General features: G+C 45.4%; 2 protein-coding genes and 1 long non-coding RNA gene across 3 annotated transcripts; 2 read left to right on the plus strand and 1 right to left on the minus strand.

The window, feature by feature from the left end:
• The first annotated feature begins 18,278 nt into the window (after positions 1-18,278).
• Positions 18,279-24,774, plus strand: LOC146080694 (uncharacterized). The gene is made up of 2 exons (XM_083188243.1): positions 18,279-19,438; positions 23,016-24,774. Exon 2 carries the CDS (start codon positions 23,035-23,037, stop codon positions 24,424-24,426), a length of 1,392 nt encoding a protein of 463 aa, XP_083044369.1. The 5' UTR covers positions 18,279-19,438; positions 23,016-23,034; the 3' UTR covers positions 24,427-24,774.
• A 14,850-nt stretch (positions 24,775-39,624) lies between these two features.
• LOC146029483 (uncharacterized) lies at positions 39,625-42,579 on the minus strand. Its single transcript, XR_014455354.1, has 3 exons — positions 42,183-42,579; positions 41,923-42,000; positions 39,625-39,655 (listed from the first exon to the last, which is right to left on the minus strand). It is a non-coding gene; the product is annotated as an uncharacterized LOC146029483 (long non-coding RNA).
• Positions 42,580-47,349: 4,770 nt separating this feature from the next.
• Positions 47,350-57,698, plus strand: LOC146080701 (uncharacterized). The gene is made up of 11 exons (XM_083188255.1): positions 47,350-47,414; positions 47,775-47,837; positions 48,325-48,405; positions 48,804-48,863; positions 49,064-49,144; positions 50,936-51,013; positions 51,670-51,738; positions 53,129-53,305; positions 54,128-54,178; positions 55,873-55,908; positions 57,367-57,698. Coding segments are annotated over exons 1-11 (774 nt in total). The 5' UTR covers positions 47,350-47,413; the 3' UTR covers positions 57,444-57,698.
• The last annotated feature ends 8,917 nt before the right edge of the window (positions 57,699-66,615 follow it).

The following is a 66,615-nucleotide window of genomic DNA, read 5'->3' on the forward strand; positions in this document are numbered from 1 at the left end:
CCAGATTAAAGCAGGGGCAAAAGGGGTCAGTACCCATGGGCCCCCTCTAGCTAGGGGCCCCCTGTGGTTGGCATGTATTTTTAACAAAAACATTATTATTATTTTTTTTAGCTAAAGGTTTTGTGCATGGGAGTGGGGTAGTGCTGCAGCTTCACCTATCTGCCAATGTGACATTGATTAATGGTGCTGAGCATCGGGAGCCAAGGCACACTGACTGCACAAGTGTGCAGTGCATTACTGGGAGTTGACTAAGTCCCATGACACTTTGCACAAGAAGGCAGAGGTTGAGAGGTTTATGCTGAGCTCTGATTTGTGGAGCTCATTACATGCTTCTCAGGCCTATGGAGGACAGCAGCAGCCTAGTCATGGGAGGGTTTTTTATCAGAGGCACTGACACTGTGAGGTCTCCTACAGTCCTACAGAGTAAGCAGTTACCCATTGACCAAGTTTATACTGTCTTTACTCTGTGTTTTGACAGTATAATATTCTCTCATGCAATTTGTGGCCAGTAATGACAAGTGCAAGGGGGTCCCCCTGTCTAAAGTGCCCCGGGCCCCCCGAAGGCTTAATCTGGCACTGATTGACAGCCGGGCAGAGAGCAGGGGGCTGCCCGGCTGTATTCAGAGCACTGCATGTCCCGGCTATTTGAAATAATACCCCTTTCACACCAGAAAATGCAGGGACTTACCCGGGAATATGATCCCAGGATCATGCAAGGACATTCTCGGACTGGCCCCTTTTACACCAGCCTAATCCCTGCATTTTCTGGTGTGAGGGGGAGAGAAAACCACCGCCGCCCCCTTTAAACAAACAGCTATATCTTCAGAACCAACTGACCCATTTAAATGTAGGCTTTGAAGGATTTTGGTCCCGTGAAACTGGGCCGTTTGGTTCCAGAGAATTCTGACCTCAAACAACATGAACAGCCATGAAATTACATTTTAGAAATGAAAAAAAAATTTGGTTTACCCACAATATCTCTAGAACCATTGAACCCATATGGACCAGGTATCAGATTGAAGGCCCAGCGATTTAGGTTCGACTGAGATCAACCTCGAGCTTCTGTAATGCCGGAGTGGGAACTGACAGCAGTTGGAACCGGGTGGAGGTCGGAATTTGCGGGTCCCATGTTATCCTATGGGGACAACGTTCCAGGTTTGCCTGGCGGTATCTCTGGTTCCCGGGGGGCTAGCGAAACGGGGCTGGGCTCGTTGGAAAGCCATGACCCTCAGCTACAAAATGGGCCTATTTGGAGAGTGGGCCTGGAGCTGTAGCTCCATCAGGCCCATTGTTAATCCGGCCCTGGGATCAGCATGTTTGTATTGCACCTGTAAAGTAAGTCCTGGGCTGAGCAAGATTTCTGTATGTGGGCGACCTCATCAATTGAATCAAAAGCAGGAGCAGGAGGCTCAGATTAAAAGATGCCACAACATGCAGGACAGGTTTCATTGTTGTTGCTCAAACTCTGTTCGGGGATCATCATTAGCAAGTCCTGGTAGTTATTTCCAGGTATCGCCCAAGAAGTACAATTCCCGACGTCCTTCATGACAATGGACCTGTCTACAAGTACAGACAAATGATGGATTTTCTGGCCCATGAACACCTCCAGGAACTTAGTCATCCACAAGAGAGTACAGACCTAGCCAGGGGCGCTGGAACGTTTTTAGGTTGGGGGGGGCAAGATATAATCTCATTTTGGCGCCCCCTAAATTGCTATATGTTACCCCCTGTTTATATACATACATATATATATATATATACACATATGTATGTATATATATATATATACACACACACACACATATGTGTATATATATATATATATATATATACACACACATATGTGTGTGTATATATATATATATATATATATATATATAGTCAGTGTGCAACATTTTCAGGGGGCGAGTTTATTTCTAAACATACCGTCTGGGGTGGTAGGGCTCTGTCTGTGCCTTAAGTTATGTGGTGGGCACTGGGTTAGGAAGGTGGGCAGGCATGCGGGCAGGCTCCGTCCTGAGTGTAGCTCTTTCTGCGCGTTGTGCGGCGCCAGCGTCTCCGTCTGACGTCAGACGCCGGCGCAGCAATTTATAGTTTATACCCAGAGGCAGAGCACACGGCGCTGGCTGGCTCCCGGCTCCAGGCTCCACTGCACTGACAGGGGAGTGAGCAGCGGTCGGCGGACAGTAGTGCGCACAATTAAAATGTTTGTGCGCACACCTTGCAGGGAACATTGCCGGGCGCCCTGGCTGTTTAACAGAGGCGGACAAGCCGTGCAGCGCCACAGGCTGCTGCGCGGCTTGTCCGCCTCTAGAAACGGCCCTGAACGGTACTTTAGCGCCTCAGTAATTTTGGGGGGGGCAAGCTGCCCCCCCCGTTCCGGCGCACTTGGACCTAGCGGCCTGTAACTTTTTGTTCCCACAAATCAAGTGCAAGATGTTTTGAGTTCCAAGAAGTTGCAGTGAAGACCTTCATCCAGGAAGTAGAAGACATATCTACTTTGGACTAGATCAGCTGCTTCATCAAGTGGCTTGAGCACATGCAACTTTGCATAGACTCCTTTGAAAGACCTTGAGAGTGTCTGTTTATTTCTGCACTTGTGTACATGACCTTGATTTGTGTATGCGACCCTATGTATGTGTGTAACCCTGTGTTTCTCTGTGTATATGACATGTGCATTACTGTATCTGTGTCACTATACATCTCTGTCTATATTTCTATCCATGCACATGTGACTCTGCATCTCTGAATCTATGCATATGGAGCATATTTATCATAATGTTTTTAATGTGGATGTGAGAAATATTTTTTTGTAAATTTGAATTTTAAAAACTAATATTTTTCTGACCAAATTTATCACAAAATAAATACAATATTGGGAGTGGCCCCAGTACCGAACCTTGTGGTACAACACTTAAAACTTTACATCATTTAGAAAAAGTTCTAATTACCACAACTCTCTGTTCCCTATTCTCTAGACAATTTTTAACCCAAGTGCATACGTTGTTTTATAGACCCAGTTCACATTATATACTGATCAGCCTCATGTGAGGCACTGTATCAAAGGCCTTAGCAAAATCCAAGTAGACCACATCTACTGCACTGCCCAGGTCTAGGTATAGATAGAATTCCATTATTTGTCTCACAATGGAGAAATTTGCAAGGTTCCCACTCACTTCCTCATAGAAGCTAATTAAGTTAGTTTGACATGACCTATTCCTCACGAATCCATGCTTGTTCCCACTAATAATCTTATTGACCCCCAAGTAATCCTGAATGTTATCTCTTATAATATCCTACAGTAATTTCCCCACTATTGAAGTTAGACATACAGGTCTATAATTTCCTGTGTTTCCTTCTCTTTTTAAAATAAAGGTACTGGGGGAAATTTACTAAGAATACAAATATACGATTTTTTGTATTCCTAATATGAATTAATACGAATGCATACGACAGTTATAGCCGTATGCAAATTCGTATTCAGGAAGGTAATTTACAAAGCAGTCAAATACGACTGCTTTGTATTTACCGATGACGTATGAATTTGTATTAGCGGCCGAATTCGTATAGGCAGTCTGCCCGGATCAGTCAGATCAATGCAGGCTGCAGTGTAAAAAAAAAAATAGAAAAAAAAATAATAATAAAAAAATGGCCTGGGTTCCCCCACGGCCATAACCAGCACCAAGCTCAAAGAGCCGGTCCTGGTTTTAAAAAATCAGGAAACGGTTCAAGTTGGGGTTCCCTGTATTTTTTAAAACCAGCACCAGGCCCCAGGGCTGGTCCTGGTTCCCAAAATATGGCAGACAAAATGAGTAGGGGTACCCCGTATTTTGAGAACCAGCCCCATGCCTAACCGGACACCAGGGTAATGCCACAGCCGGGAGGAGATTTTTTATACTAGTCCCCCCGTCCAAAGCATTCTCCCCCTGACCAGTCAGCCCACCTACCCCCCACCAGCACCTCCCCCCGGGCTGCCACCGTAGCCTCCCCCCCAGGCCGCTGCCCCTGCCGCCAGCAAACCCCCCCCCCCCCCCAACAGACCTGCTGCCGCCAGCTTTTTTTTTATTTTTAGCCAATGAACCCATTCATCTGAGATGTTTTGTTATAAGCGTGTGCATTAACTGTATGCTGCACTACTCTACTATTTTCCGGACTGTGGTGGAAATGTATCAAACCGCGAAGAGTCTGTTAAAAAAAAAATGGCAGTTTTAACTCTCGAAGAGCTACAAAAAAGGTAGGAAATGCGAGAGGCCAGGAAGATGGACCAGTTCATAGACTGAGAAAAGGACAAGGACATGCAGTTTACACTGTCATGTACTATCAGGGAGCGCAATGGTGTGCACTGCAATAATCAACACTTGTTTATATCAATGTAAAATTTTTTATTTAAAATAAATAAAAAACAATAATTTTCAATACATGTATGTGCACTTCAAGAATTTTTGCAATTGCAAGACAGGACAAACAAGACTTACAACAATTAACATATAGAGGCTTTTTGGAGCATATTTGACTAGTATGAGGCTGGATAGATTATAAAGTCATTCAAGGCAAATGGTTTTTTAAGCGTGTGCATTAACTGTATGCTGCACTACTCTACTATTTTCCGGACTGTGTTGGAAATGTATCAAACCGCGAAGAGTCTGTTAAAAAAAAATGGCAGTTTTAACTCTCGAAGAGCTACAAAAAAGGTAGGAAATGCGAGAGGCCAGGAAGATGGACCAGTTCATAGACTGGATGGCATATAAAAGGAATATTCTTAGGGGGGTATCCAATTAGATTTGTTTACTTTTCGGCTAAATTATAATGATTTTAGCCTATGGTGTTTATCAGGCTAGCCTATTGAAGCCTGTTTTTATCGGCGGTTAAAGCGAAGAAGTAGAAGTAATTTAAAATAAGACAAGGTTTTTTTTTTTAAGCAGGTGACAATTTAGATACAGCAATCTCTATGTAGTTAGCAATTAACTAATACAATAAACACCGTAGATTAATATTAACATAGTAAAAATGTTTCTATCAGAATAATATATCAAGGCGGTCTCTGCAATTACTTTTTTAAATTGTCCTGTAATTATGTACAGTAATTATTTATTGCAGTTCACGGTTTTCAGTAAGTTCAAAACCAGTGTAACCTCAAATAGTCTGTGTGTATCAATTAACTTAGGGTGACAATCCCTTATATCTGTATACAGGGGTGTAGGGAGGACCTCCTCCTCTGCTCTGCCACATACCCCCCAAAATTGCGCACAGCATTTTGGGGCGGCCACGGGACAGAGAAGATGCAGCACAGCATTTGGGCGGCAGCATGCTATACTACATGCGGCTAACAAACATGCTTGCACACAGGAATCCTGGCTGCAGCCTTCAGTCTAACTATCTGAGTCCCTGAAGAGACCAATCTCCCAGGCAGCAGCACTGCTCAGTAAGTCATATGCCTGTGTGTGTATGTCACATAAATATAAATATACACACTAGTAAGCCCGCTTAAAACAAATGCTTTGGAAGCTAGTTTGCTACCTTGTGAATGCCTCTGTGATTGTGCATGTGTGAGAGAGAAAGAATAGAATGGAATATCTACATAGGTGTATAGAGGCCCATTTCCAGCAATCATCTCTCCAGTGTTCTAACACAAATAGGCTCTAACCAGAGTAGAAAGAGAAGTGGGAGACCCCGATGCACAACTTAGCAAGAAGACAAGTACATTGATACACATAGACAGAGGCGTAGCTAGGGTGGAGCCAGTGGAGCACTAGCTCCGGCCGCTGAATTATCATCGGGCACCGAAACCGTGCACCATGCCACCTGCTCCCCCCGCCGTGCTCGCTCGCTCCCTGCTGTGCCCGGTGACAGAGTGCATAGTGGCTTCACTAGGTGGGCTGCAACCCACCTCCGGCAATTACCGCTGCTGTATGCGGACCCATCCCCCTCTGCTGAATTGTATTACTGTGCCCTGCCAAACTACCTCGCAGCGCGCTTGACCACTTCCGGGTTTTGCGTTCCATGAGGCGGAGCGCACACCACATCTTCCATGCCCCCTCCACCAGCGGACCTCTGAAGCCGCACAGAATGTCAGTGGCTGCAACGAGAGGAGCGCAAACGGAAACTCTGCACAGCATAAGATGCGGCTGAGGAAGGTGCCGCCACAGTGAGTGACTCGGCCCCAACTGCACGCTGCCGTCACTGACAGGTACCACAGGAGCAAGTAAAGTGCTGCTGCTGGGCCGCCCAAATTTATCCACACCGCTCCTTTCAGTGGGCAGGAGGGTTTCTCCCCCCCTGCCGCTGATCAGAATTGTTCCTGGCTGCTATCTTTCATGCTGCCTGGCTCCAGGATATAAAGTCACGCTGGCTACAGAGAAGGAGGGGCGGGATGCAGGAACTCCGCCGTACATGGCTGCAGCACAGGGTATGTCTTTTGTAGGCTACTACTTTAACCCTCCCTGCAGCATCACCCTAACAACCCCTCCCCCCATCATAGCCTGATTCTAATCATGTTCATCCCACCAGCATAACTCTAACCATGCCCACCTAGCCTAACCCTAGCAACCCCACCCCACCGCAGCCTAACTATGATCATGTGCCCCCCACCAGCATAACTAACCATGCCCCCAGCCTAACCCTAACAACCCCTCCCCCCCACTATAGCCTGATTCTAATCATGTGCTTCCTACCAGCATATCTCTAACCATGCCCCCCCTGCCTAACCCTAACAACCCCACACCACCGCAGCCTGTGATCATGTGCCCCCCACCAGCATACCTCTAACCAGCCTAACCCTTACAACCCCCAATGCTGCTTAACTCTACTCATATGCCCTCCGCAACCTAACCCTACCCCTTTCTCGCAGTGTAGTTCTAACCATGCAACCCCTCTGCAGCATTACTGTAGTCATCCCCCCACAGCATTACTTTAACCATCACCCCCTGCAGCATAACTATAACCATACACCACCACCCACAGCAAAAATCGAATTATTTCCCTCATAACCATACACTGCCACCCACAACATGAATCTAACCATGAACCCCCTCCAATAGCATAACTCTAACCATACTCTCCGTCGCAGCATTACTCTGATCATTCACCGTACACACAGCTGCAGCTTACCCCTAACCATACACACCGCTGCAGCTTAGCCCTACCTGTACACACAGCTGCAGCCTAACTCTACCAAACACCCCCTCCTCTGTCAGCCTAACCATATTCACACCCCTGTGGCTTAACCTTATCCCTACTTAACCCTACTCGTATCCCCATGGCCTTACTCTAACCAAAAAAATGCCCCCCACACAGCCTAACCATACACACACCCCCATCCTGCAGCCTAGCTATAACCACACAAATACCCCCGCTGCATATCTCTATCTCAAAACCAGCAAACTAGGCCAATGCCTAGGGGCATGCACTCTAAGTCTAGGCTCGGCTCAACTTCACCCCTAGTTAGAGGGATGATTAATATCTATAAAGGAAGGAATAGGAACCGCAACGGTTACGGTGTGTGGTATAATGTTAGGCCCGCCTCCTTTTCTCTGCACAAGAGCCCCACCTACTACAAATGGGGGGGGGAATGCCCTTGCTCTGGGCACTGTGGCACCTAGCTACACCACTGCACATAGATACCTCACAGGTCCTCAACTGGCAGCTTCATTAAATGATACCCACAAAACACCAGTGTCAATGTCTACAGTGAAGAGGCAACTCTGGGATGCTGGCCTTCTAGGCAGAGTGGCAAAGGCAGCGAGTGGCAGTGACGTGTTTTGTACAGCAAAGATGGCTTTTTTTTGGTGAGGAAAAGCCATCCTTGCCATCCATCAGCACGGCTTGCCCTACAGCTCACCATCAAGGGCTTGCCACCTGCATTGCATATACCCCATTGTCTCTTGCTTTAAATTCTTGCTTTTGCCTATTCTGAATCTATACACCAGTTTAAAATGCAATCAAAATACAATTTGTATGTATTTATATAAGTGATGGTATGAGTTTTATTATGTAACTGTTCATTTATTTATGCATTATAAATAATTATTTTACTACTAGCTGAGGTACCCAGTGTTGCTTGGGTTTGGTTGTGCAATTAGCATTGCTTAAAGTTTATCCTTCTTTTGTTTTAAGCTTATCCGCTCGCCATGCCCATGGTGTGACCAGCTTACACATCTCTGTGGTTGGCTCCCGGATCTGACCGCATTTTTTTTCTTAAACCTCATGTCCTCTACCCCCTTTATGTTATGCAACTCTGCCATAACTTGCTTCCCTGACCCACTTTGTGTAGTGGCCGGAACCCTTTTTGGGCCCACGACGTGATTGGGGCCTAAGTGGCCGTGAACCTAATCTGATCGCAATCCATGTCCTCTACTCCCTCTATGTTATGCAACTTTGCTATATCTTTCTTCCCTGACCCACTTTATTTAGTGGCCAGACACCTTTTTGGGCCCACAGGGTTGCTAGGTGTGTCTTACCCCAACTGTATGTGTACCAAGTTTGGTGTAAATTGCTCCAGGCATTCCAGAGTTATGCTGAATGACTACACATGGATTGTAGTGTTCACGCGCGAGGCCATTCTGCAATAAAATCCAGTGTTGATTGACAGGAAGATGGCTTTTGTGGTACCCTGGCTATTTCAAGGGAGGGTGCATGACATCACCTCCTATCAACTTCTCTCTTCACTTCATACTGTATACTGTTGTAGTATCTAAAAATTAGTTTGATGAAAATCAGCTGCTTTTCTAAAAAAAAATCCATTAATGACATCACTTGTTGCAGTCTGATAGTTAGTTTCAGGTATTTTACCTTTGTCTTTCATTTTATAATTTCTAACCATGGCAAACCTATACAGAAAAAAAAAAAACGATAAATGGTAAAAATGGTAGTACCATACCTCCCAACTGTCCCAATTTTCCTGGATAGCAGTTTTACTTTTTCTTGAAGTTTAGAGCTATGTAGCACTGTGGGGCATGTTGTTACAAGTAACAACTTGCCCCAAGTGGTGCCAGATCCCTAAGATGGCCATAGTTCAATATCCATGCTTCAATTAACAATTATAACAATAATACAAACTCATTACTTGCTACCATTTACACTTGCAGGATTTTTGTCGGGCAGCACCCACCTAATGGAATGCCCTTCCACGCACATTAAGACTTTCCTCTAGCCTCCAAACTTTCAAGCGTTCCCTGAAAATATCACCTCTTCAGGCAAGATTATCATATTCAGGACCCCCACACAACCTCCAGTAGCATTCTTAAGCTGGGTACACATCTATACAATCCCTGGTTTCTTGCGACCGTTCAATCGACCGTAGACGCGTCGGACCGTCCACAAACAACAGCCGATACACGCATACACACCTTTTTACAATTTTACTTGCGATGTCCGATGTACTCCCGTCCAAACAGTCGCAAGAAAAAGATTGTACCACCGTACACACTCTCTCGATTTGGCCTATTGACACGATATATATAAACAAAAATGATCATAATGGGATGGGTTAAGGGCATACCATAACAAAGAGGCGTGAGCACAACCAAAACAAAAGTGATTTCCTTTTTTACATCGGTGCTGGTGGTGCAGAGAACACGTACATTCGTCCATTCGTTCCGTTTGTTTTCTATCACTGTCATCATGAGCTTGAGGAAAATAAAGGTTTGTGCTTGCATTCTTGCTGCTATGGCCACAACATTACAGTCTATAAAAAAAAAAGAGGAGCAAGAATGGCAGCTGCTGGACCAGAGACTGGCTTCTGCGGCGAGACACCTTCTCCCATATGCCATTGGTACAGGAGATACGGCTGAACAACCCCGGTGACTTCAGGAATTATCTTCGTATGGATGAACCTACCTTCATGGAGCTTCTGACACTAGTTACCCCTTTAATCCAAAAAGAGGACACCTATTTCAGGAGGCCTATTTCAGCTGAGCAGAGGCTGGTGGCAACGCTACTTTTCCTGGCTACTGGGAGGACCCTTGCGGATCTGAGGTACAGCACCGCTATATCCTCTCAAGCTCTGGGACTAATAATACCTGAGACCTGTGATGCTATCATACAAGTTCTACAGGAGCAATACATGAAGGTAAATATATGCCAAATAATATACATGCACCCCATCTTTATAGCAGTTCGCCGTATGTCTGTCCCTAGTCACCCTGCCGGCTGACTAAAATTTAGATGCTTACCACCCGCATCTGACCATAGTCACCCTGCTGGCTGACTAAAATGTAGACGCATACCACCCGTATCTGACCATAGTCACCCTGCCGGCTGACTAAAATTTAGACGCTTACCACCCATATCTGACCATAGTCACCCTGCCGGCTGACTAAAACTTAGACGCTTACCACCCATATCTGACCATAGTCACCCTGCCGGCTGACTAAAATTTAGACACGAACACCAAATAATATTTTAAAAGTAAACTGTTTTATTATAAACTTAACAAACGGTAAACATTTAGAATATAAAAACTGTCTAATAAATAGTGAAAACAAAACTACACATTTTTTACATGTGATGGTACGTCATGAGGTTTCCCCCAAACCCTGGAAGGGACCACTGGCTGAACCTTGTGCCGGGTGCTGCCGTGGATGCGCAGAAGTGTGATACTGGGGATAGTGGGGATAATGACCTGAGTGGTACATTTGGTGGTGTGGCACTGGGGCAGGGTTGATGGGTTGTAATTCAACACATGACATAGGTGGGTCATCAGTAAAGTCAGTTTGTCGGGTAAGGGTCCCGACACTGGCCCGGTACAGGGTGTCGCTGATGATCCGCTCAGCCTCTGCCCTTGTTGCAGGATCTAGTTCTCTAAGTTTTTTGTCAACTGCGTTCCCCACGTGGTCCTGCTCAGCCTCATCATATGCCATGAGTCGATTGGCAGACTCCAGAATCTGGCGAGTCATCACCTCAGATGTATCTGGTGTCTGCCTTGGCCTTTTACAGCCTCTCCTTGATGGAGCTTCAGGCTGCTGCATGGCTTGCTGAGTGCTGGTTGTGGGTGTAGGCGTAGAGCAGAGGAGGGGTGAAGACAGCTGTGACACCACATCCACTGCCGGTGAGCACTCCTCTTACACAAATAGAGAAGGCTGTAAAACATAATGAGGGAAATTTACTAAGAATACAAATACAAAAAATTGTATTCGTATTCTTGCTACGAATGAATACGACTGCATACGTCGTATGCAAAGTCGTGTTCTGGAGGGGAATTTACAAAGCAGTCAAATACGACTGCTTTGTAACCCTCCGATGTCGTATTAATTCGTATTAACGGCCGTATATACGGCCGCTAATACGAATTAGTATAGGCAGTCTGCACGGATCAGTCAGATCCGTGCAAGCTGCAAGGTGTAAAGAAAACCCCAAAAATAAATAAATAAATTAAAAAACAGCGTGGGGTCCCCCCCAGAGCTGTAACCAGCACCAGGCTGAAAGAGCCGGGGCCGGTAATAAAATATCAGGAAACCCGACAAATAGAGGTTCCCCAATTTTTTGGGGCTGGTTCCCAAAATACGGGGACAAAATGACTAGGGGTCCCCCGTATTTTACGAACCAGCCCCAGGCCAAACCAGCCAGCAGGGTAATGCCACAGCCGGGGGACACTTATTATATAAGGTCCCGCGGCCCAAGCATTCATCCCTACTGACCAGTCAGCCTGGCCAGGGGCACTGGGGGGAGTGGGGACCAATTAAGGGGTCCTTCCCCCCAGGACTTATCTTCGAGCCGTTCTTCCATTCTTGGGACGGACGGCCGTCCAGATTGTATAGGTGTGTACGTTGTCCCGACTTCCTCTGTACGAGCGATAAACGTCTAAAAACGGTCTTGTCTGTCCATACTCGGTCGGTCGAAGGTTCAGTGCTGTTTAATAATTATCCTACAGGACGGGCCCATGTCGGAACAAAAGTGCAGTGTGTAAGCACGTTCAATCGATATGCTGGCCATTCTTGCGACTATACTGCCAAAGCTGGAACGCCCATGTGGGCGTTCCATAGCTGCATGATCTCTCCTACAGCACAAGAAGCGTTCACCTCTTCCCATGTATAATTAAATAAATAATCATAATATACATGCACCCCATCTTTATAGCAGGTCGCCGTATCTGTCCCTAGTCACCCTGCCGGCTGCTATAAAGATGGGGGAAAGCATCTACAGTCAGCCGGCAGGGTGACTGTGGACAGATACGGCAAACTTCTATAAAGACGGGGTACGCGACTGCAGTCAGTTTGTCGTATCAGTCCATAGTCACCCTGCCGCTGACGCGTACCTAGTCTTTATAGTGGTTTTCAAATACTGGGTCAAAAGCCAGTTTTGTGATCTGTACATGGCTCCTTGTAGGCACGTTGTTTGTGCGACTGAACACATGCATGGGCAGGACATTTGAGCGCTATTAATCAATCACACAGTTTTCTCTGCACGCGTGCAACAGGTTTTCTATGCTTGCGACACAAAAGAATCTTCATTCTGGAGAAATACGTGGGCGTAAACAGCAGAATACACACTCTTTCCTTTCACGCTTTCCTTTGGTGAGTACTCAACCACAGTTTATTGTTGTAATGACAAATGCTTTATTGATGTGTGTTGTGTTCTCATGAAAGTCATGTCTATTATGTTTTATTTTTGAACAGACATTTCGAACATGGCCGAGAAGAATGTCGAATTTATGAAGGAGTTCATTGAGGCCTACAGAGACCAGAATTGTCTCTGGAACAGCAAATCCAGGGATTATTCTTTTTTTTGAAAATAGGTTTTTATTAAGTCAAGTAGGGAAGTGAACAGCATTTACATCTACGTCGTAAAGTCACAATAATACAATAAACTGTAACAAGTAGCTACATAAACATGGGACAGTCGTAACCGATATTTGTAGTTTTTAATATCTTCTCTACCGACTTATGTTTGAAGAGATGACATAAGGGGGAAGGTGGAAAGGATAACAACCAACAAAACCAGACAGACAGTGAGGGTATATAGACACATAGACAAAGGGCGAGGAAGGAGGGTGTGTTCCAGGTATACACTACATTTAGCGACAATTCAATAGCAAACAAAAAAAAAAAGAAAGAAAATATTTATATATTTTTTTAAATAGTTGATGATGGGAGTATACTTTTCACGTATCATTGTTATGGTTAGGGGAGAGCAGTATAGATAGATCGGTCTGGGCTTGATCCCCAAGGGGAAGACCCATTCTTTCTCTGTACTCACTCCACTTGAGCCATTTGAAATGGATTGAGTTAGCAGAGCGAGTGTATCTACAGTCAGCCGTCTCGAAGAGAAAATGCTTATGGACCTTATTAATAACATGGTGTATATCAGGGACTGAGGGTGACTTCCAGAGCTGACCGATAGCAGCCTTAGTAGATACCAGGATCTGTCCCATAATGTAAATATCATCCTGGGGTATAGTCGTAGTATAGTGGAACAATGCAATAACAGGATCAATAGATACTTGTATTCCCAGGACATTGCCTATAACAGAGAACACCTCAGTCCACAGCGGCCGCAATACCGGACAATCCCAGAATATGTGTAGGATAGATCCAATACATCCGCATCCTCTCCAACATAGATTGGAGACCAAAGGCCATATCCTATGCAGCCGCCGAGGAGTGAAGTAAGCTCTATGACATAATTTATAGAACATCTCGGAATGGTTGAAACATTTAGAAAGCTTAAAACAGGAGTGAGAAATAGAGTCCCATTCTTCCACAGAAAAAGACCTGGATAGATCAGATTCCCATTTAGTTTGGGCTAATAGTTTACCCGATTTAAGTTTGCCAATCTGATAGTTATACCATTTAGAGATCCCACCCTTATGTGTCTGTGAGGACAATCCAGCGACAATAACTTTAGGGAAGGAGAGTGCTACAGTGGGCTTACCGGAACTCGAAGTCAGCCAGTGGCGTATCTGAAGGTATTTATAGAAGTCTTGTTTTGGTAGATTACATTTTTCTTTTAATTCAGAGAAGGACAGGAGGGTTCCAGTCGGGCATAGTGATTTTAGTGATGTGAGGCCTGCCGAGTGCCAATCATCCAATTTCAGATTGGGGATAAGATGGGCCACAATCAAGAGGGATAGGTCCGGGCTCGGCAAAGAAACATCCCCATCACCTGACAGCACTTTGTGCCAAGTCGACAGGGTGTCTCTAATTGCAGTACCGGGGCCCGTCCAAGTTGGAATCGCCTGCGGGGGTAGCCAAAATAATTCATAAAGTTGGACTTTGGGCAGAAAAGATTGTTCAATCAGTACCCAGGGCTTCGGTGTGCCAGTAGCAAACCAATCTCTGGCCTGGCTAAGTAAACACGCCGACTGGTAAGCATTCAAATCCGGGTAAGCCACACCCCCTGATTGTTTAGGTAGGATGAGGACCTTTTTAGAGATTCGTGGTCGGGACCCCTTCCAAATATATCGGGCAAACAGTTTATTGAACCCAGAAAAAAGTGATTTGGGAGGAATCCTAGGGATGGCTCGGAAAAGGTACATAAGCTTGGGTAATAAAATCATTTTGGACGCTGCTATACGGCCAAGCCAAGAAATCTCGTGTAATCCCCATTCGCCTATGAGTTTTTCGAATGCGCCAAGTAAAGGTCTGAAATTACATTCAAATATATCAGGGCCCTTAGTTAGCTGTATACCCAAGTATTTAATAGATTTCAATTGCCATGCATAACGGTACTGATCCTTTAGTAGTCTAACCTTTTCTGGGGGTACATTGATAGGGAGAGCCTCCGTTTTGGAGGTGTTTAATTTGTAGTACGAGACAGTGGAGTATACTTTCAATACTTCATGTAACGCAAATAAAGAGGCTTCAGGCTGTAGAAGGCACAAGAGGATATCATCTGCAAAGAGGCTGATTTTGTGGGATATCCCTCCTATCACGGGGCCTTTGATAAGCTCAGTGGACCTGATTCTTTCCGCAAGGGGTTCAATAGCCAGAGCGAAAATAAGCGGGGACAGGGGGCAGCCCTGTCTGGTGCCATTAGTTATTTTAAAAGCAGTGGATATACAGCCATTCACAAATACCTTTGCAGATGGGGAGGAATAAAGGGCAAAGATAGAGTCTATGAATCTGCCACCAAAGCCAAATTGAAGCAACACCGATCGAAGGTATCCCCAGTGAAGTCTATCGAACGCTTTTTCGGCGTCAAGGGATAGAATCAACAGGGGAGTTTTTTTGCAGTCACAGCTCTCAACAATGTTAAACACTCTGCGAGTATTATCTGGGGCCTGCCTGCCCGGCACAAATCCAACCTGATCTGCAACAATGAGTGAAGGCAGAAGGGGGGCCAGGCGGTTCGCGACCATTTTAGCATATAGTTTGAGATCGGTGTTTAATAGAGCTATAGGGCGAAAATTTTGGACTGCCGTTGGTGGTTTCCCAGGTTTGGGGATTGCAACTATACGCGCCTCAAGCATCTCCTTCGGGAATCTACCGGTGTCTGAGGCTTCATTAAAAACCCTTAATAGAATTGGAGCTAGGATTGGCTTGAAGCGTTTATAGAAGTTAGAGGGATACCCGTCCGGGCCAGGAGCCTTGTCTCTAGGCATAGAGTCAATAGCTGCTTCTACCTCTGCCAAACTCCATGGTGAACACAGGGACAGGCAGGTACCAGAATCCAGCCGCGGGAGAGAAATACTGGCCAAAAAGTTATCAATGTCGGAGGGAAGGGGTTGGGGGGTGTCAGCATCCGTACTGAGGTTGTATAACTGGGAATAATACTCTGCAAAAGTATTTGCGATGTCAAAGGGGTCAGAAACTTTAGAGCCATCGGAATTGTAAACATGATGGATTCTAGTCCTTGCTTGGTGCCCCCTTAGTTTCCTAGCTAAAAGGCGACCTGCTTTGTTTCCAAGTACATAGAATCTCTGGTTTAAGCGGAATAGATTCCTCTGGACCTCTCTGAGGGAAAGAGAGTTAACCTTCTCACGGGCTTTAAGTAGGATATTATACAGTTGTTTATCCTGCGGGTTTGCCTTATGTGCAGCTTCTAGTCTTGAAGCTTCTTCTTCAGACTGTTGAGCCTCTAATAGGTGTGCTCGCTTCATCCTAGCGGCCACTTGGATGGCCGAGCCGCGAATAACAGCTTTGAGTGAGCACCAGTGATTAAATACGTTAGTGTCATCTGGGTTATTAGATGAATTGTAAGCTAATAGAGAGTCTTGAATGACTTTACATGCCTCAGGGCTAGTTAGAGTGTAACTCCCCAGCCGCCAGGGACCCGGAGCCACTCTACGGGAACCCAAATCGCATTTTATCATCAAGGGAGAGTGATCCGACCAAGTCATAGGCAGTATGCGAGCTTTAATTATAGAGGCCAGAGTCCACTTGTCAGTCAATACTAGATCTATTCTGGAGTATGATCGGTGCGGATGAGAAAAGAAAGAGTAGTCCCTCACGGATGGGTTTTTGACTCGCCATGCATCATATAGATCATATTCGCCTAGTAAGTGGCGAAAACCTGAGGGCTGGTTAGGGAGAGGGGTAGGGCGTCCCCCAGAGGGCCCAGTTCTATCGACTAAAGGGTCAGGGACCATATTAAAATCTCCCAGGATCATAGTAGCACCCCTGGAGTGTCTCTTAACTAATGCACATAGTCTCCTGCAAAACGTCAATTGTCTGGAGTTAGGGGCGTAGCATGATACAAGTGTTACTTCTAAACTTTCAAGCTTACCCACTAATATTAGGTATCTGCCTTCCGGATCCGCATGTTGGGATTCAACAGAGAGGGAGCAACGGGAAGAGACCAATATAGCTACTCCCGCCTTTTTAGATGGACCATTAGCAGTATAACATTGGGGGAATCTATTATCAAAAAACCTAGGTGGAGCAGATTTTATAAAGTGAGTTTCCTGAACTGCAACTATGTCTGCTTTTAATTTGTGTAATGAGGCCAGAGCCATTTTACGCTTCTGAGGGGAGTTTAGCCCCTTAACATTCAAGGATATGATATTTACCATAACTCAACCTAGAAAAAAAAGATGATGATATGAAGCAGCTTATTCTATAAATTGAAGGTGCGGACCTGGAGTACATAAATGGGTGGAGGGGAATGGTAAGAGACAAGAAACAGAAGGAGGGGGAACACAAAAACACATAAGCAGCGACTCTAAATAGAGTCGAAGTGGGGCGCCAGAAGGAAAGCGCCTCACCCAACATTTCTAGGGGGGTGGTGGCCTCCCACCCCGCAACAAAGATGTAACATAATGCAATTTAAGTAACACAGTCTTAATGCAAGTCCTACATGCTAAATATAAAGAGCTCAGGCATCTAATAAGAGCTATTAGGAAGAAGATTGAGTAGTCTATGCATGAAATATGAATAAAATACTACAGTACCCTGTGAGACCCGAGTAAGTAACGTTGTAAGTGCATTTGGCAAGAATAAAACCCCATCAGGGAGTAGTTTGAATAATCACCTTATGGAATATGGCACAAACTATACAATGTGAAACCTGAGCAAACAGCATGATAGGTGCAATTGGCTAGAGTAGAACTCTCAACGATCGAAAAGTTTAGCTTAAACAGAGAGCTAAATCACTCGGTGGCAAGAATTTAAACAAATAAACTACATTAGCAGCCTCACTTCTCCACCGCCGACCAGACCGGCTGAAGTCGACGGTCAGGAGAGGAGGCGGGAGGAGCATCAGATAACTTCCACTTGGACAGGAGTTTCATGCCCTCTTCTACCTCAGAGACAGCAATCGTGGAGCCCTCACGGGATATGAGCAGTCTTGTAGGGAATCCCCACCTACAGTTATGGCCTGGTACATCGTGGCTGCGTTGCGCATACAGTGCGCCATGCAAATCGCGCCTGGATCGCGCCTGCTCCTTGCGCTATAGTCCCGTTATAGATCGCGTTATAACGTAACGTAATCTTGTAAATGTAACCTGCACTTACACTCATTGACCACCAGATGTCACTTTTCCCAAACAGTACAGCGCATGCGTAAAAATCTCTTCTACAAAACAGTGGCCGCCACGACTTTTCGCTACGGATTTTGTCCTTACTTTACGGACAGATTGTTTTGTATTTATTCGCAGAAGCAGCTACGTACGGTCATTTATGTAATTGGTACAGAAGCCATGCTAACCTTTGCTATTGCTGGATGACTACTTAAAACATTATTTGAGGACCTACAGTATCATACTTTACACTACGGATTTTGTCCTTACTTTACGGACAGAGTTCTTTTCTTTTATTCGCAGCCGCAGTGACGTACTGGATGGTCATGAACTGTATTTGATTGGTGCAGAAGCCATGCTAACCATCTGCCAGGAGTAAAATCACAGGCAATAGTGGCCTAGTGGGTAGAGGCACGGCTTCACTATTTCAGTATCAGTAGTTCGATCCTCAGTTGATTACATTATATTTTTATTTTTTAAACGTTTTTTTTCGCAAAATAGATTTAGCTTTTCAGGTAAAACTCCTTGCCTTGAGGACCGTGTTTCGGGATTAAATTCGCTAACCATTGCTAACCAGCCACTTTTCACTACGGATTTTGTCCTTACTTTACGGACAGATTGTTTTGTATTTATTCGCAGAAGCAGCTACGTACGGTCATTTATGTAATTGGTACAGAAGACATGCTAACCTTTGCTATTGCTGGATGACTACTTAAAACTTTATTTGAGGACCTACAGTATCATACTTTACACTACGGATTTTGTCCTTACTTTACGGACAGAGTTCTTTTCTTTTATTCGCAGCCGCAGTGACGTACTGTATGGTCATGAACTGTATTTGATTGGTGCAGAAGCCATGCTAACCATCTGCCAGCAGTAAAATCACAGGCAATAGTGGCCTAGCGGGTAGAGGCACGGCTTCACTATCTCAGTATCAGTAGTTCGATCCTCAGTTGGTTACATTATATTTTTATTTTTTAAACGTTCTTTTTTTTTTTTTTAAACTAATACAGTTACAGTAGTTGGTGCTTATCAAAATCTTTCGGACTTTTCCACAAACAAAAACGATAGTTAATACCCATACTGTACATACTGTACTGCGCTACAGAGAACGTTTTTTTTCAGCAACAATAGATTTCTCCAAACTCAGACACAGACCGACACCTCAGACAATAAGATGTTGATTGCAGTCATACTGTATGTTAATTTCAGTCTGCCTTTTTGTTTCGCTGGTAATTGTACATAATTCAAATGCACCTATCAGCTTCATGAAGGATTTCCTTTGTCTCTGCCAGCATAAATTCAGCTACAGTACATTAAAATTGTCAAACAATCCAGTTTGTTTTTCTGCATCTAAACCGTGTAGAATTGCTACGGATCGTCTCTTCATCTCTTGCCTGTATACAAGCACGAGATTCTACCTGTACACCTGGACTATTCATTCTGCTGAATCCAAAGTCAAGTTGTTGCTGCTTTCGTGTTTCTACCGTTTTACCATCATACTGCCTTCCTTCCGCAAGAACACTACTGTATCTTCTCGCTGGAGCAGTAAGTACACTATACAGTAGTACAGTCATTTGTACATTTCACTGATTGCTGCATTACAGTATACAGTAAGCAGCACTACAAAACGGTCCCTGCGCGGAAGCGCTCGGTTCCCACCCTTCCCTGAATGAAGATGTTTCCCTTCTTTCCCTACTGTTCAAATGCACCCGGTGCAGAATACTGTATACTGTACAAGTGCCATTGAGAATATTGTACAATGTGTTAAAATTGCCTGGTGTGTATGGGCCGCAAATCCCCGACTAGCGATGACAGTACTCTATTAGGGTGGGCTACTGTAGGCTGCTAAATACTAGTTCTCTTCGTAATACCATTGGTGTAATACCGTAAAACACGTATTTTTTCCTCAAACGAGGGGACCGGTGTTTTTCTCATGTTTACAGACTGTTTCGCAGAGTCAGTCAGTAATAGGAGCACATGTGATACAGTATCGTGATTTTCAGCCATGTTGGGAATCGAGATGGCTGCACAGTGCAGTAGAGATAGCGCCATGTGGAATATTGTACAATGTGTTAAAATTGCCTAGTGTGTATGGGACGCAGATCCCCCGCTACATTTGCGAGGGCAGGATCAACTTTCCCTCCCCCTTACTGCACTTCTGCTTCAGGTACTGTACCATACAGTAAGTACCATAATGAACAGTGCATGATTCTCTTGAGGATCATACAGTACACACTAAACGTTTTTCATCTGAAAATTGCCTGGTGTGTATGGTCCAGAGTTCCCCGACTAGAGATGAGAATACTTTATTAGGCTACTGCAGGCTGCCGCTATGGGTATTGTCCGTATAATGTGTAATAAATCCTGGATTGGGGTATTGTCAGTAATATTGTTGTAATACCGTAAATAACGGATCATTTGGCATTTTTTCCCGCATACTGTACTTGTAATTGAAGTAGTCACAGCAATAGGATCACGTGGTATCGTGATTTTCCGCCATTTTAGGGATCAACATGGATGCCACATACAGTACAGTGCAGTGCAGTAGAGATACTGTAGCGCCATTTAGAATATTGTACGTGTTAAAATTGCCTGGTGTGTATAGGCCGCAGATCCCCGACTAGCGATGACAATACTCTATTAGGGTGGGCTACTACTGGCAGGCTGCTACTATGGGTATTCTCGTATAATCTGTGCAACTGTAAATACTGTTGGTGTAATACTGTAAATACTGTATACTGTAGTAACGTATTTTTTCGCAGTTTGGGGATTTTTGCGCATATTAATAGACTATTTCGCAGACTCAGTCATACTGTTTGTGTAAAAAAATCCCCTAGCTGTGTACAAAATCCCCTAGCTGTGGGTGTTCGTATTGTAATACTGTACAGTAATTACTGTACAGTAATACTAGATTACAGGTATCCGGAGAACCAGAATACTGTACCAGTTTATTTTTTTATTTTTTTTATTACATTTTTTATTAATTCATTGCATTATTATTATACAGCAGGAACAGCATGTGGTGTCATTGCATTATTATTATTACAGTATACAGAGGGAGCAGCCTGTGGTGTCATGGCATTACTTTTGTATTATACAGGGGGAGCAGCCTGTGGTGTCATGGCATTATTACAGTATTATACAGAGGGAGCAGCCTGTGGTGTCATGGCATAATGCCATGACACCACAGTCTGCTCCCCCTGTACAATAATAATTATGACACCACAGGTGGCTCCCCCTGTATAATATACAGTAAAATGAATGCCATGACACCACTGGCTGCTCCCTCTGTATAATAATAATAATGCAATGACACCACATGCTGTTCCTGCTGTACTGTATAATAATAATGCAATGACACCACAGGCTACTCCCGCTGTATACTGTAATATACAGTACAGTACAGTAACAATAGTAATACCATGACACAAATTATTATACAGGGGGAGCAGCCTGTGGTGTCATTGCATTATTATTATACAGAGGGAGCAGCCTGTGGTGTCATGGCATTACTTTTATATTATACAGGGGTAGCAGCCTGTGGTGTCATGGCATTATTATTATGCAGAGGGAGCAGCCTGTGGTGTCATGGCATAATGCCATGACACCACAGGCTGCTCCCCCTGTACAATAATAATGACACCACAGGGTGCTCCACCTGTATAATATAAAAGTAATGCCATGACCACAGGCTGCTCCCCCTGTATAATAATTTGTGTCATGGCATTACTATTATTAATAGTAATGCCATGACACAAATTATTATACAGGGGGAGCAGCCTGTGGTGTCATTGCATTATTACAGATACTGTATGTCGTTTTAGATCATGTTAACTTACTACTATCCTGTGTTTTATCCTCGACCAGGCTCCTCCTGTCCTGCTGCGGCTCCACAAATTTCTGTTCCCCTCTCTGCGGCCTCCTGAAGCGTCCCCCACGAGTTGCTCTGCGGGCGGCCCCAGCCTTCCTCCAGTCTCTGAGTGCAGACGCGTGGGTGGGAGGCGTCAACGTCATGACGTCCACACCGCACCCAGCGTCTGCCGACTGCCACTGGGGATAAGAGGGAACAGGCTGCCGGCCGGAGCCCTCCTCCACGTAGCCGTGGAGGCCGGCGGCCATGTTGCTGTGGCCTCAGACATCATTTAAAAAACCACAGTAACATGGCCGCCGGCAGTGAAAAAAAAAACAAACGGCAATGCGGCCTCAGAAACGGGCGCGGCGGCGCGGCCCGCAGCACACCTGCCAGAGCGGCCTGGGGGGCAGATGGCATCCTGCCCCCCGGCCCAGCCCGCCCCTGCCTCCACCCCTCCTAGTCTGTCTGTCTAAGCCCCATCTGTTAACGTACTGTACTTTTGTTTATCGCTTCATCCCTTTTATTGAAAAAAAAAGCTCATGTCTATGCAGTACGGTCACATAATTTTCGGTACTTGTGACTTACAGTATCTGGGCAGCCAATGTTGAAATTGTATGCCAGTACCCTAAGCATGCGATTTGATGCGATTTCCCTTGAAATTCCTTTGAAGAGAAAATTGCTGTTGCATTGTATGCTATTGTATTGCATGCGATGCGATTTGATGCGATTTTAATACTGTACTGTACTGTATGTACAGATGTACCCAGATGCCTGTTTCATACAGTATGTGAAATGGCCCCCCAGACCCCATTTTTAATTGTATTCCCACCCTGATGGCTAAATGCCCCCATTGTTAACGCCACCCCACTATCAACGCCAACCCGAAGCGTGGCGAGCGGCGGCGTTACGCGTCCTCCGACCTTTTCATACCCCCACAATCCACGTCGGCGTGGAGTTGATTTTATATAGTGTGGCGAGCGCAAGTGGGGTGGCGTTAACAATGGGGGCATTTAGCCATCAGGGTGGGAATACAATAAAAAATGGGGTCAATTGTATGATTGTATGCGATGCAATTTGACGCGATTTTAGGTGCGATGAAGAAAATCAGGCGCCCAAATACTGTAAGTCACAAGTACTGTACCTACTGTAATTTTCACTACTGTAATACCATAATACAATACTGTATGCTACTGTATTGTACTGTAACTAATGTACTGTACTGTACAGTATGTACTGTATTAACTTGAATCTTATTGTTGTGTATTGTAGAGTGCACTGCCTACTGAAGATGGTGAAAACAAAAAAATTCTATTCTGGAGAACCTACACTTGCATGTCCCAAGAGAATGGCTGCATTAGTGCCAAACATTAAAAATAATATCGTTAAGAAGAAAGCAGGAAAAGAAAATATTCCTGTTGTCAAACTACGGAAAAATGCCAAGGCCAAGAACAAGTCTTTGTTCGCGACTATAGGAGAATCTCACGATGACTGTCTGGTGCAAGACATTAACACTGATGCACAGCAAGACATTAACACAGTGACAGATGTGTCAGTTCCCGTAGATAATGACTTGCACCCTTTGGAGCTTCACATTACACCTCTGGAACAAAAATCTCAATCACCGTCCCGTAGGAAACTTAACTTTCTGGATCACAACCCACCACAATGTAGCTGCACAGGGCTGGTGAGAGACATTTTGGGCAAGATGACCCACCTGGAAACCCAAAACAATGGACTGTCTGTACATGTGGATGAACTGAAAGCGGAAATTCATGTACTGACAGGACAAATTAAAGTGCTGTCAGGAGGTCTGATTGACATGCTTGCTCAAGCCAAACAATGGCAAGCTGCTACAGGGCCACCCATTACACCCACAACATCTAATCCAGTACAATCACAATTTGACTGCCCTGATGCATTTGAAACAGAGGATTTTGACTTGGAAATGACCCAACCAACCACATCTTTCCACTTTTCTGATTTGGAGATGACACCAGCTTCATCCAACCGATTGGCCAGCCCTAGCATGGACACAGAAACTGTTTTACCAAATGAATTGGTGAACATGGACACAACACCAGTGTCATCTCACTGGTTGCCTGCCACACATAATGCTTCAGATACACAACAACGTCAGACCAACTTAACAAGTACCCCACTGACATCTCACTGGTTGGCTGACAGACACAATGCACCATCCCAAGCCTCTAACAACATGGACACTGCAATGGTTGCATCATCCCAATTGTCCCCTGGAAATATGATCGTCGCAACCTTACCTCAACATCAAAGAACATCACCTCTACATGAAAGAACACCTAGAATCATACCCAAAGAATTGTGCGCTGTGGGGATTTCCTTGCCTGACATGCCGCTCAAAGTCATCACAGCTGAGGGTGTCAACACTCTCTTTAAAGCAGCGAAGATGGAAATGCACCGTTATGCACAACAGATTTTCCAAGAGCATGTTTCTTTTGACCTGTATAAGAATTGGTGCAATCGGGTCAATTATGATGGGCAACGTAATAAATTTGCAATCCCAGAAAATCTGCGCCTCGATATAGTGACACGGCTCATGGGGAAATTTGAGCTTACAAAGGCTGATTGTACAAAGATAAAGGACACTATAAATGGATTGCTACGGATGCCCAGAGTTACACGCTGGACGTGCTTACTGTAGCACAGCAACTGGAGACGTCTCTTCAAACTGGCATCTACTGTACTCACAGAACAAAGGACTGGCAATGAAATGGAAAAAAAGTACGTTTATGATCTTACTGTACTGTATCTCTCTCCCTCTCTCCCATCCCCTTCCAACATACTGTATCTCTCTCTCCCCCCCCCCCCTGACATCCTTGTGACCATTCAGTACTAACGCTATTCTCTTTTCTTCTCTCCCCATGCCACTCTACAATGAGCAAAATCAAGCGAGTTTGGGACCGAGAACAAAGGACTGGCAATGAAATGGCAAAAAAGTACGTTTATGATCTTACTGTACATTATCTCTCTCCCTCTCTCCCATCCCCTTCCCCTGCCAACATGTCCCCCCCCCCCCCCCGAAACCCTTGTGACCATTCAGTACTAATGCTATTCTTTTTTCTTCAACCCTTATCCACCACATGCCACTCTACAATGAGCAAAATCAAGCGTGTTTGGGATCGAGAACAAAGGACTGGCAATGAAATGGAAAAAAAGTACGTTTATGATCTTACTGTACATTACTGTATCTCTCTCCCTCTCTCCCATCCCCTTCCCCTGCCAACATTTCCCCCCCCCCCCCTAAACCCTTGTGACCATTCAGTACTAATGCTATTCTTTTTTCTTCAACCCTTATCCACCACATGCCACTCTACAATGAGCAAAATCAAGCGAGTTTGGGACCGAGAACAAACGACTGGCAATGAAATGGAAAAAAAGTACGTTTATGATCTTACTGTACATTACTGTATCTCTCTCCCATCCCCTTCCCCTGCCAACATTTCCCCCCCCCCCCCGAAACCCTTGTGACCATTCAGTACTAATGCTATTCTTTTTTCTTCAACCCTTATCCACCACATGCCACTCTACAATGAGCAAAATCAAGCGAGTTTGGGACCGAGAACAAAGGACTGGCAATGAAATGGAAAAAAAGTACGTTTATGATCTTACTGTACATTACTGTATCTCTCTCCCTCTCTCCCATCCCCTTCCCCTGCCAACATGTTTCCCCCCCCCCCCCCGAAACCCTTGTGACCATTCAGTACTAATGCTATTCTTTTTTCTTCAACTCTTATCCACCACATGCCACTCTACAATGAGCAAAATCAAGCGAGTTTGGGACTGAGAACAAAGGACTGGCAATGAAATGGAAAAAAAGTACGTTTATGATCTTACTGTACATTACTGTATCTCTCTCCCTCTCTCCCATCCCCTTCCCCTGCCAACATGTTTCCCCCCCCCCCCCGAAACCCTTGTGACCATTCAGTACTAATGCTATTCTTTTTTCTTCAACTCTTATCCACCACATGCCACTCTACAATGAGCAAAATCAAGCGAGTTTGGGACTGAGAACAAAGGACTGGCAATGAAATGGAAAAAAAGTACGTTTATGATCTTACTGTACATTACTGTATCTCTCTCCCTCTCTCCCATCCCCTTCCCCTGCCAACATTCCCCCCCCCCCCCCCCCTAAACCCTTGTGACCATTCAGTACTAATGCTATTCTTTTTTCTTCAACCCTTATCCACCACATGCCACTCTACAATGAGCAAAATCAAGCGAGTTTGGGACTGAGAACAAAGGACTGGCAATGAAATGGAAAAAAAGTACGTTTATGATCTTACTGTACATTACTGTATCTCTCTCCCTCTCTCCCATCCCCTTCCCCTGCCAACATGTTTCCCCCCCCCCCCCCCCGAAACCCTTGTGACCATTCAGTACTAATGCTATTCTTTTTTCTTCAACCCTTATCCACCACATGCCACTCTACAATGAGCAAAATCAAGCGAGTTTGGGACCGAGAACAAAGGACAGCCACGCCTTGCAAGAAGCTTTGTTGTGACCAACAGTACTTTAAATTATTGTACCTAAAATACTGTATGACTTTGTCCTGTTTAAATTAATGTGCTGTGTTTTTTTTATTTTATTTTTTATTATACTGTATTTGAAGTCCCCACACATGATTCAAATTGTAATGAAACGTACTGACAGTAATGATTGTTATAAATTTTTTATTAAAAAAAAAAAAAAAATTATATTAATCTTAATAATAAATTGAAAATGTGATTTATTATCCCCTGCAGCATTTGCACCACTCTTCTTAATTCTTCTGTGAAAATAAACAAACAAACAATGTACAGTTTTAGAACAGAAATACTGTACATGTTGAATACTGTACTTTACAGTACAGTAAGCATTACTATTACTACAGTATACTGTACTGTACTTTACCTCTATCCATGGGCGGATTTGGATGAGGGGTGGAGGCTGCCTCGTCCTCTTGTACCCTTGGCACTGTGGAAAAATGAGAAAATATACTTTAAAAATAAAGTTTTTATTACTGTAGTATTATTATTATTATTATTACTTGTAATACACTAGTTACTGTATGGTTATTACTGTGCGATATGACGTGCAGCATATTGTATGGCAGCAGCTCAAAAGGGAAGGAGGCTGCTGCCAGGGCAATAAGATGTAATCCCTGGCATCGAGCAATAAATCCCTGGCATCAAGCATGTAACATCTAGCAATGAGAATGCACTGTAGGTAAGCCGCAGTTGTGTGGCATAATACTGTACAGTACAGTATGTACTGTAATGGGCATTACGGTGTGTGGCATAATGTGTGTCAAATAATGTGTAAAGGGCAATACAGTATGTGGCCTAATGTGTAATGGCCATTATAGTGTATAGCATTCAGTGTAATGGCCATTACTGTGTGTACCATTATGTGTGATGGGCATCATGGTGTGTGGCATAATGTGTAATGGGCATCACGGTGTGAGGCTTAATGTTGAATGGGCATCACGGTCTGAGGCATAATGTGTAATGTCTGTGTGACATGTAATAGGCATTACGAAGTGTGAGGTGTACCATGTAATGGGCATCACAGTGAGGGCATCACAGTTTGCAGTGCAATGGGCATTACGGTGTGTGGCATAACGTGTAACGGTGTATTGTTGGCTGATTGTATCCTGTGTCTGTTTTTCTTCCCCTATCAGAGCTTGATTATTATACTCATTGTTAGACTATTGTATTACTTGTTATACAGTACCTGTTATTTCCTATTCCTGTAACCCCCTTTTGTCCATTAGGGACTTTAATACATCATTTACGGAGTTTCTATCTCCTTACTTCTACAGTATACTGTGGTCTCGTCTGTTATTCGCATATAGCGATAAGGTATATTACGGACACTGTCCTTAAAGGTGTATTCGCAGATTAGAGACAGAGTACTGCGAAGGGATCTATTATTAAGGTATTGGTTCTTTGGTGTATAATACACAATAAAGGTACGCTACGCTGCGCCACGATTTGTTCGCACGTACCTACTGTAGGTATAAAAGGTACGCTGGTTACGGACATACTGTAATACGTAACCTAGGCTTTTCACTTATTGTCCTTTGGTCATAATAAATCAACATTAACAATTGGTGGGGGGGCCTGTAGAATGCCCGCAGGGTACCAGCGTGGGCCAATGGCACGCCAAGAGAAGACACAATTACTGTACAGTAGGAGAGAAAGAAAAAAAAAAACACAAACTCAATAAAGAAATGACAGGACTTACTCTCAGACGGAGCGGCTGAGGCGGTGGGGGCTGTTATGGTGCCCTGGTCTGCAATCGGAGTCACTGTGGGAAAATGTCAAAAATGAGAACAAGTGCTGTTTACTGTTAATAAACTTACCGTACTCTTAGTACTGTAAATAGGGCGGGGGTGGCTTTACAAAAATGACGTGCAGCATATGGCAGCAGCTCAAAAGGGAAGGAGGCTGCTGTGGCTCTGGCATGTGGGAATGCAGTTTAAAAAGGAAGAAGGCTGCGGCTCCGGCAGGTATCTGATACGAAGAGTGCTTAATGCTTTCCGAAAGTGTGTGCAGTGTGCCCCCAAGCAATGAGCATGAAACTTCCACTGTCAATTAGCATTTAACCACCCCCTTCTCAGGTAGCATGGAACCCCTGGTAAAATGCATGTTACCCCTGGAAATGAGCAGTTCACCCCACCCCCCTGGCAATTAGCATTTCACACCCTCTGGCAACGAGCATGAGACACCTGGAATGGAGCATGTAGACCAGGGCAATAAGATGTACTGTAATCCCTGGCATCGAGCAATAAATCCCTGGCATCAAGCATGTAACATCTAGCAATGAGAATGCACTGTAGGTAAGCCGCAGTTAATACTGTACAGTACAGTATGTAATGGGCATTACGGTGTGTGGCATAATGTGTGTCAAATAATGTGTAATGGGCAATACAGTATGTGGCCTAATGTGTAATGGCCATTATAGTGTATAGCATTCAGTGTAATGGCCATTACTGTGTGTACCATTATGTGTGATGGGCATCATGGTGTGTGGCATAATGTGTAATGGGCATCACGGTGTGAGGCTTAATGTTGAATGGGCATCACGGTCTGAGGCATAATGTGTAATGTCTGTGTGACATGTAATAGGCATTACGAAGTGTGAGGTGTACCATGTAATGGGCATCACAGTGAGGGCATCACAGTTTGCAGTGCAATGGGCATTACGGTGTGTGGCATAACGTGTAATGGGCATTATGGCATGTGGTATACAGTACTACAGTATGTATTGGCTGTGTGACATGTAATCGGCATTACGGTGTAAATTTTTGACGTGCACCATTGGAACGCACATTTTCTATTATCCCTGTTTTACAAACATTGGTCAAGCCCTGGCATAATGTGTCATGGGCAGTATGGTGTGTAGCATTACTGTATGTAAAATGGTCATTACTGTGTGTAGCATTACAGTATGAGTGTTGGCCATTATGGTGTGTGGCATTATGTGTAATTGGCATTACTGTACTGTATGTTGGGTGGCATTATGTGGAATGGGCAGTACTGTGTGTGGCATTATGTGGAATGGACATTACTGTGCATGGCATTACAGTACAGTATGTGGAATTGGCATTACTGTGTGTGTAATTACAGTATCTCTAATGGGCATTAAAGTGTGTGGCATTTTGTGTAATAATAGGCGGTGATGGACATGTCCAGTGATTGACATGCCCCTTGAATGGTGCACCCCCTAATAAAATGGGCTACGCACACCTACTATACTGTACAGTATGCGCAGCAATGCTTACAGTACCTTCTTCATGGCGGATGGAAGCACAGGGACTGTTATATTGGAAGGGGTAAAGAGGACGAGGAGGGGTGTCCAGCCACATCAAGGGCAGGGTGCCCTGGTCTGCAATCGGAGTCACTGTGGGAAAATGTCAAAAATGAGAACAAGGATGGATTGTATGGTCGACCGAAAGATTGTCGACAGTCATAAGGTCGACATACTGCAAGGTCGACAGGTGTCTAGGTCGACATGGGATAAGATCGACAGGTCATCAGGTCGACACAAGCATTAGGTCGACATGGTCTAGGTCGGCAGTCAAAAAGTTCACCATTGAGTTTTTCATTATTGTTGACTGAATGTCGACACAGTCAACATGGACAATAGAAAAGTGCATTGCGTCCCCTCAGCCTCGGCCAAAGGCACGCCAAGAAAATACACAAGTTGGAAAGGAAGAAAAAATACACAAACTCAATAAAGAAATGACAGGACTTACTTTCAGACGGAGCGGCTGAGGCTGTAACGGCCCGCAAGGGCAGGGTGTCCTCCTCGCCTTCAAGCGGTGGCACTGTGTGAAGATGAGAAAAATGAGAAAGTGTGCTGTTTAAATAAAGTTACTGTACTCATTACTGGGTTTACAAAAAGGCGTGGACTGGATTTTATAAAGTGCTGCGGCCGCTATACAGTAGTGTACTTTATAAAATCAACTCCGCTCCAAAGTGGATAGGACCCCTGCGCTTGGTATGGTCGACCGAAAGATTGTCGACAGTCATAAGGTCGACATACTGCAAGGTCGACAGGTGTCTAGGTCGACATGGGATAAGATCGACAGGTCATCAGGTCGACACAAGCATTAGGTCGACATGGTCTAGGTCTGCAGTCAAAAAGTTCACCATTGAGTTTTTCATTATTGTTGACTGAATGTCGACACAGTCAACATGGACAATAGAAAAGTGCATTGCGTCCCCTCAGCCTCGGCCAAAGGCACGCCAAGAAAATACACAAGTTGGAAAGGAAGAAAAAATACACAAACTCAATAAAGAAATGACAGGACTTACTTTCAGACGGAGCGGCTGAGGCTGTAACGGCCCGCAAGGTCAGGGTGTCCTCCTCGCCTTCAAGCGGAGGCACTGTGTGAAGATGAGAAAAATGAGAAAGTGTGCTGTTTAAATAAAGTTACTGTACTCATTACTGGGTTTACAAAAAGGCGTGGACTGGATTTTATAAAGTGCTGCGGCCGCTATACAGTAGTGTACTTTATAAAATCAACTCCGCTCCAAAGTGGATAGGACCGCTGCGCTTGGTATGGTCGACCGAAAGATTGTCGACAGTCATAAGGTCGACATACTGCAAGGTCGACAGGTGTCTAGGTCGACATGGGATAAGATCGACAGGTCATCAGGTCGACACAAGCATTAGGTCGACATGGTCTAGGTCGGCAGTCAAAAAGTTCACCATTGAGTTTTTCATTATTGTTGACTGAATGTCGACACAGTCAACATGGACAATAGAAAAGTGCATTGCGTCCCCTCAGCCTCGGCCAAAGGCACGCCAAGAAAATACACAAGTTGGAAAGGAAGAAAAAATACACAAACTCAATAAAGAAATGACAGGACTTACTTTCAGACGGAGCGGCTGAGGCTGTAACGGCCCGCAAGGTCAGGGTGTCCTCCTCGCCTTCAAGCGGTGGCACTGTGTGAAGATGAGAAAAATGAGAAAGTGTGCTGTTTAAATAAAGTTACTGTACTCATTACTGGGTTTACAAAAAGGCGTGGACTGGATTTTATAAAGTGCTGCGGCCGCTATACAGTAGTGTACTTTATAAAATCAACTCCGCTCCAAAGTGGATAGGACCCCTGCGCTTGGTATGGTCGACCGAAAGATTGTCGACAGTCATAAGGTCGACATACTGCAAGGTCGACAGGTGTCTAGGTCGACATGGGATAAGATCGACAGGTCATCAGGTCGACACAAGCATTAGGTCGACATGGTCTAGGTCTGCAGTCAAAAAGTTCACCATTGAGTTTTTCATTATTGTTGACTGAATGTCGACACAGTCAACATGGACAATAGAAAAGTGCATTGCGTCCCCTCAGCCTCGGCCAAAGGCACGCCAAGAAAATACACAAGTTGGAAAGGAAGAAAAAATACACAAACTCAATAAAGAAATGACAGGACTTACTTTCAGACGGAGCGGCTGAGGCTGTAACGGCCCGCAAGGTCAGGGTGTCCTCCTCGCCTTCAAGCGGAGGCACTGTGTGAAGATGAGAAAAATGAGAAAGTGTGCTGTTTAAATAAAGTTACTGTACTCATTACTGGGTTTACAAAAAGGCGTGGACTGGATTTTATAAAGTGCTGCGGCCGCTATACAGTAGTGTACTTTATAAAATCAACTCCGCTCCAAAGTGGATAGGACCCCTGCGCTTGGTATGGTCGACCGAAAGATTGTCGACAGTCATAAGGTCGACATACTGCAAGGTCGACAGGTGTCTAGGTCGACATGGGATAAGATCGACAGGTCATCAGGTCGACACAAGCATTAGGTCGACATGGTATGGTCTAGGTCGGCAGTCAAAAAGTTCACCATTGAGTTTTTCATTATTGTTGACTGAATGTCGACACAGTCAACATGGACAATAGAAAAGTGCATTGCGTCCCCTCAGCCTCGGCCAAAGGCACGCCAAGAAAATACACAAGTTGGAAAGGAAGAAAAAATACACAAACTCAATAAAGAAATGACAGGACTTACTTTCAGACGGAGCGGCTGAGGCTGTAACGGCCCGCAAGGGCAGGGTGTCCTCCTCGCCTTCAAGCGGTGGCACTGTGTGAAGATGAGAAAAATGAGAAAGTGTGCTGTTTAAATAAAGTTACTGTACTCATTACTGGGTTTACAAAAAGGCGTGGACTGGATTTTATAAAGTGCTGCGGCCGCTATACAGTAGTGTACTTTATAAAATCAACTCCGCTCCAAAGTGGATAGGACCCCTGCGCTTGGTATGGTCGACCGAAAGATTGTCGACAGTCATAAGGTCGACATACTGCAAGGTCGACAGGTGTCTAGGTCGACATGGGATAAGATCGACAGGTCATCAGGTCGACACAAGCATTAGGTCGACATGGTCTAGGTCGGCAGTCAAAAAGTTCACCATTGAGTTTTTCATTATTGTTGACTGAATGTCGACACAGTCAACATGGACAATAGAAAAGTGCATTGCGTCCCCTCAGCCTCGGCCAAAGGCACGCCAAGAAAATACACAAGTTGGAAAGGAAGAAAAAATACACAAACTCAATAAAGAAATGACAGGACTTACTTTCAGACGGAGCGGCTGAGGCTGTAACGGCCCGCAAGGTCAGGGTGTCCTCCTCGCCTTCAAGCGGTGGCACTGTGTGAAGATGAGAAAAATGAGAAAGTGTGCTGTTTAAATAAAGTTACTGTACTCATTACTGGGTTTACAAAAAGGCGTGGACTGGATTTTATAAAGTGCTGCGGCCGCTATACAGTAGTGTACTTTATAAAATCAACTCCGCTCCAAAGTGGATAGGACCCCTGCGCTTGGTATGGTCGACCGAAAGATTGTCGACAGTCATAAGGTCGACATACTGCAAGGTCGACAGGTGTCTAGGTCGACATGGGATAAGATCGACAGGTCATCAGGTCGACACAAGCATTAGGTCGACATGGTCTAGGTCTGCAGTCAAAAAGTTCACCATTGAGTTTTTCATTATTGTTGACTGAATGTCGACACAGTCAACATGGACAATAGAAAAGTGCATTGCGTCCCCTCAGCCTCGGCCAAAGGCACGCCAAGAAAATACACAAGTTGGAAAGGAAGAAAAAATACACAAACTCAATAAAGAAATGACAGGACTTACTTTCAGACGGAGCGGCTGAGGCTGTAACGGCCCGCAAGGGCAGGGTGTCCTCCTCGCCTTCAAGCGGTGGCACTGTGTGAAGATGAGAAAAATGAGAAAGTGTGCTGTTTAAATAAAGTTACTGTACTCATTACTGGGTTTACAAAAAGGCGTGGACTGGATTTTATAAAGTGCTGCGGCCGCTATACAGTAGTGTACTTTATAAAATCAACTCCGCTCCAAAGTGGATAGGACCCCTGCGCTTGGTATGGTCGACCGAAAGATTGTCGACAGTCATAAGGTCGACATACTGCAAGGTCGACAGGTGTCTAGGTCGACATGGGATAAGATCGACAGGTCATCAGGTCGACACAAGCATTAGGTCGACATGGTCTAGGTCTGCAGTCAAAAAGTTCACCATTGAGTTTTTCATTATTGTTGACTGAATGTCGACACAGTCAACATGGACAATAGAAAAGTGCATTGCGTCCCCTCAGCCTCGGCCAAAGGCACGCCAAGAAAATACACAAGTTGGAAAGGAAGAAAAAATACACAAACTCAATAAAGAAATGACAGGACTTACTTTCAGACGGAGCGGCTGAGGCTGTAACGGCCCGCAAGGTCAGGGTGTCCTCCTCGCCTTCAAGCGGAGGCACTGTGTGAAGATGAGAAAAATGAGAAAGTGTGCTGTTTAAATAAAGTTACTGTACTCATTACTGGGTTTACAAAAAGGCGTGGACTGGATTTTATAAAGTGCTGCGGCCGCTATACAGTAGTGTACTTTATAAAATCAACTCCGCTCCAAAGTGGATAGGACCCCTGCGCTTGGTATGGTCGACCGAAAGATTGTCGACAGTCATAAGGTCGACATACTGCAAGGTCGACAGGTGTCTAGGTCGACATGGGATAAGATCGACAGGTCATCAGGTCGACACAAGCATTAGGTCGACATGGTCTAGGTCGGCAGTCAAAAAGTTCACCATTGAGTTTTTCATTATTGTTGACTGAATGTCGACACAGTCAACATGGACAATAGAAAAGTGCATTGCGTCCCCTCAGCCTCGGCCAAAGGCACGCCAAGAAAATACACAAGTTGGAAAGGAAGAAAAAATACACAAACTCAATAAAGAAATGACAGGACTTACTTTCAGACGGAGCGGCTGAGGCTGTAACGGCCCGCAAGGTCAGGGTGTCCTCCTCGCCTTCAAGCGGTGGCACTGTGTGAAGATGAGAAAAATGAGAAAGTGTGCTGTTTAAATAAAGTTACTGTACTCATTACTGGGTTTACAAAAAGGCGTGGACTGGATTTTATAAAGTGCTGCGGCCGCTATACAGTAGTGTACTTTATAAAATCAACTCCGCTCCAAAGTGGATAGGACCCCTGCGCTTGGTATGGTCGACCGAAAGATTGTCGACAGTCATAAGGTCGACATACTGCAAGGTCGACAGGTGTCTAGGTCGACATGGGATAAGATCGACAGGTCATCAGGTCGACACAAGCATTAGGTCGACATGGTCTAGGTCTGCAGTCAAAAAGTTCACCATTGAGTTTTTCATTATTGTTGACTGAATGTCGACACAGTCAACATGGACAATAGAAAAGTGCATTGCGTCCCCTCAGCCTCGGCCAAAGGCACGCCAAGAAAATACACAAGTTGGAAAGGAAGAAAAAATACACAAACTCAATAAAGAAATGACAGGACTTACTTTCAGACGGAGCGGCTGAGGCTGTAACGGCCCGCAAGGTCAGGGTGTCCTCCTCGCCTTCAAGCGGAGGCACTGTGTGAAGATGAGAAAAATGAGAAAGTGTGCTGTTTAAATAAAGTTACTGTACTCATTACTGGGTTTACAAAAAGGCGTGGACTGGATTTTATAAAGTGCTGCGGCCGCTATACAGTAGTGTACTTTATAAAATCAACTCCGCTCCAAAGTGGATAGGACCCCTGCGCTTGGTATGGTCGACCGAAAGATTGTCGACAGTCATAAGGTCGACATACTGCAAGGTCGACAGGTGTCTAGGTCGACATGGGATAAGATCGACAGGTCATCAGGTCGACACAAGCATTAGGTCGACATGGTCTAGGTCGGCAGTCAAAAAGTTCACCATTGAGTTTTTCATTATTGTTGACTGAATGTCGACACAGTCAACATGGACAATAGAAAAGTGCATTGCGTCCCCTCAGCCTCGGCCAAAGGCACGCCAAGAAAATACACAAGTTGGAAAGGAAGAAAAAATACACAAACTCAATAAAGAAATGACAGGACTTACTTTCAGACGGAGCGGCTGAGGCTGTAACGGCCCGCAAGGGCAGGGTGTCCTCCTCGCCTTCAAGCGGTGGCACTGTGTGAAGATGAGAAAAATGAGAAAGTGTGCTGTTTAAATAAAGTTACTGTACTCATTACTGGGTTTACAAAAAGGCGTGGACTGGATTTTATAAAGTGCTGCGGCCGCTATACAGTAGTGTACTTTATAAAATCAACTCCGCTCCAAAGTGGATAGGACCCCTGCGCTTGGTATGGTCGACCGAAAGATTGTCGACAGTCATAAGGTCGACATACTGCAAGGTCGACAGGTGTCTAGGTCGACATGGGATAAGATCGACAGGTCATCAGGTCGACACAAGCATTAGGTCGACATGGTCTAGGTCTGCAGTCAAAAAGTTCACCATTGAGTTTTTCATTATTGTTGACTGAATGTCGACACAGTCAACATGGACAATAGAAAAGTGCATTGCGTCCCCTCAGCCTCGGCCAAAGGCACGCCAAGAAAATACACAAGTTGGAAAGGAAGAAAAAATACACAAACTCAATAAAGAAATGACAGGACTTACTTTCAGACGGAGCGGCTGAGGCTGTAACGGCCCGCAAGGTCAGGGTGTCCTCCTCGCCTTCAAGCGGAGGCACTGTGTGAAGATGAGAAAAATGAGAAAGTGTGCTGTTTAAATAAAGTTACTGTACTCATTACTGGGTTTACAAAAAGGCGTGGACTGGATTTTATAAAGTGCTGCGGCCGCTATACAGTAGTGTACTTTATAAAATCAACTCCGCTCCAAAGTGGATAGGACCCCTGCGCTTGGTATGGTCGACCGAAAGATTGTCGACAGTCATAAGGTCGACATACTGCAAGGTCGACAGGTGTCTAGGTCGACATGGGATAAGATCGACAGGTCATCAGGTCGACACAAGCATTAGGTCGACATGGTCTAGGTCTGCAGTCAAAAAGTTCACCATTGAGTTTTTCATTATTGTTGACTGAATGTCGACACAGTCAACATGGACAATAGAAAAGTGCATTGCGTCCCCTCAGCCTCGGCCAAAGGCACGCCAAGAAAATACACAAGTTGGAAAGGAAGAAAAAATACACAAACTCAATAAAGAAATGACAGGACTTACTTTCAGACGGAGCGGCTGAGGCTGTAACGGCCCGCAAGGTCAGGGTGTCCTCCTCGCCTTCAAGCGGTGGCACTGTGTGAAGATGAGAAAAATGAGAAAGTGTGCTGTTTAAATAAAGTTACTGTACTCATTACTGGGTTTACAAAAAGGCGTGGACTGGATTTTATAAAGTGCTGCGGCCGCTATACAGTAGTGTACTTTATAAAATCAACTCCGCTCCAAAGTGGATAGGACCCCTGCGCTTGGTATGGTCGACCGAAAGATTGTCGACAGTCATAAGGTCGACATACTGCAAGGTCGACAGGTGTCTAGGTCGACATGGGATAAGATCGACAGGTCATCAGGTCGACACAAGCATTAGGTCGACATGGTCTAGGTCTGCAGTCAAAAAGTTCACCATTGAGTTTTTCATTATTGTTGACTGAATGTCGACACAGTCAACATGGACAATAGAAAAGTGCATTGCGTCCCCTCAGCCTCGGCCAAAGGCACGCCAAGAAAATACACAAGTTGGAAAGGAAGAAAAAATACACAAACTCAATAAAGAAATGACAGGACTTACTTTCAGACGGAGCGGCTGAGGCTGTAACGGCCCGCAAGGTCAGGGTGTCCTCCTCGCCTTCAAGCGGAGGCACTGTGTGAAGATGAGAAAAATGAGAAAGTGTGCTGTTTAAATAAAGTTACTGTACTCATTACTGGGTTTACAAAAAGGCGTGGACTGGATTTTATAAAGTGCTGCGGCCGCTATACAGTAGTGTACTTTATAAAATCAACTCCGCTCCAAAGTGGATAGGACCCCTGCGCTTGGTATGGTCGACCGAAAGATTGTCGACAGTCATAAGGTCGACATACTGCAAGGTCGACAGGTGTCTAGGTCGACATGGGATAAGATCGACAGGTCATCAGGTCGACACAAGCATTAGGTCGACATGGTCTAGGTCGGCAGTCAAAAAGTTCACCATTGAGTTTTTCATTATTGTTGACTGAATGTCGACACAGTCAACATGGACAATAGAAAAGTGCATTGCGTCCCCTCAGCCTCGGCCAAAGGCACGCCAAGAAAATACACAAGTTGGAAAGGAAGAAAAAATACACAAACTCAATAAAGAAATGACAGGACTTACTTTCAGACGGAGCGGCTGAGGCTGTAACGGCCCGCAAGGTCAGGGTGTCCTCCTCGCCTTCAAGCGGTGGCACTGTGTGAAGATGAGAAAAATGAGAAAGTGTGCTGTTTAAATAAAGTTACTGTACTCATTACTGGGTTTACAAAAAGGCGTGGACTGGATTTTATAAAGTGCTGCGGCCGCTATACAGTAGTGTACTTTATAAAATCAACTCCGCTCCAAAGTGGATAGGACCCCTGCGCTTGGTATGGTCGACCGAAAGATTGTCGACAGTCATAAGGTCGACATACTGCAAGGTCGACAGGTGTCTAGGTCGACATGGGATAAGATCGACAGGTCATCAGGTCGACACAAGCATTAGGTCGACATGGTCTAGGTCTGCAGTCAAAAAGTTCACCATTGAGTTTTTCATTATTGTTGACTGAATGTCGACACAGTCAACATGGACAATAGAAAAGTGCATTGCGTCCCCTCAGCCTCGGCCAAAGGCACGCCAAGAAAATACACAAGTTGGAAAGGAAGAAAAAATACACAAACTCAATAAAGAAATGACAGGACTTACTTTCAGACGGAGCGGCTGAGGCTGTAACGGCCCGCAAGGTCAGGGTGTCCTCCTCGCCTTCAAGCGGAGGCACTGTGTGAAGATGAGAAAAATGAGAAAGTGTGCTGTTTAAATAAAGTTACTGTACTCATTACTGGGTTTACAAAAAGGCGTGGACTGGATTTTATAAAGTGCTGCGGCCGCTATACAGTAGTGTACTTTATAAAATCAACTCCGCTCCAAAGTGGATAGGACCCCTGCGCTTGGTATGGTCGACCGAAAGATTGTCGACAGTCATAAGGTCGACATACTGCAAGGTCGACAGGTGTCTAGGTCGACATGGGATAAGATCGACAGGTCATCAGGTCGACACAAGCATTAGGTCGACATGGTCTAGGTCGGCAGTCAAAAAGTTCACCATTGAGTTTTTCATTATTGTTGACTGAATGTCGACACAGTCAACATGGACAATAGAAAAGTGCATTGCGTCCCCTCAGCCTCGGCCAAAGGCACGCCAAGAAAATACACAAGTTGGAAAGGAAGAAAAAATACACAAACTCAATAAAGAAATGACAGGACTTACTTTCAGATGGAGCGGCTGAGGCTGTAACGGCCCGCAAGGGCAGGGTGTCCTCCTCGCCTTCAAGCGGTGGCACTGTGTGAAGATGAGAAAAATGAGAAAGTGTGCTGTTTAAATAAAGTTACTGTACTCATTACTGGGTTTACAAAAAGGCGTGGACTGGATTTTATAAAGTGCTGCGGCCGCTATACAGTAGTGTACTTTATAAAATCAACTCCGCTCCAAAGTGGATAGGACCCCTGCGCTTGGTATGGTCGACCGAAAGATTGTCGACAGTCATAAGGTCGACATACTGCAAGGTCGACAGGTGTCTAGGTCGACATGGGATAAGATCGACAGGTCATCAGGTCGACACAAGCATTAGGTCGACATGGTCTAGGTCTGCAGTCAAAAAGTTCACCATTGAGTTTTTCATTATTGTTGACTGAATGTCGACACAGTCAACATGGACAATAGAAAAGTGCATTGCGTCCCCTCAGCCTCGGCCAAAGGCACGCCAAGAAAATACACAAGTTGGAAAGGAAGAAAAAATACACAAACTCAATAAAGAAATGACAGGACTTACTTTCAGACGGAGCGGCTGAGGCTGTAACGGCCCGCAAGGTCAGGGTGTCCTCCTCGCCTTCAAGCGGAGGCACTGTGTGAAGATGAGAAAAATGAGAAAGTGTGCTGTTTAAATAAAGTTACTGTACTCATTACTGGGTTTACAAAAAGGCGTGGACTGGATTTTATAAAGTGCTGCGGCCGCTATACAGTAGTGTACTTTATAAAATCAACTCCGCTCCAAAGTGGATAGGACCCCTGCGCTTGGTATGGTCGACCGAAAGATTGTCGACAGTCATAAGGTCGACATACTGCAAGGTCGACAGGTGTCTAGGTCGACATGGGATAAGATCGACAGGTCATCAGGTCGACACAAGCATTAGGTCGACATGGTCTAGGTCTGCAGTCAAAAAGTTCACCATTGAGTTTTTCATTATTGTTGACTGAATGTCGACACAGTCAACATGGACAATAGAAAAGTGCATTGCGTCCCCTCAGCCTCGGCCAAAGGCACGCCAAGAAAATACACAAGTTGGAAAGGAAGAAAAAATACACAAACTCAATAAAGAAATGACAGGACTTACTTTCAGACGGAGCGGCTGAGGCTGTAACGGCCCGCAAGGTCAGGGTGTCCTCCTCGCCTTCAAGCGGTGGCACTGTGTGAAGATGAGAAAAATGAGAAAGTGTGCTGTTTAAATAAAGTTACTGTACTCATTACTGGGTTTACAAAAAGGCGTGGACTGGATTTTATAAAGTGCTGCGGCCGCTATACAGTAGTGTACTTTATAAAATCAACTCCGCTCCAAAGTGGATAGGACCGCTGCGCTTGGTATGGTTGACCGAAAGATTGTCGACAGTCATAAGGTCGACATACTGCAAGGTCGACAGGTGTCTAGGTCGACATGGGATAAGATCGACAGGTCATCAGGTCGACACAAGCATTAGGTCGACATGGTCTAGGTCGACAGTCAAAAGGTCAACATGGGGTTTTTCCACTGTTTTTTTTTCCCCGAATGTCGACATACAGTACTGTAGTTTTAAGTGTCCATGCACTCGGCACACTATTTTATTCTCCCACAATGCCCCAGTGCAGTGATGGCTAACCTTAACACTCCAGCTGTTGTTGAACTACACATCCCAGCATGCCCTGCATCAGTTTTAGCATGGCCAAATAGTAAAACTGTAGCAGGGCATGCTGGGATGTGTAGTTCAATAACAGCTGGAGTGTCAAGGTTAGCCATCACTGCCCTAGTGGATATTAGGGCATGAAATACCGCCTGTCGGCTCTTTAAACAGTGAAAAATCCTATGCCGACCTAATGACTTGTTGACCTTGTCCCATGTGGACCTTGCAGTATGTCGACCTAGTGGTGAGGCCCTAATGACTGTCGACCATCTTTAGGTCGACCAACTGAATGCTGCTGCAGGGGCAGAGGACTGGGGGGGGCACATGGGTGATGCTGCACTTTTATACCGCTACAGTATGTGCGCTTCATCACTGAATACTGTATAACTTTTTGACAAAATATTTTGCTAAATAAACCAACCAACATTTTTCAATGCTAACATTTCATGTCTTTTAATTTTTATTTAAATCATCGAGGGAAGGTTGGCTTCAGTTTCTCACAAATACAGTATCCTATAAACGACAATACATTAGTGGGGGTTGGTGGTGGAGAGCTTTAACACATAGAAATGCTAATGAGTTAGTGTACTTGGAGTGGGGAGGCTAATAGTGTGATTTTTCCTTTCACAGATACAAGATTCAAATGTAAATGTCCTTTTTAGACAATGCAGTCTTTAGACAATGCAGGTTTATAGCGACCCTTAATCAAATTACTGTATCTGTCTGCACTTAACACTACAGAAAGGAGGTTGAACTGGCATCTCTAGTACAATGCAGCTTTGAAAAGGGGAATCCAGTCATCACATTTGAAGAAAACTTTCAGATTTTCACAAATACAGTACAGTACAGTACAGGTTGAGTATCCCCTATCCGAAATGCTCAGGACCGCGAGCATTTTGGATAGGGGAATTTTCCGGTTTTTGGAATATTTTTTTTGCAGCCATACTTACCTGTCCCCTGATGGTCCCCGGGCGTCCCTCGGCGTCCGCGCAGTCCGCGGGCGTCCACAGCAGGCCTCCGACATCTTCTCCTGGTCTCCAGCGGTCCCAGGAATGCATTGCGCGAGTGTGCGCGCGCAATGCATTCCTGGGACCGCTGGAGACCCTGGAGAAGATGCCGGAAGCCTGCTGTGGACGCCCGGGGACTTGGTAAGTATGAAAAGAGGGTTAGGGGTTAAAAAATAGAAACAAAATTCAAATGATTCCAAAAACCACGGTAAGAAATGGCAGGACTTACTCTCAAACTGGGCAGCGGCTGCGCCTGTTGAGCCGGATGGGGCGGCTGTAGCGGCCTGCAAACTTTCAAGCGGAGGCACTGTGGGAAAATTAGAAAAATTAGAAAATGTGCTGTTTTCATAAAGTTACTCTACTCTTATTACTGTAAATGGGGAAGGGGTGGGTTTACAAAAAGGCGTGGACTGGATTTTATAAAGTGCTGCGGATGCCATACTGTACGTTATAAAATCCACTCCCCACCAAAGTGGATAGGACACATACCGCTTGCCACGCTTCCACTTGATGACAAAAGTGCCCTTTCCCTCCTCCTCCTCTGACGTCCTGTGTAAAAATAACATTTACAGTATACTGTAGTGTCCTTTCAAACATTAGTACAGTAAAGTACAAGTACTGTATTTTATTATCCCACCACGCTCTAGTGCACGGGTGTCAAACACAAGGCCCATGGGCCAAATCTGGCCCGCAAGACCTCGACATGTGGCCCACGCAGCCTTCACCTACAGTATTACAGCATTCCCGCCAGCCAATGTTTGTACCGTCATGTGATCAGGGACATCATCCATCAGACTTTGGCCTGGGTAATTTGTACCCCCTACCCCTTTCTCTCGGCACCCCTGATAATACCACACAGTAATGCCCCTTACACATGACACATGTTATTAATGTCCTTACTGTATAACCATAATGCCCCTTACACATTATAATAGATATGTATACACTGTATACAGTATATACTGTATATACAGTATATATATATATATATATTTATTATCTATAAATATAATATACAGTATATATTATATATATATAGATATATAGATATATATATTTAACTATATACTGTACAGTATATACATAAATATATCTATAATATAAATACACTTGTGGGCAATCTCACATTGATGGCAGTGGTCTCATTTTATAAAAGTTTTAACAACTGCTTTTTTTTTTAACATACTGTATGAGGAGGCAGCGGCTGGGGACCCTGGAAGCTGCTGCGGGGGTGCGGGGGCATCCAGGCAGACATGTCAGGTGGGCGTGTGGCCGGAAGGACCTGCGGGCGGAGGGGTGCCCAGCAGCCTGATGAAATTGTGGCCATTCGGAGGGGTACTGTAGCCGGAATTTAGGTGCATGTTGGGGGAGGGAGCAGGGGGAGGCGGCGGGGCGGCATGCGGGCTGAAAGTGGCTAATCTTTCAGCCCGTGCTGCGTACACACATAATCCGATAGACCGGCGGGTACTTGTGTAGTTTCACGGCGCCACTAAATCGCATGCGATATCACATGCGATTTAATACCTGTTCATATCCCCACTATCCGCTGTGGCGTGGAGTTGATTTTATATAGTGTGGCGAGCGCAGCGAGACACCGAGCCCGAAACTTGGCGAGCGCCGCAAGGGGACACGGAATGCGATATCAGTAATGTACCATAATCCGTGTCCGCTCGCCACGCTTCGGGTTCAGTGGCTCGCTGCGCTCGCCACACTGTATAATTTCGACTCCACGCCGTAGTGGATAGTCGGGAAATAAAGAGGTATTAAATTGCGTTTGATATCGCATGCAAAATCGCATTTCTCCGAATATACTCCGCCCAGCGATCAATTCTGAATCAGGACCCAAAAACTGAAATGCACAGAATAATATGGCCCCTTCTCCCACCCTTGGAAATCAAACCCAGCCCATTATGTACAGTAAATAGCCTTTTACATGAAAGATTTTCAGCAAAGTCTTTCACCTCCTGAACATCTCTTGCTCTTTTGGGAAAATAGATCAGTGTGTACGCACTACTTTGGTGACAGATATATCTATCAAAGATTTTGGCAAAGTCTTTTGAAATGAAAATCTTCAAGTGTGTATGGGCCTTAACAGGAGTAGTGTACAGTACTTACTGGCGACGGAACGGCGCAGGGCCTCCAGCTTCGCAGGCTGCCTTGTGACTAGGTCACTCCATTTTCTTTGGAGTGACCTAATCCTGCGCAGCCGGCAGTACTTGCGCATTATTATCCTGCGCGCATCCTTATAAGCATTGCGCTTCTCCCGGTTACTGCTCAGAGGCTTGTCCCGGCAGCTAACCAAAATGATCAGCTCTGCGTAGCTGTAACGCTGTCTCTGTCTCTGAGCAGAATCCATTTTGGAAGTGAACACTCCCCAGCGCATGACACAAAACGCAGGACACATGGTAGTCAGTAGGCTAAAGTAATCAATCCAGTACTGTACAGTACTATACAGTGAATGAGTTTCTTAACTTTAATAAAATTGTGTCTTCATACCGTACAGTACAGTATATGGGAGGCCTCATACTGTATTAATTTAATTTAATAAACTGTGCGTTGCAGCTGCTACAGTATTATTCCTGCGATTAATACTGTACAGTATATACAGTTTATGCGGCGCAAGTTTCTTCTGCGAATTTTTCCATATTTAGTGGAGGGTTTCCGTAATCTGTGAAGGCTGTACGGCGTTTAGGTTTATGCGGCGCAAGTTTGTTATGCGAATTTTTCCATGTTAAGTGGAATTTGTACTGCGAATTTTTCCGTTTTTAGTGGAGGGCTTCCGTTTTTTGTTTGACATGTGACCTGTGTCGACATGTGACATGCGTGGAAGGCGGCCACCATTACAGTATACTGTAGACAACATGGCGCACAGAAACAGAAACTTCTGTGATGCGGAGCTCCTGATTTTGCTGCGGCATGTGGACAAATCCTTGGCCAGTAATGCAGAGAAGAACAGCGCATACAGGAGCGCAAAGGAGGAGATTTTGGAAGTCCTGCACAGGGATAGGAGTATCCTCTCGCTGCAGAAGAGGTGGAGTGACCTGCTTCGGAGGCAGCCAGATAAACTGGCCAAATTGAGGGCCAAGCTGAGCAGAGGTACTGTACAGTACATGACATTAACAAAATTAAAGTACATTAGTACTGTAGTACAGTATTTACTGTTATTATAGCGGGTATGGATAATTGGATAGACACAAACGCAAGGGGACGCGGACACCTGTGAAGCCCGCGTGGGTAAGCGTTTATCTGTACAGGTACATATCCGTGTCCCCTCGCGGTGCTTGCTGGGCTCGGTGGCTCGCTGCGCTCGCCACACTTTCTGTTCTAAACTCCACGGCAACGTGGATAGTGGGGTTATGAAAAGGTCGTTGGACACGTAACGCCGCCCCTCGTGGGCTCGCTGCGCTCGCCACGCTTCGGGTCGGCGTTGGTAGTGGGGGTGGTTTACTATGAAAAAAGGTAATCGGGACATCGGTCAGAATGAACTTAGGTCTACAGTCATTAGGTCGACTGTCAGGAAGGTCGACATGGGCCAAGGTGGACATGTGATTAGATTGACACAAGCATTACAGTATGTCAACATTCAAAAGGTCGACATGGTATATTCCAGTGTATTCCAATGCAGGGCCGCACGCTCCACCAGGTCCCGCCACCCAAGACCACACGGACACTTGTCCGTGTGAAATCATGTATGGGGGCGGGCAGCTGACATCCGGCGATGTCAGATGCCCGCCCCCTACACACGCGCCCCCTTTTACACGCCCCTCACGCCCCTCTACGCCCCCTGTGCGGCGTGTAAAGAATACGTGCGGCGAAATCGCCTGCACATGCGCAGAGTGACCATCGGCGGGATGACCGCATGCGGAGAAATCTGCACCGATCAGAATAAGGCCCATTGTCTGGCGGGAATGCTGTAATAGTAGGTGTGTTGACCAAATGAAATGTCGACCTTGACCAAAGTCGACCAAAACCCATGTCGACCTTGCTTTCTGTCGACCTAGTGGTGTTGACCCAATGCACTAATGTTTGAAAGGACACTACAGTATACTGTAAATGTTATTTTTACACAGGACTTCAGAGGAGGAGGAGGAGGGAAATGCAGGCCGATACAGCCCCCACCGCCTCAACAAGCGGCGCCGCTCCATCTGAGAGTAAGTCCTGTCATTTCTTTATTGAGTTTGTGTATTTTTTCTTCAGGGGGGTGGGGGTGGAGCATTGCGCCAAGGCCTCTGATGCACAAAAGGAGGCAATTGCCACTGGCAGTACTAGTGTACATCCGGTACTGCACTGGCAAATGCCTCCTTTTGAAACAACCACTATCCAGGGCAGCCGTAAGCAGGGAATGCGCAGCGGTACTGTACAGTATGTGTCCTATCCACTTTGGAGCAGAGTGGATTTTCTAAAGTACAGTATGGCGGGCGCAGCACTTTATAAAATCCAGTCCACGCCTTTTTGTAAACCCAGTAATGAGTACAGTAACTTTATTTAAACAGCACACTTTCTCATTTTTCTCATCTTCACACAGTGCCTCCGCTTGAAGGCGAGGAGGACACCCTGCCCTTGCGGGCCGTTACAGCCTCAGCCGCTCCGTCTGAAAGTAAGTCCTGTCATTTCTTTATTGAGTTTGTGTATTTTTTCTTCCTTTCCAACTTGTGTATTTTCTTGGCGTGCCTTTGGCCGAGGCTGAGGGGACGCAATGCACTTTTCTAGTGTCCATGTTGACTGTGTCGACATTCAGTCAACAATAATGAAAAACTCAATGGTGAACTTTTTGACTGTCGACCTAGACCATGTCGACCTAATGCTTGTGTCGACCTGATGACCTGTCGATCTTATCCCATGTCGACCTAGACACCTGTCGACCTTGCAGTATGTCGACCTTATGACTGTCGACAATCTTTCGGTCGACCATACCAAGCGCAGCGGTCCTATCCACTTTGGAGCGGAGTTGATTTTATAAAGTACACTACTGTATAGCGGCCGCAGCACTTTATAAAATCCAGTCCACGCCTTTTTGTAAACCCAGTAATGAGTACAGTAACTTTATTTAAACAGCACACTTTCTCATTTTTCTCATCTTCACACAGTGCCTCCGCTTGAAGGCGAGGAGGACACCCTGCCCTTGCGGGCCGTTACAGCCTCAGCCGCTCCGTCTGAAAGTAAGTCCTGTCATTTCTTTATTGAGTTTGTGTATTTTTTCTTCCTTTCCAACTTGTGTATTTTCTTGGCGTGCCTTTGGCCGAGGCTGAGGGGACGCAATGCACTTTTCTAGTGTCCATGTTGACTGTGTCGACATTCAGTCAACAATAATGAAAAACTCAATGGTGAACTTTTTGACTGTCGACCTAGACCATGTCGACCTAATGCTTGTGTCGACCTGATGACCTGTCGATCTTATCCCATGTCGACCTAGACACCTGTCGACCTTGCAGTATGTCGACCTTATGACTGTCGACAATCTTTCGGTCGACCATACCAAGCGCAGCGGTCCTATCCACTTTGGAGCGGAGTTGATTTTATAAAGTACACTACTGTATAGCGGCCGCAGCACTTTATAAAATCCAGTCCACGCCTTTTTGTAAACCCAGTAATGAGTACAGTAACTTTATTTAAACAGCACACTTTCTCATTTTTCTCATCTTCACACAGTGCCTCCGCTTGAAGGCGAGGAGGACACCCTGACCTTGCGGGCCGTTACAGCCTCAGCCGCTCCGTCTGAAAGTAAGTCCTGTCATTTCTTTATTGAGTTTGTGTATTTTTTCTTCCTTTCCAACTTGTGTATTTTCTTGGCGTGCCTTTGGCCGAGGCTGAGGGGACGCAATGCACTTTTCTAGTGTCCATGTTGACTGTGTCGACATTCAGTCAACAATAATGAAAAACTCAATGGTGAACTTTTTGACTGTCGACCTAGACCATGTCGACCTAATGCTTGTGTCGACCTGATGACCTGTCGATCTTATCCCATGTCGACCTAGACACCTGTCGACCTTGCAGTATGTCGACCTTATGACTGTCGACAATCTTTCGGTCGACCATACTGTACAATCCATCCTTGTTCTCATTTTTGACATTTTCCCACAGTGACTCCGATTGCAGACCAGGGCACCCTTCCAGCCCCCACCGCCTCAGCCGCTCCATCTGAGAGTAAGTCCTGTCATTTCTTTATTGAGTTTGTGTTTTTTTTTTCTTTCTCTCCTACTGTACAGTAATTGTGTCTTCTCTTGGCGTGCCATTGGCCCACGCTGGTAGCGTGGGCCAATGGCAGCCTAGCGCAGCCCTGCGTAGTCAGCGTTGTGTCCATGTCAGGGGGGTGGGGGTGGAGCGTTGCGCCAATGCCTCTGATGCACAAAAGGAGGCAATTGCCACTGGCAGTACTAGTTTACATCCGGTACTGCACTGGCAAATGCCTCCTTTTGAAACAACCACTATCCAGGGCAGCCGTAAGCAGGGAATGCGCAGCGGTATGTGTCCTATCCACTGTGGAGCAGAGTGGATTTTCTAAAGTACAGTATGGCGGGCGCAGCACTTTATAAAATCCAGTCCACGCCTTTTTGTAAAGCCACCCCAGCCCCATTTACAGTAATAAGAGTACGGTAAGTTACTTGTTCTCATTTTTGACATTTTCCCACAGTGACTCCGATTGAAGACCAGGGCACCCTGCCCTGCGGGCATGCTACAGGCCCCCCCTCAAGCATCGCCACGATGCTAAGCAGTAAGTCCTGTCATTTCTTTATTGTGTTTTGTGTTTGTGTGTTTGAACTTGTGTAGTTTTTTGCCGTGCCGTTGGGCGACGCTGTCAGCATCGGCCAACGGCAGCCTAGCACAGTCAGCGTAGTGTCCCCACGGGAGCCCTGCACAATTACCGTAATGTCCCCGTCAGGTACAGTACTGTAGCTCTGCGTCTCGTGCACAAAGGGGGTGGGAGTGGAGGCGTGCGGTACGTCTGATGCACGACGTTTTGACCTAGACATTATTTATCTACAGTATACAGTACTGCAATACTGTATACTCTACCATAACCTCAGTGATTACAGTAGTGTGTGTGAACTAATGTTTCAAAGGACACTACAGTACAGTATACTGTAATGTACTGTAATTATTTTTACACAGGACTTCAGAGGAGGATGGAAAGGGTACCCCCAAGAAGGTCCCCTCAAACTTTGGCAGCCAGTAAGTGTCCTCCCGACCTGTTCATACAGTACCCCCAGTATCCACGTTGACGTGGAGTCTATTTTATCAAGTGTGGTGGGCACAGCACTTTATTGAAAACAGTCCACGGCTTTTTTTTTTTAACACCCCCTCCTCCCCATTTAGAGTAAGAATAATAACTTTACAGTATTTTAACAGCACATTTTATCATTTCCCCACAGTGCCAAGCCTAGAGGAAGACCAGGGCACCCTGCCCTTGCGGGCCGTTACAGCCCCCAGCGCCTCAGCCGCTCCGTCTGACAGTAAGTCCTGTCATTTGTTTATTGAGTTTGTGTATTTTTTCTTCCTTTCCAACTTGTGTCTTTTGTTGGTGTGCCGTTGGCCGAGGCTGAGGGGACGCAATGCACTTTTCTAGTGTCCATGTTGACTGTGTCGACATTCAGTCAACAATAATGAAAAACTCGATGGTGAACTTTTTGAATGTTGACCATACCCATGTCGACCTAATAATTTAGTTTTCCTAATGACCATGTCTCCCTAACCCATGTTGACCTTCAGTCATGTCGACCTTCATGCTTGTCAACCTTCAGTGGTCGACCTAATGCTTGTAGACCTACAGTAATGTCTGTCTTTCCTATGACCCATCTTTGTTTGCTACTACAGTACAGTATACAGGTTGAGTATCCGGTATCCGGACATCCCTTATCCGAATGATTCCAAAAACCGTGGTTTTTGGAATCATTCGAATTTTTTTTTATTTTTTATTTTTCAACCCCTAACCCTCTTTTCATACTTACCAAGTCCCCGGGCGTCCACAGCAGGCCTCCGGCATCTTCTCCAGCGGTCCCAGGAATGCATTGCGCGAGTGTGTGCGCGCGCCGGTGACGTCACCAGCTCCCGCACCCATAGACCTCACGGACACTTGTCCGTGTAAAAGCATGTATGGGGCCGGGCAGCTGACATCCGGCGATGTCAGATGCCCGCCCCCAACACATGCGTCACAGCCTCATTACCATGCGTACGCCCCGCGTTTGCATGGGAACGCCCATGAAACGCGGGGCGTATGCATAGGGAAATGAGGCTAAGTAGTCCCTCACGCCCCTATCCACCCCCTTTGCGGCGTTAAAAAAAATTGTGCGGCGATTTCGCCTGCACATGCGCAGATCGAAAACATCGGCGGAACGGCCGCATGCGGCCGTTACCGCTTAGATCAGATTAAGGGCCTGTACAGTATACTGTATTTGTGAAAATCTGAAAGTTTTCTTCAAATGTGATGACTGGATTCCCCTTTTCAAAGCTGCATACTGTACTAGAGATGACAGTTCACCCTCCTTTCTGTAGTGTTAAGTGCAGACCGATAATTTGATTAAGGGTCACTATAAACCTGGACTGCATTGTCTAAAAAGGACATTTACATTTGAATCTTGTATCTGTGAAAGGAAAAATCACACTATTAGCCTCCCCACTCCAAGTACACTAACTCATTAGCATTTCTATGTGTTAAAGCTCTCCACCACCAACCCCCACTAATGTATTGTCGTTTATAGGATACTGTATTTGTGAGAAACTGAAGCCAACCTTCCCTCGATGATTTAAATAAAAATTAAAAGACATGAAATGTTAGCATTGAAAAATGTTGGTTGGTTTATTTAGCAAAATATTTTGTCAAAAAGTTATACAGTATTCAGTGATGAAGCGCACATACTGTAGCGGTATAAAAGTGCAGCATCACCCATGTGCTCCCCCCAGTCCTCTGCCCCTGCAGCAGCATTCAGTTGGTCGACCTAAAGATGGTCGACAGTCATTAGGGCCTCACCACTAGGTCGACATACTGCAAGGTCAACAAGTCATTAGGTCGGCATAGGATTTTTCACTGTTTAAAGAGCCGACAGGCGGTATTTCATGCCCTAATATCCACTAGGGCAGTGATGGCTAACCTTGACACTCCAGCTGTTAATGAACTACACATCCCAGCATGCCCTGCTACAGTTTTACTATTTGGCCATGCTAAAACTGATTTTTGTAAACCCAGTAATGAGTACAGTAACTTTATTTAAACAGCACACTTTCTCATTTTTCTCATCTTCACATAGTGCCTCCGCTTGAAGACCAGGGCACCCTGCCCTTGCGGGCCGTTACAGCCCCCAGCGCCTCAGCCGCTCCGTCTGACAGTAAGTCCTGTCATTTGTTTATTGAGTTTGTGTATTTTTTCTTCCTTTCCAACTTGTGTCTTTTGTTGGCGTGCCGTTGGCCGAGGCTGAGGGGACGCAATGCACTTTTCTAGTGTCCATGTTGACTGTGTCGACATTCAGTCAACAATAATGAAAAACTCGATGGTGAACTTTTTGAATGTTGACCATACCCATGTCGACCTAATAATTTAGTTTTCCTAATGACCATGTCTCCCTAACCCATGTTGACCTTCAGTCATGTCGACCTTCATGCATGTCAACCTTCAGTGGTCGACCTAATGCTTGTAGATGATGGCTAACCTTGACACTCCAGCTGTTAATGAACTACACATCCCAGCATGCCCTGCTACAGTTTTACTATTTGGCCATGCTAAAACTGATGCAGGGCATGCTGGGATGTGTACTGTAGTTCAACAACAGCTGGAGTGTTAAGGTTAGCCATCACTGCACTGGGGCATTGTGTGAGAATAAAATAGTGTGCCGAGTGCATGGACACTTAAAACTACAGTACAGTATGTCGACATTCGGATAAAAATGTCGACCTTTTGACTGTCGACCTAGACCATGTCGACCTAATGCTTGTGTCTGGCGTGCCGTTGGCCGTTTGCTAATTGCGGTGACATGTCTTCCAACAGCCCAGCAACCCCCTCAACAAGTGGGAGCTCCCAGACAGCTCTGGAGAGGCCGTATCAGCCCTCCACCTAGTAAGTACAGTACATGTTTTTGTTTACAGTATTTGTTAGTTTTTCTCTCTATGGGGCTGCATCAGATGTTACAGTATTGTACAGTGGTGCAAGTAGAATTTTTTTCTTGGTGGTACTGATAGCTTCCACCAAAAATGGGCGTGGCCATGTGTCATGAGGGGGCATGGTCACACAAAGCTAGGGGAGTGACTTATACCCACTTTAAACCAAAATCCTTGGTTAGACCTGATCTTTGTACACAGGAGTTTCCAGGGTTGAACCCAGCTTTATACCCCATTTACACAGCACTATGTCCCAGGTCGGACCCAGGTCTGCGCCATTTATACTGAACCTGGGTCAGCCCTGCTTTTCCCTTTGGATGACATTAAAAAATGTCCATTTTAGGACTGATAAACTTCCAGTCAACCTTCCGTCATTGATTAAAAAAATAAAATAAAAAAGACATGAAAAGTTAGCATTGAAAAATGTCGGTTTGTTTATTTTGTTAAATACAGTATTTGTTCAAAAAGTTTTATTCAGTGCTCAAGGACACATAGCGGTATAAAAGTACAGCATCAACCATGTGAGCTCCCCTGTGGAACCTGGGGTGGGACCATTTACACCACCCACGACCCAGGTCCAACCAGTGTTTAACTTCGGTCAGGACCTGGGTAGGAAACCAGTGTTACTGGACCAGGGTGGCCCCTTTTACACCAACACTGACCTGTGTCCAACCTGGGTTTCTCACTTGGTGTAAAAGGGGTATTAATGACAATAGTAGCATGGCATTGGGAGACAGGGAATGAGAAACAGGGAATGACTGGGGGTGGGTTGGCTCTTGCTTGGGGAGAGCCGGGCAGCTTGTACTGTACTTACAATTGTGGAGCCTGCTCTTCATGCTGTCGGCACCGTGTGACAGGCTAAATCAGCAGTAGCCAGTAGCTGCATACAGCACCAATCATAACACTGGGTGGGCGGGCTGCGGATGCATTACAGTATATTTAGACTTACAATAAAAATAGAATTGACAGTGGGTCAGGGAATACAGTAAGTGGTACTGCGTACCTGCAACATACAGTATTTCTCCGTACCACGCCGTACCCCCTTACTTGCAACACTGGTACTGTATCTCTACCAGTACAGTACAGTACAGTATATTATGGAGGCAAGTGCTGCTAATATACCCCACCTCCCTTCCATGCCCTCTTACACATGCGCAGAAATACTGTACAAGTGTGTCTGCTTGTGCTCACCTCTGAATTAGGCACTCTGTCTCTCTTCACCCCTCTCTACTGTACAGCATACAGTATCCTCTACGCTCAAGACTTTATTGTTACCTATTGTATTTATTGTTACCTAGTATACTGTACTGTATCAGCAAGCTCAAATTTTGGTGCAATTTTTTTTACAGACCTGCAATACCCAGAGGTGCCAAAGGAGGACAGTATGGACACCTGCAGTATGGACACCTGGAGCTGTTCATCCCCGGAGCCACAGGAAAATTGGAGCTACTGTTCCTGCCGCTCGGAGGAAGAAAGCGAGGTGGCAGCAGCGCTTCCTCCTGCATCCAGCAGAACTCCCCCAGGGTGTAAGTACTGTACTCATGGCCAGCAACAGCAATCCTGGGGCCCCATAAATTGATCTCTCTGGGGCCCCTTCCCCATCAAGCATAGTAGTGGTGTGGAGCAGGGGGGGAGTAATAGTGTGGAGAAGGGAGGGAGGGAGGGAGTAATAATGCAGAGCAGGAGGGAGGGTGGGAGTAGTAGTGTGGAGCAGGGAGGGAAGGTGGGAGTAATGGTGTGGAGCATTGAGGGAGTTGTGGAGTCCACCTGTAAAGCCATACTGTATACTGTACAGTACTGTACTGTACCTGTGCACTACAAAATTCCCTCAATATTGCCATTCTGTATACTGTACAGAATGACCCATACTGTATGAAGAATGCCCCCCTTTAGTGCCTACAGTAATTACAGTATGCATTCAACCCCCCCCCCCCATCACCTAATGCACAATGCCCCCTGACTTGTGTAATGCCTTCATTCATCAACACTCACTGCTGCAACTGCTTCTGCTGCATTGAATACTGGCCTACAGTATGGATAGCTGTCCTGAGATTCTGTCTCCAGGAGCAGCTGAAATGGGAGCTGCTCCATCTGTACATTACTGTACACAGAAAGTTGTGCTCCACTATGACAATTCTTATGACTTTATTGGTGTTCATACAGTACTGTACAGTACACTAGTGTACAGTACTGTACTGTATGTGCTGCAGTATGAGACACTATTGTTCAGTACTGTACAGTAAAGTATTTGTACTGTAGTGTACAGTAATGTACCGTATGTACTGTACAATATGCTGTACTGTATTACTATTGTTACAGAAAATGATCAAACATTTCTTTTTCCACAGTGCATTCCCCTTGGCTACCTTGGCAGTATGAACAAACTCCTCCCCAACCATGTAAGTAGTAATAGTAGCAGTACGTTTATTTATTAGGCGCCACCAGTGGCGCCGGAAGGGGGGGGGCGAGGGGGCAGCTTGCCCCCCCCAAAATTACTGAGGCGCTAAAGCAGCTGTGCGGGCGGCTGATTAATCAGTAATATACAGTAGGCGGGCGGGCGGTGGGCTGATTAAGCTTGATCCAGCCTCCCGCCCGTCCGCCTATATTACTGATTAATCGCAGCCGCCCGCCCGCACAGCTGCTTTAGCGCCTCAGCAAGAATCCGATTCCTATTCGCAGCCGTCCGCCCACATGGATGACTTCTGCGGGGAGATGTTGAGAACCAGCGCCCGCCAATCACAGTGGCTGTGGATGTGATGCGTCCACAGTGATTGGCGGGCGTGATGCGGGCCGTAGGGAGGGAGACTGGTCGCGTGGATCAGTGCATGGGCGGGAGCCGCGGGAGCATCCTACAACAGCCGCAGCAGCAGCCATCACGCTGTGCTGCCACAACTAAAACTTAAAGGTAAATGCTGCTCCTCTCACCCTCCCTTCCCCAGTGACTCCTGGATCCAGGGGTTGTCATTTACCCCTGGATTCACAACCAAACAGGTTTATGTAATTACTGTATGTCTGATTATCATAATCAGACATACTGTAATCACATAAATCTGTTTGGAGGTGACAGTGCCACTTTTTCCACTTTTTACGAGTAAATGACAACCCCTGGATTAATGTCAGTCCTGGTGTCTCTGGCCACATGTACTGTATACTGTATGCCGCTGCCCGGTGTATAATGCCCACGTGTATATGCCGCTGCCAGTGTGTATAGTGCCCGGGGGTAACATATAGCAATTTAGGGTGCGCCAAAATGAGATTATATCTTGCCCCCCCCCCCAACCTAAAAACGTTCCAGCGCCCCTGGGCGCCACAAAGTGTCCACAGCGCCGTACATACAGTACTGTAGCAAACAAAAAAACAAATTACAAGGTAACGTACTGTACAGGGTGTGTTGAAAATTACAGCATACTGTAAATAGGGGTACAGTATACTGTAGCTGGTAGAACTAAAATCAGCATCAGTTCAGAAGTACTGTAGGTGTTGAAATGAAGTACAGTACAGTACAGTAGATGAAGGGAACAACAGGAGAGGAGCACAGGTGAGGTAAAGAGGTAGGGTGAGTACGTGAGGAAGGAGGGCCCTACTCATAAGAGTTAACAGACTACAGTAAAAGGAGGACGAACGAAAAACAATAGGATACTGTACTGTAAGTACTGTAGGAACAGATGGGAACGGAGGCATGATAGGAGGATCAAAAGAGGTTAGGAGGAGGGATAGGCTAGTCGAAAAAAGTGGGTTTTGAGGGAGCGCTTGAAGGAGGTAAGGGAATCAGAAAGCCTGATACAGTAGGTGGCGGGAGGTTGTTCCAGGAGGCAGAGGTAGAGTGGCGGGAGAGGAAGATGAGCCTAGCAGCAGCGTTAATAATGGATTGGAGTGGTGCAAGGCGTGTTCGAGGTAACCCAGAGAGAAGGATGTTGCAGTAGTCAAGGCGGGAGATGACAAGAGAGTGAATGAGAATTTTGGTGATCTCGGTTTCACCAATGCTGATGGAGATAGTGGGAAAAAGGGTACTGTAGTATGTTCGGGGGATGGAAGATTAGAAGTTTAGTTTTAAACTAGTAGTAAACTGACAGTGCTTTTTTTTTTTTTACAGCAACTCCTGCACCATCTGAGGATGAAGACCAACAAGGTACAGTACAGTTTTATACTTCTTAATACTGTAACTTACAGTACAGTACAGGTATTTTTAAACCTTTTTTTTTAATTGCAAGATCCCCAGCATACAGTACTGTAGCACAGAGCCAACAGTAGGGACAGCGCTGTCCCTGCTGTTGAGATAGGGCTACGCAGCCTGCTGCTGGCGCAAAACCAGCAGCGGGCTGAATGGTCAGCAGTGCTGACCGTTCATACATTTGGCCTGCTATCATTTAGATAGCAGCGCCGATATGGACAGAGGCGCATAGTGCCCCTGTCATTTACTGCATGCTGGCTCCTTAATACATTGGGGAGATGTGGTATCAGTGCACATAACGTGCGCTGATACCCCTTCTCCCTCATATCGATCTTTAATACATCTGCCCCTCTGTACCCAGTGTGCTAGGTGCCAGTCTGCATTGTCCCAGGGACGCTTTAAGGGGCGGGGGGGTGTGTGTGTGCCGGTGGGGAAGCAGTGCGGCCACGGCGGTGATCATCAGTGTGCTGTGTGCAGGGGGCAGGCAGCAGCGGCAATTACAACTTTAAAATAATGTGTCCATTGACTGTCCGTCTTCTGATTGGCTGAGATAGAGCACTCTCAGCCAATAAGCTGCCGCCAGAGGGAGGCCGCTGATTGGCTAAGAGTGCTCTATCTCAGCCAATCAAAAGCTGGACAGTCATTCGACACATTATTTTAAAGTTGTAATAGCCGCCGCTGCGGCGGTGCACACTGATGATCATTTGAGATCCGCCGCAGCCCGCCCCCACTGCTCCTCACAGGAACCGCTGCTGCCCCATGCCTGCTCCTCACCGGCACCGCTGCTGCCCGCCCCACTGCTCCTCACCGCCCTGCAGCTCCCCGGTTTTGTAATTGCACATCAAGGGCCAAATTGTTTGTGAGCCTCCCGGGGAGCTGCCGGGAAGCTCGCAGGAGAATTGGGTCCGAATTGTCCTTAGGACAAGTCGGTCTAATGTACAGTATGGGGGCCTTTAGCCAGTGTGCTTGGTGCCAGCCTGCAATGTCCCATAGACGCTTTAGCCAGTGTGCTAGGTGCTAACCTGCATTGTCTCAGTGGCACATCCAAATTTACATCAGATAAATCACATGTGATTTATCTGACGCAAATTGGATGTAAAGAATGGCACATCTAGTGTCAAATTGTACAGTACTGTACAGTATGTAGGCCTCCTGGGAAGCAGCCGGGGAAATTCAAGGGAAATCAGATGCAATTTTACAGGTACAGTAAGATACAGTAAATCTCATAGTGCATGGGGGCCTTTAGCCTCTGCTTGGCAACATCATGACGTCAGGCCATCTGCCAGTCATGATTCCTCTTGGCCTTTTTGTGCCTTGCTGAATGCAGGAGCTTATAAACACTGTAATAATGTTTACTGTAAAGTACTCAACTTGTATTATTGTTCTAAAACTGTTCATTTTTTTTTATTTTCACAGATGCCATACGAAGTGAAATCGGGAGACTCATTGGGGCAGAAAATCAACTCTTTGATTATATTGTAAAAAATATATAAATAATGAATTTTGTTTTAAATGTGCAGTGCTATTTATTTGTGTTACTATCCATCTTAGTAGTAGACTACTTTTTTTGGGGGGGTTGATCACCCCGCCCATGGAAACGGAGCCACCAGGGCAATCCCTGGCCCGCCAGAAGGCCGACCACAGCGCGCAGCATGTCACTTGCCATCTCCCCGGCACTGGCACAGTGGGGGTCATGCAAAGCAGCAGAGATTTGGAGACAGGGAAGTTATAAAACAAGTCCCATTCTACCCACCCCCCCACCCCCCCTTAATGGAATTACAGTACTGCGGTGAATTACAAGGTGAGCAGGAGCCGGACAGCCAACACAATAATCTCCCCTGGTCTCCTTCACACTGCCGGACAGCCTCTGCACTAATCCACGCTGGTCTTCCACGCAGCCACACATCCCAGAGCATGGGCTCTGCCGACCTGCAGCAGCGGCAACGCTGCTCTCTCCCCCCGGCTGCTGAAGCTCACGCTCCACTGGAAGCACCCTCCCCCTTCACCTCTCCCGTGGTCATCTTCTTCCTCCCGGGTTCCATTGGCAGCACAAAGAAGAAGGCTGGCTCTATACCTAGCAGCTACAGTAACTGCGGACCACAACAGACACAGGTACAGTACTCCCACTCGCCTGCTCTCTCTCACACTGTGCATCTACAGTATACCATGCTCTCTCTCACACTGTGCATCTATCCCCTGCTCTCTCTCACACTGTACACCTACAGTATCCCCTGTTCTCTCTCCCACTGTCTCCCTATCCCCTGCTCTCTCTCCCACTGTCTCTCTATGGCCCCCATTTATCATTGATCGCATTTACAATGCGATCTGGGCGGAATATTACAGTACCTCCAGGATCGCATTGTAAAATGCGATCATACAGTATCACCGGGATGTACTGTATCACCTGCTGTGCGCAGGGACAGGGCTCCGAAAGGGGGGCTGATACATCGGGCAGCTTCGCATCCCCCATAGAAACCTATGGGGGATGCGGCCGGCGGTGCTGCAGGGGGGGATCGCAGCAGGGATCGGAGATTCCTGCTGCGGTCCACCTTAATACTGTACATTTCAGTGCTACAGTACTTAATATTTGTGCATCTATCCCCTGCTCTCTCTCCCACTGTCTCTCTATATCCCCTGCTCTCTCTCTCACACTCTCTCCCCAATGAACCCCGCCCCCCCAGCATTACACACACACACACACACACAAAAGCCAAATACTGTAGTACAGTATATGCACCCGCACCCCCTGACACACTTCCCAGGTCACAGCACAGACACACAGGTGTACTCATTACTCACTGACACACTTCTGCAGAGTGCGCACAATGCCTGCTACCCTCTCCAGCCGCGACCTCCAAGCTACAACTCCCCTCACAGCCGCAAAGCCGCCTACTACCTCCGCAGTGCCGCTACCCTGACACCCACCACTGCACTCAACTCTCCGCCGCTGCCTGCTACAGTACTTCAGCACCTGCAAGGACTACCGGTACTTTATTGACAAAACACAGCATTGACCAAAAATATTGTACAGTACATTACAGCACTTCATTTTTCTTAAAACATACAGTACAGTACAATACAGTGCAGGAGAAGTGTTACAGTATTTACAGTATGCATGTACTGTACATTACATTACATTCAATGACGTCAGGCAAGACCCTGTACAGATGGTTTGCAGTTTGTCTGGGGACTTAACGTAGAATACAGTATAATAATAAAAAAGTACAGTAATTCAATCAGTCCTAACACAGTATTTTAAGTAAAGTACAGTACAGTATTTTACAGTAGGTGACAAGAAAGCTTTTTCCAAGGCAGTGGGTCTCTCTTTTGTCCCAAACACGCTTGATTTTGCTCATGGTAGAGTGGTATGGGGAGAGAAGAAAAAAAGAATAGCGTTAGTACTGAATGGTCACAAGGATTTCAGGGGGGGGGGGGGGGGGAGGGTAGACACATGTTGGCAGGGGAAGAGGAGGGGATAGAGGGAGAGAGATACAGTAATGTACAGTAAGATCATTGGTGACATTTACAGTATTAGAGATCGATGGTGGGTTTTTGGCGATTTTTATCGCCAAAACGGCCGTTTTTTCATTGTTTTCCCAAATCCATTTTTGTAATGGGTGGCGATTTGCGGCATACTGTAAATCGCACTTTTCTAAAAGTGCGATTATTTTTAACTCCGGAATTCGCATTCGTGTGCTTTATTTTAACATTCTTTTTACAGGTGGGCTACTAGTCCCAGCGGGCCCATTAATGCCACGCATGCTGGGACTTGTGGTTCCCCAAGTCCCAGCCTGCTGGGGAGGTCTGCTGGCACTTGCAGTTCTCCTGTATTAAGCAATGCTAGGAATGACAATTTAACCCTATCAGGCCGGCGTCCAATGGCCAGGGACGCCGGTGACAGCCCCAGGCTTCAGCCCTGGACGGGTGAAGGCTGGGGGGGGGACCCCTTTATTGGGGGGGTCCCCACTCCTCCAGGTACCACTTTTCATGCCGGAATACACACCTCATTAAATATTCTAGTTCTGGAAAAAAAAGCGATTTAAAAAAACGGCGATAAAGGGCGTTTTGAGCAAAAATCGCATTTTCGGAAAAACGGTAAACACAATAAATCTCGCCCCATAAACTTACTTTTTTCCATTTCATTGCCTGTCCTTTGCTCTCTGTCCCAAACACGCTTGATTTTGCTCATACTGTAGTATACAGTAGTGGCATGTGGTGGATAAGGGGAGAAGAAAAAAGAATAGCGTTAGTACTGAATGGTCACAAGGGTTTCGGGGGGGGGGGGGGGGGAGACACATGTTGGCAGGGGAAGGGGATGGGAGAGAGGGAGAGAGATACAGTAATGTACAGTAAGATCATAAACGTACTTTTTTTCCATTTCATTGCCAGTCCTTTGTTCACTGTCCCAAACTCGCTTGATTTTGCTCATGGTAGAGTGGCATGTGGTGGATACAGTAAGGGGAGAAGAAAAAAGAATAGCGTTAGTACTGAATGGTCACAAGGGTTTCGGGGGGGGGGGGGGGGAGACACATGTTGGCAGGGGATGGGAGAGAGGGAGAGAGATACAGTAATGTACAGTAAGATCATAAACGTACTTTTTTTCCATTTCATTGCCAGTCCTTTGTTCACTGTCCCAAACTCGCTTGATTTTGCTCATGGTAGAGTGGCATGTGGTGGATACAGTAAGGGGAGAAGAAAAAAGAATAGCGTTAGTACTGAATGGTCACAAGGGTTTCGGGGGGGGGGGGGGGGGGACATGTTGGCAGGGGAAGGGGATGGGAGAGAGGGAGAGAGATAATGTACAGTAAGATCATAAACTTACTTTTTTTCCATTTCATTGCCAGTCCTTTGTTCTCTGGCCCAAACACGCTTGATTTTGCTCATGGTAGAGTAGAAAAAATAATAGCGAGGGAGAGATACAGTACACATGACAATCTGTAAGAGTGTTGTACAGTAAGATCATAAACTTACTGTACTTTTTTCAGGCCAGTGGTTCTTCCTTGTTCTCTGACCCAAGCAAACTGCAATGTGTAGTACATGTCAAGTAAACATTGAAGGGAGGGAAATACAGTAAGTTGTGAGGTGGACAGCGAGTAAAAGGAGAGGTACTGTACTGTACAGTACAGTATACTGTACTGTAAGAGACTGCTGCGAGGGGTTCATTTTTACAGGTACAGTACTTTATACTGTATTATACAGTACTGGAGAATCTACTTAGCAGTTGCATGCCCATTTCGCTCAATGACGACAGGCAAGACGGTGTCCAGATGGTTTATGTACTTAATACACTGGACACGTGTCAGTTTTTTTTCCCAAAAAGTCCTGATCCCATCCAAAAGTTCTTGTTTATTTTTCGGTTTCACTTCATTCCTGATGAACTTCTTCATTTGTGCCCAGACCATTTCAATTGGGTTCATGTCCGGTGACCTAAAGTATACGTAGTACAGTACATACAAAAGTTAAGTACTACTGTATTAACATACTGTACAGTACAGTAGTAATAAAATCACGACTGTACAATAAGTAGTGTACTGTAGTTCAGTAAATGCTGTTCGAATAATACTCACTCTGGTGGTGTGCGTTGCCAAATTATTCCTCTCTCTTCCATGTATTTTGCAGAAGCAGAATGTTTTGGGTCATTATCTTGGAATACTCTGTGTCCAGATGGATAGTATTTTCTGATAAATGGCACCAAAACACGATCGACTATTTGTTCTTGGAAGAAGATCTTATCCATAATCCCTACAGAGATACAGTACAGTAAGATGCCATTAACATGTACACATTTCAGGGTTCTGAGTTGTTTAAAACTACAGTACAGTAGAAATGTACAGTACAGTACCTTCAAAAACTAACATAGGTCCAGCACCCCTGCGAGATATACCTCCCCATACGTGGACTTTTAATGGAAACTTTGCTCGTGGTTTCAATGAGATAAAGGTAGGTTTGCAGAAGGACATTCTTGAGAACCTCTCCATAGAAACAGAAGTTTCATCTGTGAAAAGTACATCATTAAATTTTTCGGCACTGTCAATCCACTGTTGAGCTTGTATCACTCTCTTTTCTTTATTGACATCTCTTATCATGGGATGCAGCCTAGAGGTACAGTAAGTAAAGAAAAATTAGGACCATTGAGGCATTAAATGCTTATGACTTGCAGTATACAGTATTGTAAAATTAAGGTTGATGTACTGTACAGTACAGTATTTTACATTACCTTGTGCGACAATATCTCCATCCCATTGTTCTTCGCATCCGTTTCACACTGGAAACTGAAACGTCCATATCATAGTCCGAATGAAGAATGTTTTTTATTTTTCCAGCAGTACGCTCATCATCACCACAAGTTAATTCTTCTACAATCTTTTGGACTTTCCTATAGTATAACACAGACAAAAATGATTGTACAGCATACTGTACAGTACAGCAGGCATGCCCAAACTGTGGACCTCCAGCTGTTGTGAAACTACACATCTGTATCTTTCTCTAATAGCAAATCGATGGCACAGCATGATGGCAATTGTACAGTAGTTTCACAACGGCTGGAGGGCCACAGCTTGAAGCCGCCTGGTACAGTACAGTATACAGTAGTAATGTACAGTACAGTAATTATAGAATCTGCTAATACTGTATAGAGTACTGTACTTACAATGTGCAGTGAGAAGAAGTTCTGTATCTGGGGCGCATCCTCATAGAAGCATGATTGCGCACAGTCTGTAAATGAACTTCAGTACCACTTTCTTTCAGCCAAGCCTGGATCTCTCGTGTTGTCTTGTTATCTTGCTTCATCTTGACGATGATCTGGCTCATTTCTTTGGTGATTTTTGGCGGCATGTTTAATCTCAGGAACTGTGGAGACAAGATACTGTACTGTACAGTAATGTACCGTAAATACAGTACTGACCAGTAATGGAAATTTTGGTACTTCGGCAACAAGTCGACTGGCTGTCAGCCGGGCAGGCAGGAGTGAAGTTGGGGCCGGACGTGCTGCCAGTAGGGTTGCCTTCCCTTAATTAGTGGTATGCGATGCGATGATAATAGACAAGTACCAAATACAGTACAGTCTCCAGGATTAAAGGGATGAGGTGGCAACCCTAGCGGCCGGTAATGTGTGGCTCATAACAACACAGAGCAGGGGGAAGGAGCAGGGACAGGAGAAGGGGAGGCGCAGAGGCGGTCCGCAAGTTGAAAGCACGCGCGGTGTACACACACACACAGCGATGATGGATGAAAAATTATCCATCATCGCTGGCATGCTGGTCAAATCAGCAGACGGGAGACTTTGCTAGTGTTGTGTCTCCCATTGGTGGCCTACACTATACACACTTGGAGATTAACTGTAGATCTGAAAATTGGCAAAAAGTAGCATGATTAAAAAAAAATGGGGTACTTGTGTATTATCAAGGCGCCCACCATTTCCATCGCAGGGCATTGTACAACCAAAAATCGCATCGCATGTGATATGAAGCGATAGGACCGATTTGTAATTGTACAGGCAACCAGATGAGTACCCTGATGGGTAATGACTATTTTAAATGCACCACCATTGTTAACGAGACCCCATTATCAACACCAACCCGAAGCGTGGCGAGCGCAGCCAGCCCGCGAGGGGCGGCGGTACGCGTCCTCTGACCTTTTTATACCCCCACTACACACGTCGGCGTGGAGTTTGGAGTTGATTTTACAGTACAGTATATAGAGCGCAGCGAGCCACTGAACCTGAAGCGTGACGAGCGCAGCAAGACCCGTGAGGGGACGCGTAATACTTGTGAAGTAATGCGCGTGCCCTCGTGGGGCTCGCTGCGCGCGCCACGCTACAGTGTATACTGTACTGTACAGTAAGATCAACTTCACGCCGACGTGGATAGTGTGGGTATGAAAAGGTCAGAGGATGCGTACTGCCGCCCCTCGTACTTACAATACGAACACCCACAGCTAGGGGATTTTGTACACAGCTAGGGTATTTTTTTACACAAATACAGTACAGTATGAGTGCAAAATAGCGAAAAAATACGTTATTTACAGTATTACACCAATTGTATTACGGAGAGAACTAGTATTTAGCAGCCTAAAGTAGCCCACCCTAATAGAGTACTGTCATCGCTAGTCGGGGATCTGCGGCCCATACACACCAGGCAATTTTAACACATTGTACAATATTCTCAATGGCGCTATCTCTACTGCACTGCACTGAACGTGTAAGGCATCAAAAATCACGATATCACTACCACTGTAGATACTGTATACAGTAAGTCTGCGAAACAGACTCTAGTATTTATGGACAGTGGGGCAGGTGTATTAAGCTTTAACAAGAGGTACTGTAAATCCAAGGGTGATAAGGAGAGATAAACATCCAGCCAATCACCTCCTAACTGCCATGTTACAGGCTGTGTTTGAAAAAAGTCAGAAAGGAGATGATTGGCTGGACGTTTATCTCTCCTTATCACCCTTGGATTGAATCTCTTGTTAACGCTTAATACTGTACATCTGCCCCAATACTCATAGCGGCAGCCTGCAGTATCTGAATACAGTATACACAGCAAGCGATGGTATACAGTATTCTGCACCGGGTGCATTTGAACAGTAGGAAAAGAAGGGAAACAGCTTCATTCAGGGAAGGGTGGGAACCGAGCGCTTCCGCGCAGGGACCGTTTTGTAGTGCTGCTTACTGTATACTGTAATGCAGCAATCAGTGAAATGTACAAAAGACTGTACTACTGTATAGTGTACTTACTGTACTGCTCCAGCGAGAAGATACAGTAGTGTTCTTGCGGAAGGAAGGCAGTATGATGGTAAAACGGTAGAAACACGAAAGCAGCAACAACTTGACTTTGGATTCAGCAGAATGAATAGTCCAGGTGTACAGGTAGAATCTCGTGCTTGTATACAGGCAAGAGATGAAGAGACGATCCGTAGCAATTCTACACGGTTTAGATGCAGAAAAAAAAACTGGATTGTTTGACAATTTTAATGTAGCTGAATTTATGCTGGCAGAGACAAAGGAAATCCTTCATGAAGCTGATAGGTGCATTTGAATTATGTACAATTACCAGCGAAACAAAAAGGCAGACTGAAATTAACATACAGTATGACTGCAATCAACATCTTATTGTCTGAGGTGTCGGTCTGTGTCTGAGTTTGGAGAAATCTACTGTATTGTTGCTGAAAAAAAACGTTCTCTGTAGCGCAGTACAGTATGTACAGTATGGGTATTAACTATCGTTTTTGTTTGTGGAAAAGTCCGAAAGATTTTGATAAGCACCAACTACTGTAACTGTATTAGTTTAAAAAAAAAAAAAAGAATGTTTAAAAAATAAAAATATAATGTAACCAACTGAGGATCGAACTACTGATACTGAGATAGTGAAGCCGTGCCTCTACCCGCTAGGCCACTATTGCCTGTGATTTTACTGCTGGCAGATGGTTAGCATGGCTTCTGCACCAATCAAATACAGTTCATGACCATCCAGTACGTCACTGCGGCTGCGAATAAAAGAAAAGAACTCTGTCCGTAAAGTAAGGACAAAATCCGTAGTGTAAAGTATGATACTGTAGGTCCTCAAATAAAGTTTTAAGTAGTCATCCAGCAATAGCAAAGGTTAGCATGTCTTCTGTACCAATTACATAAATGACCGTACGTAGCTGCTTCTGCGAATAAATACAAAACAATCTGTCCGTAAAGTAAGGACAAAATCCGTAGTGAAAAGTGGCTGGTTAGCAATGGTTAGCGAATTTTATCCCGAAACACGGTCCTCAAGGCAAGGAGTTTTACCTGAAAAGCTAAATCTATTTTGCGAAAAAAAACGTTTAAAAAATAAAAATATAATGTAATCAACTGAGGATCGAACTACTGATACTGAGATAGTGAAGCCGTGCCTCTACCCGCTAGGCCACTATTGCCTGTGATTTTACTGCTGGCAGATGGTTAGCATGGCTTCTGCACCAATCAAATACAGTTCATGACCATCCAGTACGTCACTGCGGCTGCGAATAAAAGAAAAGAACTCTGTCCGTAAAGTAAGGACAAAATCCGTAGTGTAAAGTATGATACTGTAGGTCCTCAAATAATGTTTTAAGTAGTCATCCAGCAATAGCAAAGGTTAGCATGGCTTCTGTACCAATTACATAAATGACCGTACGTAGCTGCTTCTGCGAATAAATACTGTACTAACAATCTGTCCGTAAAGTAAGGACAAAATCCGTAGTGTAAAGTATGATACTGTAGGTCCTCAAATAATGTTTTAAGTAGTCATCCAGCAATAGCAAAGGTTAGCATGGCTTCTGTACCAATTACATAAATGACCGTACGTAGCTGCTTCTGCGAATAAATACAAAACAATCTGTCCGTAAAGTAAGGACAAAATCCGTAGTGAAAAGTGGCTGGTTAGCAATGGTTAGCGAATTTAATCCCGAAACACGGTCCTCAAGGCAAGGAGTTTTACCTGAAAAGCTAAATCTATTTTGCGAAAAAAAACGTTTAAAAAATAAAAATATAATGTAATCAACTGAGGATCGAACTACTGATACTGAGATAGTGAAGCCGTGCCTCTACCCGCTAGGCCACTATTGCCCGTGATTTTACTGCTGGCAGATGGTTAGCATGGCTTCTGCACCAATCAAATACAGTTCATGACCATCCAGTACGTCACTGCGGCTGCGAATAAA

This window comes from Crinia signifera, chromosome 1, assembly GCF_055691185.1.
Source record: "Crinia signifera chromosome 1, ASM5569118v1, whole genome shotgun sequence".
Classification (NCBI taxonomy): domain Eukaryota; kingdom Metazoa; phylum Chordata; class Amphibia; order Anura; family Myobatrachidae; genus Crinia; species Crinia signifera.

Coding starts and splice junctions, on each gene's coding strand:
- LOC146080701 (XM_083188255.1), top strand. Junction 47,838..48,324: donor CTCAGCCGCTCCATCTGAGA/GTAAGTCCTGTC, acceptor ATTTTCCCACAG/TGACTCCGATTGAAGACCAG. Junction 54,179..55,872: donor ACAAACTCCTCCCCAACCAT/GTAAGTAGTAAT, acceptor TTTTTTTTACAG/CAACTCCTGCACCATCTGAG.
- LOC146080694 (XM_083188243.1), top strand. CDS start 23,035: ATGGTGAAAACAAAAAAATTCTATTCTGGAGAACCTACACTTGCATGT.